The 55878-nt window shown below is 37.2% G+C and overlaps 4 protein-coding genes and 1 long non-coding RNA gene across 8 annotated transcripts; 1 reads left to right on the top strand and 4 right to left on the bottom strand.

The window, feature by feature from the left end:
* Positions 1-8602: 8602 nt before the first annotated feature.
* LOC138337743 (uncharacterized) lies at positions 8603-9173 on the top strand. The gene is made up of 3 exons (XR_011211136.1): positions 8603-8703; positions 8818-8878; positions 8989-9173. It is a non-coding gene; the product is annotated as an uncharacterized lncRNA (long non-coding RNA).
* Positions 9174-10063: 890 nt separating this feature from the next.
* Positions 10064-15875, bottom strand: LOC101268891 (pentatricopeptide repeat-containing protein At1g09900). Of its 4 annotated transcripts, none has more exons than XM_010326494.4 (3): positions 12812-15875; positions 11113-11917; positions 10064-10586 (listed from the first exon to the last, which is right to left on the bottom strand). In XM_010326494.4, exon 1 carries the CDS (start codon positions 15661-15663, stop codon positions 13162-13164), a length of 2502 nt encoding a protein of 833 aa, XP_010324796.1. In that variant the 5' UTR covers positions 15664-15875; the 3' UTR covers positions 10064-10586; positions 11113-11917; positions 12812-13161. The 4 variants fall into 4 exon arrangements, with proteins under 4 accessions (XP_010324796.1, XP_069143810.1, XP_010324797.1 ...); XM_069287709.1 differs by having other exon boundaries at positions 10064-10597; positions 11113-11233; XM_010326495.4 differs by having other exon boundaries at positions 11113-11233.
* Positions 11066-13001, bottom strand: LOC138337898 (stem-specific protein TSJT1-like). Its single transcript, XM_069288335.1, has 4 exons — positions 12978-13001; positions 12812-12896; positions 11668-11975; positions 11066-11233 (listed from the first exon to the last, which is right to left on the bottom strand). Exons 1-4 carry the CDS (start codon positions 12999-13001, stop codon positions 11066-11068), a joined length of 585 nt encoding a protein of 194 aa, XP_069144436.1.
* A 21214-nt stretch (positions 15876-37089) lies between the features above and the next one.
* Positions 37090-37809, bottom strand: LOC138337897 (uncharacterized). Its single transcript, XM_069288334.1, has 2 exons — positions 37463-37809; positions 37090-37363 (listed from the first exon to the last, which is right to left on the bottom strand). Exons 1-2 carry the CDS (start codon positions 37807-37809, stop codon positions 37090-37092), a joined length of 621 nt encoding a protein of 206 aa, XP_069144435.1.
* Positions 37810-40198: 2389 nt separating this feature from the next.
* Positions 40199-41059, bottom strand: LOC138337896 (uncharacterized). The gene is made up of 3 exons (XM_069288333.1): positions 40713-41059; positions 40401-40613; positions 40199-40304 (listed from the first exon to the last, which is right to left on the bottom strand). The coding sequence occupies exons 1-3, from the start codon at positions 41057-41059 to the stop codon at positions 40199-40201; spliced, it is 666 nt and encodes a 221-aa protein (XP_069144434.1).
* Positions 41060-55878: the final 14819 nt, after the last annotated feature.

Here is a 55878-nt window from a genome sequence, read left to right as displayed (position 1 = left end):
GAATACATGATTTGGTAGCTCTGCATCTTAAAAACCAGGAGGTTGCTTGACATATACCTCTTCTTTGAGATCTCCGTTCAGAAATGCACTCTTCACATCCATTTGATACAGCTTGAATCCCATAAAGGCAGCAAAAGCTATTAAGATTCTAATAGCTTCCATTCTGGCAACAGGTGCAAAAGTCTCATCATAGTCAATTCCTTCTTCTTGATTGTATCCTTGCACCACTAGCCTGGATTTATTTCTAGTGATAGCTCCATTTTCATCAAGTTTGTTTCTGAATACCCACCTGGTTCCTATTATTGTTCTGCCTTCAGGTCGAGGAACCAGGTACCATACCTTACTTCTTTCAAACTGATGAAGTTCTTCTTGCATAGAATTGATCCAGTCTGCATCACCTAATGCTTCTTTAACATTCTTAGGCTCAATGGATGATATAATGCAACTAGATTTCTTGTTTTTGATCTAGTTTGAATTCCAGAATTCAAGGGACAAATGAGATTATCAAGAGGATGTGATGAACTATGCTTCCATCCTGACCTTGCAGCAGACTGATTTGGCAGATCATCATGATCTTCTTCATCAGGAGTGACATCATCTTCAAGGGAGTCTGATGTACTTTGGCTGGAGTTTTGAGTAGTACCAGGTACCCCATCATCCTGTTCAACCTCAGCATCCTCTTCAGGTAGACTGTGATTCTGATCATCACAATCATTTTTCAGTTGTTGATCTGCATCAGTTTCAGCACCTTCAATCTTCTTAGATGTTAGCATTTTTAACACATCATCATCATCATTTGATCCATCATTCTTCAAGCTTCCATTTTCATCAAAAACAACATGAATGCTTTCTTCAATGCATTGTGTCCGCTTGTTGAATATTCTGTAGGCTTTGCTGGATGAAGAATATCCAACGAATACTCCTTCATAACTTCTAGGATCAAATTTTCCCAGATCATCCTTCCCATTGTTCAGCACAAAACATCTGCATCCAAAGGCTCTAAGGTAATTCAGCACTGGCTTCTTGTTGTTGAGCAGTTCGTATGGAGTTTTGTTCAACACAGCTCTTATTAGACACCTTTTGGTAACATGACATACTGTGTTAACAGCTTCAGCCCAGAAACTTTGAGGAAGATTTGATTCGATAATCATAGTTCTGGCAATGTTCACCAAGGTTCTGTTCTTTCTCTCCACTACTCCATTTTGTTGAGGAGTTCTTGGAGCAGAGAAGTTGTGGCTTGTACCATTTTCCATACAGAATCTATCCAAAGTTGAGTTTTCAAACTCTGTCCCATGATCAGATCTAATGCTGCAAACAACTTGATTCAATTTGGTTTGAATCATTTTAAAGAACACCACCAGCTCATCAGCTGTATCTGCCTTTGATCTCAAAAATCTCGTCCAGGTGTATCTTGAATAGTCATCAACAATCACCAAGATGTACTTCTTGCCATTTCTGCTTTGAATCTTCAAGGGTCCACAAAGGTCCATGTGAAGCAGCTCTAAGATTCTTGATGATGTTACCTGATTCTTGGGCTTGAATGATGATCTAATTTGCTTTCCTTTAACACAAGCTTCACATATTTTATTTTCAGCAAACTTCATTTTGGGCAACCCTCGGACCAGGTCCTTTGAAATCAACTTATTCAATAAAGATGAACTCACATGTCCCAGCCTACGATGCCAGAGATCAGCACTTTCATTTTGAGCACTGAGACATGTTAAGTCATCTCCATGAGAGATTTCCAAGTTTTCCACATACATATTTTTACTTCTGTGTGCAGTGAGAATTACCTTGTTTGTAGTTAAACTCACCACAGAGCATTTTTCAGAAGTAAACTTGACCTCATTCCCTTTGTCACAGATTTGTGACACACTTAGTAAGCTGTACTTCAACCCATCCACATGGTAAACATTGTCAATTGAATCTTCAAGAGATCTTCCTACTTTGCCAACTCCCAGAATGTACCCCTTCTTGCCATCACCAAATGAGACACCTCCTCCTTGGAGGGTCTAGAGTGAGAGGAAGTTCTTTACATCACCAGTCATATGTTTAGAGCAGCCACTATCCATATACCAACATTGACTGCTGCCCCTCTCACTCACCTGCACCAAAAATCACTTGTTAAGCTTGGGAACCCATTTCAGCTTGAGTTCCCAGTAGGCAGACAAAGGAGTGATCAGATTGTACTTGGCCCAATATGGTAGACTTTGAATCTTTCTAACAAAGGACCTAGGAGCAGGAACAGATTTTTTCTTTGAAAATCTGTGAGTTGAGACAGACTCTGTAGGACCAGGTCTCTCATTTGGTACATTTTGTTTTTCAGCATACTTAGAATATCTTTCACATGAGTTTCTCCAGCTAACACACTCATTCTTCAAATGTCCATTCTTACCACAATGCAGACACAACAGATTGTCGGACACAAACACATACTTACTGTGAGGATTATAAGGAGGACTTATGTTCAGACTTCCTAGTCCTTTCTTATTAAAATTACTCTGATTTGTCACATTTGACAGCAACTTTGAGGATTTGGTCCACTTAAGAGAATTTTCAAGCTCTTTCTTAAGTTTCACAACATCCTGTTCTAATTTGTTATTCTTTTCAAGTGACAGACTAAGATTTTTCTCAGAGTTTTTCAATTTCTCTTGAATTTCAGCTTGCAGACTATTTGGCTTTCCATTCAGATTTTCAGCTTCTTCAGTAATCTGACACAACTGGTTCTTAAGTTCAGAGTTTTTTAACTCTAGGGACACCATTCTTGACATTGTGTCTTCAAATTGACCTTTGTTTTCAGTTAAAATTTCAAGTTCAGCAATCATGGTATCTCTTTCAGATGTTAACTCTATCACAGAATCTAACATGACTTTTGCCAAGGTTCTCAATTTTTAAGAGAATATTTATCCAGGTCAATTTTCATGTCAAAAAGAGTTACCTGATTGTCTTCTTCCTCATTTTCTTTGTGTGCCATGAGAGCAAACATTTCATTGAAGACGGTTTCCTCCTCATGCACAGCAACCATCGACACATCTTTTGGCTCATCAGGATCTTCTGAGTCACTAGAAGAATCCCCCCATGCAGCAAGAGCTCTTTTGACAACCATATCAGCAGCAACTTTACGATCTCTGTTTCCAAGTACCAGGTCCCTTTTGTTTTCTTTATCACCCCTGTGTTTTTGATGTTCCTTGTTTTCAGTATTGAGCAAAGGACACTCTCTGATGAAGTGTCCAGATTTTCCACACTTGTAGCAAGTATCTCCTTGAGCAACATTTCGAGTCCCATTTGTTCCTCTTTTATACATTTTGTTTTTTTTTCACAATCTTTTGAAATCTACTGATGAGATATGCCATATCATCATCATCACTTGAATCTTCATCTGATTTATACTTCAACATCAATGATTTGTCCTTCTTGATTTCCTTTTTTGACAAATCATAGTTTCGATTCATCTCATGTGTTTTAAGATTGCCAATCAAGGCATCCATGGTCAGCACCTTCAAGTCTTTAGCTTCAGTAATGGCATCAACTTTGCTCTCCCAAGACTTTGGAAGAATTCGAAGCACTTTCCTGACTTGTTTGGTCATGCTTATAGGTTCACCCAAACTTCGCAGCTCATTCGTAATAGAAGAAAACTTGGTGAACATGTCATGTATAGTTTCTCCTTCCTTCATTTTGAAGTTCTCATATCGTGAGGTGAGCATGTCAATCTTGGATTCTTTGACTTGTTCAGTTCCTTCATGTGCAGTCAACAAGCAATCCCAAATTTCTTTAGCAGACTCACAGGCTGGCACTCTGTTGTACTCATCAGGTCCTATCCCACAGACCAGAAGAGTTTTAGCTTTGAAACCCTTTTCAATCTTTTTCCTGTCAGCATCATCATATTTCTGCCAAGGCTTTGGAACAGTAATGGTCCTTTCTCCATCCTTTACTTCCATCATTGGAACGAAGGGTCCATCAAGTATAATATCCCATAACTCGCTATCTTCAGCCATGAGATAGTCATGCATTCTAACTTTCCACCAACTGTAGAAGTGTCCATTGAAACGAGGAGGTCTGTGTGATGACTGACCTTCTTCGAGGTTAAGTGGAGCTGCCATTCTTAGAACAAAATCACTTCCTTGGTGTTAACCAAATAGGTAGTGCCGGCTCTGATACCACTTGATAGAATGTATGCCTTCACTTAACGAGCAATGGACCAGGTCCCTTAATTTAATTCAGAAAATTACCAGAAAGTTAAATGCAGTAAAATCAACACAATGATTTTACGTGGAAACCTCCTTGCTTAAGGGAGTAAAACCACGACCTGTCTCACAGGATTTTCAATCGTTTTCACTAATCTTCAAAAGCAAAAGCGAAACACGATTACACCAAACGTAAGAAAGAGTTATCAATCTTACCGTTAAGCAATAGACCTCTATTGCTCAACAAGCCAAAGTAGAAAAACAATCTACCCACTAAGCTATCCCACCTGGACAACCTAGACTTTTAACACAAAACACCAATTCCTTTATAGATTTAGGAGTGGTTTACAATTTAAGAACAAGAGAATAAATTCCTAAACAACTAGACGAAAAGCTCCAGATGTTGCTGTTGTCCTATGAATGATTCTGCATATGCTTTGTGTTAGCCTTTGCAAGAGTTCTTGAAAAGTGTTTATCAAGTTGCAAAAACTAAAAAACAAATGTTTAGGAAAGTGCCTTTTATATGGGCAAGTCACTTTCCTAAACTTCTTTGCCATTGGTTGGAAAGGTCACACTTTTCTGACGCCATCGGGAAGTGTGCACCTACTTTCTGTACGTCTCCAGCTGGCAGTTGACTGACTTATTATCATGAGGGCCTGGTACCTCTATTAGGTCCCTGAGTTTGTTTCATCTGCAATACTTCAAAGAAGACACCTACAGTACTCAAGTAGAAAACCCAGTACCTTTATGAGGTCCCTAAGTTTGTCAAATCATCAAAACTACAAATAACAAATATTACACATTCGAATAAGTATCTGATCTTTCCAACCAACTTTCTATCGATTAAACAAAATCCTTTGCACTTCTAACCCCCAACTAAGCATGATCAAACACAGAAAATGAAAAATTAACAACCCACTATTAAGCACGTGTAAATAACTATAAGGATCAAGTTGTTAGTTAGTTATAGAATGTTGTAGAAACTTTGGTAGTTGGAATAGTCAAGTTGTTATATAAATGTATTACTCTTGTACATTGTTGATTTATACAAAACATTAGGTTTTTCAAAAGTTTCCACAATTGATTAAATTACATGGAAAGACTAGAGGATGCTTTAAGACAATACCTAATTAGTTTTTCAAACGTAAACATCAGTGTGTCACAAGGCGGACTTCATATTTCTTTGGAGCGAGGTGCCATATCCAATTCTTTAATTATCAATGGCGTTACTGCTTCCTATGGAAATGCAACTGCACACATGCATTTTCATTCGCATAAACACAAAAATTGCAAAATCTGAAACCTTAACCTCTACAAAAGGTTAAGGTAGAAATTTCCTCTGCTTCTTAAGCTAATATAGGTGCATCAACCTAGCTAGTTTGATTGCTTCTCTTGCACTAGATTTAATTCACACATTTGTGTTGATGGTCTCAATAGCATGTAAAGAGTCAGAAAATATGTCCATTGACAGCTCACATTTCTTTCTTTAGATTACACATCAATTAAGTCTTAAAATTCTTAGGATCAGACTTAATGCATGTAAAATGGCATTGCAATGGTCATCACATATATAGTTAAACATTATGATAGTTTTAAGTGACATGTTTTACGAGTTTCAAACATCAATCATTTAGTGAAAATGTGTTAACTAGGATTGAACATAAATATTTAACTTAAGTTTTTTTATTTTATTGAAAATAAATATTAAATATAGTGTTAGTGGGTAAATAAGATTCTAAATATATTATATTAGGATTCTGTGTTTTTTACTTAAGAAAAATACTTCATCTGTTTCAACTGGTATTACTATTTCTTCGTATCACCATCATTCACTTGAAGAAATTTTAAACTATCATCAATGGTAATTATTTACTCATTATTTTTTAATTTCACATTTTTATAACGTAAAATTGTTTATAAAGATTTTTTTCTCTTGAATAATATAATTTGAATATTCAAGCTATATTTTATCTTGTTAATATAAAATGTGTTAACTACATGTTTGCAGCAAAATGTAGCAGAGATTAGATCTTCACAGGAGGATATTCCCAAATTGGTGATGAAAATCAAGAGATCTAAATATCGGTATGGAGTTTCAATCATTTGTTATTGCATTTAAATTTTATCTTGACTCGTAGTGATTTAGTGTTTGCAAATATCAAATCACTAGATCAAGAAAATATAAAATCAATAGTAGGTCAAGAATTTATTTGTTCAAAAAAAAGGTTTCGCTCAAAAAAGAGCCCCGAGAAAAATGTACAAAGAGATGAAACTAGAGAAGGGTTCAAAGTGTTTATATATGCCGTGAATCCTCTTGAAAGAGAGGGGTGCCTTGGGGAACGCGGACACAGGTGGTGCATGGCTGTCGTCAGCTCGTGCCGTAAGGTGTTGAGGTAAGTCCGGAACGAGCACAATCCTCGTGTTTAGTTGCCATCGTTGAGTTTGGAACCCTGAACATCGCTTTGGGTCGCTTACCAATGTCAGTAGAGGAAAAGTAGGTTGTTGCTAAGCCAATCTCAACCCATAATCATGAACTTGCTTCTCCGCATAGCCAAAACTTCTTGAATCAAAAAGAAAAATGTTAGAAGCTCAAAACAATTTTATTGATCTATTAGATAATTCAGGTGTTCGTCCTAATAAAATTGGTCCTAATAAAATTGAATCAGTATTAATTACTCAGGCAGAGGGTGTAGAAAATCTAATTTAAATTATCTAAGTACGAAAAGGCAAAAAAATATTAAGAAAGGAGATGTCCAATTGATGTTGAAATATTTTCAAAAGCGTCAATCTGAAAACACGAGTTTTTGTTTATGCAATACGAATGGATGCATAAGGTCATTGAGCTAATTATTTTGGGGTGGATGCTATGTCTAGTATAGCTTCTAAAAATGTCGGTGTTGTCATTTTTATCCTACATACTTGAAAAATAGATATAAAATGCCTTTTGTCCAATTTACCGAAGTTAATAACCATTATCAATCCATTTTATTTGGTTGTGCTCTTCTTTGAAATGAAACTCAAGAAACTTTTGAGTGGTTACTTTGCACTGACAAGAGGAAATGTTTGGTGTTATGCCTCATACAATTATCACGAATCAAGATGTTGCAATAATAAAAGCAATTATCACGAATCAAGATGTTGCAATAATAAGAGCAGTTGCAAATGTCGTTCCAAGTTGTGCACACCACTTTTGCATCTAGCATATTGAGAAGAAATTTTTTGAATATTTAAGTCATGTTTATCATGACTTTGATGATTTCAAAACAAAATTTAGCAAGTGTCTATATGGTATAACAATGCCTGAGGAATTTGAAATTGCATGGACTGATATTATCAAAACCTACAATTTGAAAGAAAACAGTTGGTTGGAAAGAATATGCAATTCGTGAAAAATGAATTTCAGCATATGTGAGAAATTTTTTTTTGTGTTGGAATGTCAACAACTCAGATGTGAAAGTATGAACAACTTTTTAAGGATTTTCTTTACCTAGTACACCAGTGAGTGTATTTATAACACAATATGATAAAGTTATTGATATTAGGTATGATAAAATAAGGGAAAAGAAATATAAGGCAACATTTATAGGCCATATTGAAGAATTTATATCCATGGAGGATGAAGCTGCAAAGGTATATACCATAAAAATATTTCAAAAAATTCAAGAAGAATGTCTCAGAAATTTATTTTAAAAAAGATTGAGATTCAGAATGGAATAGATATCTATAAACTTCACTTGTTTCAAAAACAAACTCGTGCATACGCTGTCAGATTGAAACTTATATTGAAAAATGCTTCTTTTTCTTGTCGTGAGTTTGAATTCATTAGAATCTTATGTAGGCATTTGCTTACCATATTTATAAAAATAAAATTTACTCACTTTCACCCTGTTATATGTTGAATCAGTGGACTATGTATGCAACCAAAATTTTTTTTATTAACATTTCAAATGACAATGCACAAGTGAATAATTTGAAGTCTTCCTCTATATGGTTCAACAATATTATGATGCATTTTTTTATCTTTATGAGCTACACGGTCTGAAAGACATTATAAATTTTTATATCAAAGATCAATCTCAAGTATGTGAATAACTTGATAAATTTTTTTATAAGATTGAGAATGATAATCTATATGATGGTAGAGTTAACGAATCAAATATGGAATTAAATACAAGTGAGCAGAGACAAAACACTATCTTGATTGACCCTTTATGTGTGGTAATTAAATAACATTTATATTCATTGAGAATAAAAAGCAATCTGAAAAAATCTCTGAAGGTAAAAAAATATTCTTCTAAAAAATCAAAAAGTCAAATCAAACGTTCAAAAGAATGGCAAGGCAAATGACAAAGGTAAAGACAAAAGCAATGAAATGAGGTAATCTCACTTTATGCAACACTTTGTATAATATAATAATTATTGATTATTATTTTTTAACTTTGATATTTGATGTATAATTCAAGCTGTTGAATTGGAATCTAGAAGCATATCACCACTAGTTAGTACAACTTTCATAATGGTAAATTCTTCTCTTGATACTTTATGTTATGTATTTATTAAAATTTATTTTCATCTACCTCCATATATTTGTCTAATAAATTGTACCTTTTTTTTCCCCAAAAAACAATTCCAGTCATATCCAGAATCATTTCAAGGACAAATTATCCATGGATATCATACGTCATTCATGGTAGGTCTGCTCTTATCGTGTTCTTATATATTTATAACGTATTTATATATTTGTACAGGTTAAAATGACTTTTAATACTTCCTCATGAGAATAGCTTCATATTCATACAGGTAGAATCTATGGTTTATGAATGTTAAACTTGTGTTTAGAGCTTCAAGACTCATGGAGAGGCAAACATCTAGAAATTTTTTTATATTTTCTTTTGGTAGAAAATAATTCTATGTTGTAATGTATAAATTTTTCCTTTCAAGATTTTGTTTTCAATTTTAATAGCAATTACTATTACAGTTTTAATTCAAGTTTATGCTTTATGTTGTTGGTTTTTGTATTTATTTACTAACATGGATTTGCAGGAATGTCTCGGATAAAATTAATGGTATAAAATCATATTTATAATTATAGGTCTTAAATATATACAGATATCCACAAAAATATAGTTAATATGTTAGACATTTATTTACAATACATCACATGTATCTTGGTATAAAATATTTATTAATATGAAGATTTGAATTGTTTACTACAGTTGTTTACACATGAAAAACTTCTCGCAAATCCACCCATGATAAATCAAGAGAACACCTTCATTAACCTTAACCTCTATAGCCAAAATGAACTTGCAAGATTTGATCTATTTGTGTTTTTGAAAATGTTGTCATATTTGCATATTGTAATATTTATTTAGAACAAAGAAAAATGTGAAAGGGTATTGGAAAATGGCAATACCCCTCCAATAACTTACAGGTAAAAAGTTTAACTTTCAAAATTTGATCTTTTTGTGTTTTTGGTCAAGTTTTCACACTTGTATCTAGCAAAATCTATCAAGAACAAAGAAAAAGACCAAGAGGGTGTTTGAAAATGACAATCTTGGATATGAAAAAGACTAAAGAAGCAAAATTAACTTGCAAGATTTGATCTATTTTGTGATTTGTTCAAGTTATCAAGTTTGTATATTGCAAAAATCTATCAATAACAAATAAAAGGGGCAAAAGGGAGTGTGCATTAGGTTGCCTGATAGTAATGTAAAGGTGCACAAAGCTTACAAGTCATCAAGTCAGAAATGACGTACATGTGAGATTATACCGAGTATGATGTTGTTATGACATTTGGAATTTGATGAAGTGAAATGTGGTGAGGTGAAAAATTCTGTTTTTCTAAAAATAAAAAAGTGCTAAAAAATTCACAGATATTCTTGTTTTTTGTTTTGACCAAGTTTCAATAAACAAACTCAAAATGTATGACATAGAGAAATGGTTTTAACTTAAAAATGATAGGAATTTCACATCATAGTAAAACAAAATGGTAGTGCCAAAATTACAAAGGAGAAACCGCTCACGTCATATAGATGAGGTCATAAATGATGGGGTACTCGAACACTACACCTTTGCCTGAAAGCTTTCTGTTAACTGTTGAAAAGGTCTCCAACTTATACTTGGTTCCTTGGGGCCAATGTGATACTTAGTACGCTTCCCAACAATCACTGCTGGAACAACCAAGTCCTCCAATATGGCATCATGAACAGATGAAAGAGTTCTGCTGTGCACCCAAAGAAGCTCTCAATATTTTTGGAGAGCTCGAGCCATAATTACACAACACATCCAAAAGATACGACTCCATAGCACATCTGTAGGTGTCTGCATTCATGTTTTGTCCTCAAACCACCAAAAGATGTCAAAAACCACCGCAACCAAGACAATATGACATTAGGAATTCTGTAAAAGATCTAAAAGTAAATCAATGGACATCAAGGATCTTCAAAACAAAACGAAACAATTCACATAAAACATAGGGAAAAACTAATGTCGAGATGTGTATTAGAAGCATATGACACACAGAACCAAAACAGAGGTCATATGTCATGTGTTTATGAATAATCCCATATCCCATTTGATTGATTCGTCAATGTTTATCTCTGTCTTGCCAGATGAACCCACCTAGCTCTCCCTAATTTACCCTCTATGTCGCCAGAGAAGAGGAAATAAAACATTATACAAACATAACTATTTGCACAATAGAATCTGACAAGCATCAAATTATCCGTTTCAATATGAGGCTTGGTCTGCAGAGAGCATGTTTTTCAATTTTAATCACCCCCCATAGATGATCTGTCCCTTGTTTTTCCTTACCAATAAAATTCTCTTTCTAATTACTTATCGAAAAATAAAATAAAAATAAACCCCACGTACACTTATTAGGTTGCAGGACCTTTCCCTTCAAAGCAAAGTTCATTGACATTACCTTTGGGAAATGGTGCAAAGGATTTCCCACAGCCATGCTTCACAATGTCAGCATCATCCGAGAGAACTAGGTGGCCTTCAGAATCGGTACCCCAGAAGAAGGGCACACTGCCATCAACATCCTATAACACCAAAACTCATACATTTAATCCAAGACCGAGAATATCAAAGATAAGTCAAGATCAAGATAATGTGATATAATTTCTATAAGAAAGGAACTGATGTATACATAGGGAAAGCCGTGTGCAACGGAAAGTGCAAGCACGGCTTGGGGAGGGATCTTTACTTGTTTATTTAATTTCAGATTAACATTTATTTTATTTAACAAGGAACTTATCTACTCCATTCGACTAGTTCCGGGTTCGAATCCCGGGCAACCCACTATCATATCGAAATTATAATTCTCTGTAGAGAAGTCCGGATTTTTCCAATCAACTTCGTTAAAAATTTGAATAGATCCACATAAACCTTGGTTGACACGAGTATATAAGTCATGTTATACTGTTGAATAACAAGCCTTCCATTTTCTATTTTGATTTGTAGAAAACTCGTGTACAAAGGAAACTTCAGCTAAAAAGGTACTCCTCGAAGCACTATCATAAAGAACGAACACAAACTTTCCATGAATATCTTCCACAGCCTGATCTGGAGGATAAGGACCTCTATCCCTCAAAGTCCTGTAAGCCTCAATAAGAATGATCACTTCATTTGCAGTCTTGTTTAACCCATACTGTTGCTTAAGATGTACTAAATTCTCGATGTGGCCTTGAAACATGCAAGGAATGTCATCCACACCAGCAAACAACCTAGGAAGAAGAGGGTTTTGGTGTTCAGATGAATAAGCCAAGAATCCAGAAGAACCAACTTCACATGAGATTGGAGATCAGAGATAACGACATCCGGTTGAAACATCTGCTACAAATTTAAAATAATTCCCCAAAAGATCAAAGGTAATAACCTTTTATGGATAATTTCACATGAATAAAAGAGATCATGAACCCACGAGGAGCTTAGCAGCTAAGGGGAGATAGAAGTTCGGATAAAAGAACCCCAAGTCCGACAATTAGGAGTCTGAGACAGAGAAAAAAATATTCCGATGATTATGGAGAGAGAGAGAGAGAGAGAGAGAGAGAGAGAGAGAGAGAGAGAGAGAGAGAATTACAGGAATAAATATTTGAGATCTCAAATATTAAAAAGAAATAGATTAGAGGTTTACCTGAGTTCAGCTATTACTGTTAAACTTACCTGATTGTGCAAAAATACTTTACACAGTCAGTGCACACAAGTTAATCTCTTTATAATTTATAGAAGAAATCATATTAAGAAGTCGAGGGTTCGACCTCTACTATATAAATAAGATATAAGTTTGACCATATATAATGTAATTTTTAGACAAAAGGAATTCAGATAAAACCCTTTCGGAACCCTAGCACCGCCCCTCTAGTGTCTCCTAAATAAACTAGACATTGTTCAACCCAATATAAAAAGGAAACTCTTACACAAATTCAAGTTGAAATTCAACATTAAACGAACAACAAAAAGATTATGCTTGTATATATTTGGCAAACAATTAAATCTATGATGAACACCAAATACTGACAAACAATACTAGTTCTGATAATAAGTGATTAATCAAATCCAGAAATATTGATTCAATAATTAGTGGTTATTATAGATTTAGAGACTTGAAAGAAACTTACCTTGATGAGATGAAACTATTAAAAATTCATCATTTTTTTCAACCGAAGGTGACAAGCAGAGTTGTTTAGAGCTGTTATCTTTATCCTTCAAATTGAATAAGAATTAAGTTTGCAAACCAGAGAGACATTAATGGGGACGTGTCCAAGACTTGGTCCATATCAGCACTCTGATCCCAGAAACCACCAGCATTTCAAAAATCTTGTTATGCTTCAGAGAGTGACTTCTTTCTGAAATATAATGAGCTACTGAATCATTTGGCTTTTGATGTCTATACTTTCCTATTGTAGCCTTGTCAGAACAGTAATATGTCCTAAGAACACACAATGATCTCCTCTTTAGTATTCAAAATTCAAGTCCTCTGAAGCTGAGGCAACTTATGGCCACGCTCGACAAAGCGCAACATGAGCTTGTCAGCCTCTTCTACTCTGCCATCTTGCATCAATCTATCCCTCACCTTGTCACAGACCTTTAAGTCAGGAATAAGGTTCCGGTTGAACATTCGACACACCACCTTATATGATGAAAGAGGATTCCCTTCCTTTAAATAGCTCTCTATAAGAATGTGGCAGGTATTTGAATCAACTCTTGAAGCTGTCCTGAGGACCTTTCCCAATAGCTTATAAGCCTCATCAGTATATCCTAAACCACAAAGTTTTTCAATAACCTGATTATAGGCAGTCTTGCACCCCTCTCTTGAAAGCATCTTTTCCAGTAATACCAACAGATCATCCACCCTATGTTGCTGACAAAATCGATGGATGACTGTACGATATGTCACAGCAGTGGGAAGCACCCCTCTATGAAGCATTTTATTGGACAGCCCAATAGCCTCTTCTATCCTTCCTTGTTTTCCTAATCCATCTATTAACGTTGTATATGTGACAACATCAGGGTGTTTATTGATTAAATACATGTCATCAAGGACAGAGAGAGCAGCATCCAACTCCTTCTTTAGACAGAAACCATGAATTACAGTGGTGAAATTCACCACATTAACAGCACATCCTTTCTTCAGACATTCTACCATAAAACTCTTTGCTTCATCTGCTCTGCCCTCTTGGCAAAGAGATTTAATGATCAGGTTAATTTCAACGGGAGAAAGCAAAAAGCCTTTTCCAATCATTTCCCTACCCACCTCACAGGCTTCAGACAGTTTTCCTTCCCTACGATAACCATGCATTACCACACCAAATGTAATAGCATTTGGTCTCCACCACCATTCTTCACACGTGTTCATAATCTCCTGTGCCTCGGCAGACCTTCCACTCTGGCAAAGCCCGTTTAACAGGGCAGTGTATGTTACAGTATTTGGCTTGCAACCATATTTGTACATATGTTGAAGTAACTTTTTTGCTTGATCAATTCTTCCTGCAAGGCAAAACCCATTCAGAACTGCAGTGTAAGTAACCACATCAGGAGGACATCCTTTGGCAATCATTTCATTGACCAGTTCCTTTGCCTTATCTAAACTTCCTTCTTTACAGAAGGAGTTCACTACAGCACTATACCCCACTTTATCCACTCGGAATCCTCTTTCTTCAGCTTCCCTTAAGAATCCTAAGGCTTCATCAGCATGGCCATGCTTTGAAAGCATATGTATAATAGTGTTATAAGTAACCTGATCAGGCAATAAGTTACTATCTTTAGCCATTTTCTCCACCAACTCCCTCACTTCTTCAGTTTGTTTCTTCGTGCAAAAGAATGCAATCAAAGTATAATAACTAACTTTATCTGGGTAACAGCCCTTATAAGGCATTTCAGCAATCAACTCCAATGCATCTTCAACGCGATGCACATCACAATAACCTTTGATTAAGCAATTGTATGTAACAACATTTGGTGTTATCCCAACTAGTTGCATCCGCTCCAGAAAGCTCAATGCTTTCTCAATGTTATCACCCTTCACCAAAACATAAATTGCAGTGTTGCATATAGACAAATCAGGCTCAATTCCTGCTCTTTGCATCACATTCAGGATCTGCATTGCTTTCCTTAAATGTCCAGCTCGACTAAAAGCAACCATTACACAACCAAAATCTTCAGGTCTCCGTGGAATTCTTCTTCGTGCCATCAGTTTAAGAATGCGCTTAGCTCCCTGGCACAACTTTGTCCTGCTGAGAAGTTGAAGCATGACATAGTAAACGATAGGGTCATGTCGGTAGCGCCACTGCTGGTCTGCCCAATAAAAGAATTTCAAAGCAATCCTTTCATCAGATTGAGACGTTAATGCAGCACAAACTTGGTGAGGCTTCATACTTCTTAGTAAACGCCTCAATTCTATTTCAAGCTGTGGATTCCAAGCTGAGCGATGTTCAATCAATCTACATGTTTCCTTAACCAAATGATGTCCCATTTCCTCTTCAATTCTTCCAGAAATGCCACCGTTTTCTGCCCCGTTGACTTGTTTTTGAGTTTTCCCAAATGAATCCAAAACCTTAAAATCATCATCAGTACAGTCTAAATCTTCATTATCTGACTCTTCAAACTCATGGACATGGTCAAAGCTACAAGTACTAGCATTATGTATATAGCTGCAATTTTTTCCATCATCAGTAAAACAAGTATCAGAAAAGCTCAAAACTTTACATTTCTTGACACCCAATTCTTCTTTTACAACACACCCATCTCCAGTATAATCAGAATTACCATTTTGCAAGTATAATTTAGGGTTGGAATTAAATCTAGGGCTATCAGTTGTAGAAAATAATACAATGTAAGTAAATGGATTTCCAGGAAAATGGATACCCGATTGAGAAGCCCCAAATTTTGCAACATAAAGACGATTACAAGATGAACGAAACCATAGAATCTTTGTATGGGAGGTAGCGCATATATTGGAGTTCAACAACATCTAGTCAGAAGTTCTTGTATACAACAACAACGTTCAAACGAATTCCAAAAGCTTACTTGGGATGACACCACACTTCTCTTTACTGGGGGAGAAAGTGAAGCCGGGTGTTCATGATGTGTTCAAAAAATTTAAAAACAAATCAAAGGAGAACATTTTTCACTCTTGTTCCTTTTGAAATGATGATGGTGACTAGGGACCCTAAATTCGATACCCACCCCATTTAAAATGGATAAAAAATCAGTCAAAATTATATTATCCATTTAAAAGTGGATAGTTAAATGATTAAAAGAGTCTTATTTATTAAAGAAAGAAAAGTAATATTAATATTATTTTAAGGTGTAGGTGGTCGGGGTAGGAACGGTGGTATAACGAAAAAAATTAAAACTTTTTTGAAACACAAATTGTTTGTTGGGAACGGGCTAGTTGGGTAGGTTTGTGGGGGGGGGGGGGGGGGGAGATCAAAGTAGTAAAAAACAAATTTAATTTCTTTAAAAAAATTATTTTTGAGGCGTTGGGGTTAAGGGGGAAGAATTAATTATAGAAGCGTTGGAGTTGGAGTTGGGGGGTTTGGGGGGGGGGGGGATAGTGAAGAGTATGGATACCCTTATCCATTGGATAACTCATTTTTACCCATTATGAGTCAAAAATTATATCCATTTTCATTAAACTCATTTTTTGTCGACTCATATTCGTTTGGACCTACTCGTTTGTCACTCCTTGTGGTGATGTCATGCCCCGAAGCTATCCCGAGGCGTAAACACGGAACCTAGAATCACGAGTTACCCCAAGCTAATCCTACTAGCATATCATAAGCCTGCTAAGATAACTGAAATAAGATAATTCTGTGTGGAAGCTTAAAACATGACATAAAGGAAAAATGATGGGGAATACCCATTCTAAGTCTGTATATAATATAGCAATATAGCAATATAATCTCCTAGAAAGTCTAGGATAAGTCTCATATTAAACCATCCAGAATTAAAACAACATCGGGCATAACCCATACTTCATTACAATAAAAGCCACATATACGCATATACAACAATAGTCTTCAAATAAAAGAGAATGAACAAAATTGTCTTTAAGACTAAAACAACATCCAATAGGTAGATGGTGACATCGTCCTCAAAAAGTGAGGACCTAGCGAACTTGGAGAATGAGAATCCAACCCTCTTTAATGGCCCTCTAAAAGCTCAACGGTTGAAACCTACATTTTGTAGTAAACATAGAAACATGGGTTAGTACATCACTTGTACTAAGCATAGGCATATGCACATAAAACATTTGAAAGCATACATGATAAAGGGACATTTACTTTAGAAAACACTCTAAGTCATTTGAAAGTCTTTAATGCACATTCAAGAGTCCATATAAGCTAATAATGATATATACATTAAGACAATAACATCTTCAACACAAGACCAACATCATCAAGTATAGTCAAGTCAACATGTGTATAGCATATTAGAACTATAACAAAAACAACTCCAACATCATGTTATACCCACAAAGCAATATAGGATGTTCATAACATTACAACATATACAAGACCCTTACTCATAACCCCACCATCAAGTCTACAAGTGCAATGACCAAGTAAAGCCCCATAACCTTACTCAACCAAGTAAACCAAATAAAGGACCATAAACAATGCCTAACGTCACATAACATAACATCAAGAGTAGTCATCATCATATTTAACAATATAGACCAATAACATGTTCATACATGAAACCAACATCATATAGTATCATCAACATGTAAAGTCAACATATGCATATCATTCACTTTATAAGAGCATAAGAACATCCTTTTAAGATTTTCCTCAAGGCTAACTAGTGTAATGTATAGGTAGAGTCCCATACCCGTACCTAGACTAAGTCAAACCTCTTGAGTCATCTTAGTTAGAGTTCACTTTATTACTTCATTTTACATGAGCTGATGTGGAATCCGGTGTCATGAAAACCTACACCAAAAGAAGTCGGACTACTTGCCAAGGTAGTATCAAGATATGAACATAGCATATAGGTGGATCCACTGGCTAGTATTCTTATGGGGGCAACATAGTTCAAGAACTAGGAGATGTTACTTTGGAATCTCTTTATGCATTTGGCATTATAGTCTCTAATCTCATGACTACAATAGTGAACCTACGTTCCCTACTTGGGAAGGGATACTCTTCACCACTAGTCACTTGGTGCTAAGCTAGAGTCCCTTTTGAAATGTCTTTCTTTAACAATCATAACTTAGTTTAGGTCATATGAGAATAAATCCTTGTATAATAATAGTCAATATCTCAATAGGAATTGCATGAGAACACCTTTCAATACAACCCTCATATGTGAGATTAACATATTAATATCATCATATCATAGTAAGGCACATAGGTCTTTATAACCAACCTTATATCATTACATCTTAAGCATAATCTCACAATCACATAATCAAGACATTTCAATTGCATCATCATACCACACCTACTTAACCCAATCACAAGATATACTTCAATTGAACTTCATCACCAAGTACAAACCATCATAATTGAAGTAAAGGTTTAGGATAACAAAGACTTACTCAATCTCCTTCAAAATCCAACATCATGGTCTTACCATCAACCAACCAATTTCATCCAATAATAAGTTTAGTAACATCATTCAATAGTAATTGATACAATAACTAGGTCAATTGCATCATCACTATCCCAATTAACTTCAATTCAAAACCAAGGGTTAGGGGGAAAATGTTTCATTATAATTCTTCAAGAAATAGATCCAATCCCAACAATACATTACACTAGGCAGTCCATAAACAAATTAGAATAGATAAAACAATTCTACCAATTAATAAATTCATCAATTCCTATAAATTGATAAGCAAGATCCAAAATTTAGGGGATTTGATTTGAGCGAGTGAAAGCCTAAAGCCTAAAGAACCTATAATACTCTGAAAGCCTAAAGCCTAATTTATATCTAAACATGAGAGTCTAAGAGTTGTAACACTTTTTTTAAGTCAATTATAATGTTTTGAGTCATTTAGGAAGTTTTATATTCAAAACGTCAAGGAACGTCCATGACGTTCGAAAACTAGTTCAAGAGGTGCTAGTGTGCCTTAGCCTATTTGACTAAGTTTTAAGAGTTGGAAAATGATGAATATTGGTGGAAGGGTGCATATAATGTATTAGAGTTAGTTTATAGTATAAACTTCTGGTTAAAACTCCCCAAGGAACAACCAAGGGCCCTTGAGGAGGACCTTACCAAAAGTGGCCAAAAGTTGTCAAGGGACAGTGTCACCAACGATGGCCATCGACGAGGCGTGGTCCAATCGACGGGGCGTCGATGGACACTGTCTCTGGAAACTTATACAAATACTTAGGAATACTTCTTGACAAATCTATTACCAAAATGAGGTACCAACATGATGGTTGGTCCCTTGGCCGTTGATTGACAAACGAGGTGTAGACGTGGTCTCATCTATCAAAGAGACTGTTTTTATTGCACGTTTTAGGACTTGCTAAATTAATTAATTAGGAGGTTATTTAATTATTTATGGGTTAATGGAGTTCTAATCAATTTATTTAATGACTTATATAAAGACCCCAACCTAATTAAACTAACCTAACCCTCATAAACCCCAAAACCCTAATTGCTCCTCCTTCTCTATTGTTTCTCTCTCCCAAAGAAACCCCATTGAAGACTTAGCAAAGAAGGATTATAGGGATGTAAAGGATCAAGTTTCTCTATCAAACTTCATCAATTATTAAGGTATATGATTCCTTTCATCTTTGGGATCTCTTTCCCCAAAGAGCTCCTCAAAATTGATTTCAAAAGTATGAAATTCAAGTGGGTTACTTCCAATACGCAATTGATCTTGTGAATTGATTTGTTTATGATTTATATTGGTTATTATGAGTATATTAACATGTATTATGGTTACATTACACTAATTCTTGATGCATTGTCCTAGTTTGCGGAAGATGGCTTTTCCCCCTAAACCCTAGGTTGTGATCTTAAATTGAATTGTATAGTATTGATATAATTTGTATGGTTAGTGTTTGAATTACTATCCTATGTTGTTTTTATGCTAATTATGAGTATATTGTGGTATATTTTTATCCAATTATGCTTGTTCTTGAGTAATTGACCTAGGTTGTGAAGTAGATTATGAACTTGAGCTAAGTCTCTAATTATAGGCTATGAACTAGTGATGAACTGTTGTATAATGATTCAATTGGCCTTGTTATCATGTTAGTTACTATTGTGTTATGGTGTTACACACATTGTTGGGTTAAATTGGAGGGTTGATGGTAAGACCTTGATGAAGGCATTGTGAAAGAGATTGAGTAAGTCTTGTGATCTCTATTATTTACTTCAATTGTGATTACTTGTGTTTAAGTGATGATGTTGTATTGAAGTATACCTTATATTAATATTGATAGGTTTGGTATGATGTTGAACTGAAATGTCTTGAACTATGGATTGTGAGTTGTTGTCTAAGATATAAATGTTATAAGGATGGTGATAACTTACCAATGTGCCTTATTATGATATGACTATGTAAATGCGCCAACCTCACTTGTATGAATTATAACAAAAGGACAATACTCATGCAATTTTTATTGATCTATGATGATGATGATTATATAAGGGATAAACTCTATGACCTACATTAAGCTATGATGAATAATAAAGGCATTAAAGACATTTCAAAAGGGACTCTAGCTTAGTAGCGAGTGAACTAGAGTGAGGATTTTCCCTTCCCACATACGGAAGGTAGTATAACTAATGTACTCATGAGATTGGAGACTATAATGCATGTAGCATAAAGAGGGTCCCAACTATATCTTTTAGTTCTTGAAATATGTTGCCTCCATAGGAAAACTAGCTAGTTGATCCACCTATATGTTATGTTCATGTTTTGTAACTACCTTGTCAAGTAGTCTGCCTTCCTTCGATGTAGGGTTCCATGACACCGGATTCCACATTAGCACATGTGGTCTATGTTGGTTAAGACAAGATGTTCCCAAAAGGTAAAATGAACTAAAGGATTGAACTCTAACTAGGATGACCTAAGGGGTTTAGCTTAGTCTAGGTAGGGGTATGAGACTCTACTTAAACATTGCACTAGTTAGACTTGAGGGAAATCTTAGGAAGATGTTCTTATATATGTATATGCTTATAATTGTACATGATATGTATATGATGATCTTGCATAATGATGATACTATATGATGATTGGTTTCACTTATGAACATGTGTTTGGTCTCTATTTATAAAGTATGATGATACATACTCTAAATGATATGTTATGTGAAGTTAGACATTGGTTCTGGTTCTTGTCGGGTCTACTTGATTGAGTAAGGTTATGGGGCTTTGCTTAGTCATTGCACTAGTTGACTTAATGAGGGTTCATGAGTAATGGTCTTGCTTTATTGATGATGTTCGGAACTCTTGTACATACTTGTTGATATTATAACTTGATGATAGAGTTTTCTTGATTATGTGCTCAATTATTTTATATGCATGTTGGCTTGATTAGACTTAGTATTGTTGGTCTTGTGATGTACATGATTTTGACTTAATGAATATGTCTTATTGATTGGTATGAGTACTTGAATATGCATCGGTTATCGCCAACTCAATAAAGTCACTATTAAGAACAAGTATCCTCTCCCTTGGATTGACGACTTGTTTGATCAACTCCAAGGGGCAAGCTTATTTTCTAAGATTGACTTGAGATAGGGGTATCACCAACTTAGGGTGAGAGGTAAGGATATACCTGAAATGACATTTCAGACGAGATATGGTCACTATGAGTTCTTAGTAATGTTATTTGGTCTCACTAATGCCCCGATGACATTTATGGATCTCATGAATAGGGTATTTTGAAGTTACCTAGATTCATTTGTCATTGTCTTCATTGACGACATCTTGGTATATTCAAAAAATGAGGGTGAACACACAGACCATTTGAGGGTGGTGTTACAAGTGCTTAAGGAAAACCAATTATTTGCCAAGTGCAGCAAATGTGAGTTTTTGTTGAGGTTAGTGACGTTTCTTGGTCATATCATCTCTAGTAAGGTACTTGAGCTTGATCCAAGGAAAACTGAGGCGGTAAAAAATTCTCCTAGATCATTGACTCTGACCGACATGAGGAGTTTCTTGGGTCTAGCAGGTTATTATAGCAGGTTTATGGATGATTTTGCGTCCATTGCATCTCTTTTGACTACTTCAACCCAAAAGAGTAAGAAATTTGAGTGGTCGGAGGCATGTGATAGAAGTTTAAAAATCTTGAAAGATAGGCTTACTTTTGCTTCAGTGTTGAATTTACCGGAGGGTATCAAGGACTTCGTGGTATATTGTGATGCATCCTTAGTGGGTTTAGGGTATGTACTTATGCGACATGGGAAAGTAATATCCTATGCCTCTAGGCAACTTAAGGTTAGTGAGAAGAATTATCCAACTTATGATCTTGAGTTAGCGGCCGTGGTATTTGCCTTGAAAGTATGGAGGCATTACTTGTATGTTTTGCATATTGATGTGTATGCCAACCTCAAGAGTCTTCAATATGTGCTTACTCAAAAGGAGTTGAATTTCCGGTAAAGAAGGTGGTTGGAATTATTGAAAGATTACGACATGAGTGTTTTTTACCCCTCGGCAAGGCCAATGTGGTTGCGGATACTCTAAGTTGTATGACCATAGGTAGTGTGTCTCATGTAGAAGAAGATAAGAAATACGTAGTGAAAGATGTTCATAGGTTGGATAGATTGGGTGTTAGATCGAAAGATTGTTCAAATGGTGGTTTTATGGTTCATCATAACTCTGAGTTGTCTTTGGTGGTTGAGGTGAAATCTAATCAACACCTTGATCAACCATTGATGGAGTTGAAGGAATCATTTCTTTGTAATCTTAATGAGTCATTCTCCTTGGGGGGGGGGATGGTGTCTTGAGGTATCAAGAAAGGTTGTGTGTTCTCAATGTAGATGGTTTGAGGAACCGGCTTCTTGAGGAAGCTCATGGGTCCCGTTACTCTATTCATCTGGGTTTTACAAAGATGTAATGACCTTAGATAAGTGTTTTGATGGGGAGGCATGAAGAAGGACATAACAGAATTTGTTGCAAGGTGTCCAAATTGCCTACAAGACAAAGATGAACACCAAAATCCGGGTGGTTTACTCCAAGAAATTCAAGTTCCTACTTGAAAGCAGGAAGATATTAATATGGATTTTGTGATAGGTTTTCCTCGGACACAAAAGAAATATGACTCCATATGGGTGGTTGTGGATAGGTTGACCAAATACGCTTTATCCCCTCAAGTCTACATACACGGCGGAGGATTATGCAAGGATCTTCATAGATGAGATTGTGTGTCGCTATGATATTTCCACCATCCATCATCTTGGATAGGGGTGCACAATTAACATATAGGTTTTGAAGGTCATTCCAAAAAGAGTTGGGTACCACGGTGAAGTTGAGCACCGCTTTTCATCCTCAAATGGATGGCCAATCGGAGCGTACTATTCAAATCCTTGAGGATATGCTTAGATCTTTTATAATTAATTTCAAGGGAAGTTGGGATAAGCACTTGACTTTGGTTGAGTTTGCTTACAACAATAGTTACCATTCATCTATATCTATGGATCCTAATGAAGCCTTGTATGGTAGGAGATGTAGATCTCCAATCGGATGGTTGAAGTGGGCGAATCTTCACTTTTAGGTCCTGATTTGATTTATAAGACTTTGGAGAAGGTTCATGTCAAAAGAAATCGCTTAAAACAGCCTATAGCCAGCAAAAATCCTATGCCGACCATAGGAGAAGAGAATTAGAGCTTGAAGAAGGTGATAAAGTGCATCTAAAAATTTTGCCTATGAAAGGGGTGGTGAGATTTGACAAGAAAGGAAAGTTGAGTCCTCGTTATGTGGGTCTCTATGAAATCTTGCAAAAGATTGCTAAGGTTTCATATGAGTAAAGGTTGCGTAGTGAATTGACTTCGGTTGATCCGGTGTTTCATGTTTCTATGCTTAAGAAGTGTATCGATGATCCCGAGTCCATTCTTCCTATAAAGGTCTAGGTGTTCAAGAGAACCTCTCTTATGAGGAGGTTCCAGTTCAAATCCTTGACAGGCAAGTAATGAAGTTAAGGAACAAAGAGGTGGCTTCCATAAAGGTGTTATGGAAGAATCACCTAGTTGAGGGTGCAACATGGGAGGCCGAGGCCGATATGAAGTCCCGTTACCCTCATCTATTTGATAACTAAGGTTAGTTATTCCTACTAATAATGAAAATAATGACTAAATTTGACGTTGCTTTGATTTTGGTGAAGTTTTGCAAAAATGTACATGTTACAATGAATTACAGTGAAGTTATGCCTATAGACTTAAAAATGTTGCTTTTTACTTGTTTTGAGTCATGTGTTGCATTTTGGTATATTGTGCCTTTGTGAATTGTGTTGAGTATGTTGATATGTGTTGAAAAAAGCCTCGACATAAAGAATAAGCATGAAATGAATGATGAAGTCTTATGAGTTGAAAAATGATGTTTTGAGATGCATTGTGAAAAAGGCCATGTGATTACGTTGATTTTGATGGTGAATCATGTTTTTATGTGATGTTGTTGGTTGGGATTCTAGTCTTGAGCCTATTTATTCCTTTTAAAGAATTTTAGTGTCATTCGGGGACGAATGTACCTAAGAGGGGATAATGTAATACTCCGAAAGCCTAAAGCTTAATCTATAGCTTAACATGAGAATCTAATAGTTGTAACACTTTTTATAAGTCAATTATAATGTATTTGAGTTAGTTAGGAAGTTTTAGAATCAAAACATCAAGGAACGTCCATGACATCTGGAAACTAGTTCAAGAGGTACCAGTGTGCCTTAGCCTATTTGACTAAGTTTTAGGAGTCAGAAGATGACAAATTTTGGTGTAAGGGTGTATAAAACGTATTAGAGTTAGTTTATAGTAGGAACCTTTCGGGTACAACTCCCCAAGGACCAACCAAGGGCCTTTGAGGAGGACCTTAGCAAAAGTGGCCAAAAGCTGTCAAGGGAAAATGTCAGCAACGAAGTTCATCGACGAGGTGTGGTCCAATCGATGGGGAGTCGATGACCACCATGCCAAATACGTAGGAAGAATTCTTGATAAATCTCTTACCAAAACGACGGCCAACAGGACGGTTGGTCCCTTGGCCATAGATTGAAAAAAGGGGCGTAATCCTGGTCTCGTTTGTCAAGTAGACTATTTTTGCTGCACGTTTTAGGATGCTAAATTAATTAATTAGGTAGTAAGTTAATTAGATATTGTTTAAGGGAGGTCAAATTAAGTTATTTAATGACCTATATAAAGACCCTAACCTAATCAAACTAATATGACCCTCATAAATCTCAAAACCCAAATTGCTCCTCTTTCTCTCTCCCACAGAAACCCCATTGAAGGATTAGTAAAGAAGGGTTCTAGGTATGAAAAGGATCAATTTTATCCATAAAACTTCATCAAATAGTAAGGTATGATATTCCTTTCACCTTTGGGATCTCTTTCTCCAATGAACTCCTCCAAATTGATTTCAATAGTATGAAATTCAAGTGGGTTTACTTCCAATACGAAATTGATCTTGTGAATTACTTTGTCTATGATTTATCATGGTAATTATGAGTATTAGATTAACATGTATTATGGTTACACGAATTCTTGATGCATTGGCCTAGTTTGTGGAAGATGACCTTTTTCCCATAACCCTATGTTGTGATCTTGAATTGAATTGTATAGTATTGATATAATTGGTTTGGTTAGTTTGTGAATTACTATACTATGTTGTTGTTATGATAATTATGAGTATATTGTCATATATTGTAATCCATTTATGTTAGTTCTTGAGTAATTGACCTAAGTTGTGAAGTATATTATGAACTTGATTTAAGTATCTAATTCTAGGGTATGAACTAGTGATGAATTGTTGTATAATGATTCAATTGGCCTTGTTATCATGTTGGTCACTATTGTGTGATGGTATTACACCCATTATTGGGTTAAATTGGAGGGTTGATGGTAAGACCTTGATGAAGGCATTGTGAAGGAGATTGAGTAAGTCTTTTGATCTCTATTCTTTACTTCAATTATGATTACTTAGTGATTCATTGCTGATGTTGTATTGAAGTATACCTTATATTAAGATTGATAGGGTTGGTATGATGTTGAATTGAAATGTCATGAACTATGGATTGTGAGTTGTTGACTAAGATATAAATGTTATAAGTATGGTGATAACTTACCAATGTGCCTTATTACGATGTAACTATGTAAATGTGCTTACCTCACTTGTATGAATTGTAATGAAGGACAATACTCATGCAATTCTTATTGAGCTTTGATGATTATGTAAGGGATAGAACCTATGACCTACATTAAGCTAATGATGATTAATAAAGACATTAAAGAAATTTCAAAAGGGACTCTAGCTTAGCACCAAGTGAATTAGAGTGAGGATTGTCCCTCACCACATAGGGAAGGTGGGATCACTAATGTTTTCATGAGATTGGAGATTATAATGCATGTAGCATAAAGAGGGTACCAACTATATCTCCTAGTTCTTGAACTATGTTGCCCCCATAGCAATACTAGCTAGTGGATCTACCTAGATGCTATGTTCATGTTTTAGTAATACCTTGGCAAGTAGTCCGCTTCCTTCGGTGTAGGGTTACATGACACCGAATTCCACATTAGCTCATGTGGTCTATGTCGGTTAAGGCAAGATGTTCCCAAAAGGTAAAATGAACTAAAGGAATGAGCTCTAACTAGGATGACCTAAGGGGTTTAGCTTAGTCTAGGTAGGAGTATGAGACTCTACCTAAACATTGCACTAGTTAGCCTTGAGGAAAGTCATTAGAGTATGTTCTTATATATGTATATCCTTATAATTGTACATGATATGTATATGACGATCTTGCATATTGATAATACTATATGATGATTAAACACTTACGAACATGTGTTTGGACTCTATTGCTAAAGTATGATGATATGTACTCTAAATGATATGCTATGTGAAGTTGGACATTGTTTATGGTTTTTGTTGGGTTTAATTGATTGAGTAAGGTTATGAGGCTTTGCTTAGTCTTTGAACTAGTTGACTTATCGAGGGTTAATAAGTAACGGTCTTGCTTTTGTTATGATGTTAGGAACTCTTATACATATTTGTTGATTTTATAACTTTATGATAGAGTTGTCTTGATTATGTGTTCAATTATGTGATATGAATGTTGGCTTGATTAGACTTAGTATTGTTAGTCTTTTGATGTACATGATTTTGACTTAATGAATATGTCTTATTGATTGGTATGGGTTCTTTAATGAAATGTCCCTTTTTAACATGATTTTATGTTTGTTTGTGCATATTGATATGCTCAAATTTACTTCTTGAAAAGAAGTATAAGCGGTCGTATCAAGTAAAGAACCCAACTATGAGGTTGGGGTCGATCCCACGAGGAAAATGATTTAGACTTAACTTTAAACTACAATTACTTCTATTTAATCAAGTCCTTTCCGAAAATAGGTAATAAAATAGGGGTTTTAAATAACAAAAGGAATATAATATTTCTAAGTAAACAAGTACAAAGTATGAATCTTTGATATTTATCAAGTGATGAGAGTAACTAGGGCATAAGTGTTCCCCACAGGTTCATAACACGGTAATTCTAGTTGTAACAATCATTTCCTAGTATCTTGCATGCAAAGTGATTAGTTATATATCCCTAATTCCTTGGTCCGGCAACTAGGAAATTTCACTCCACACCTTGGTCCGGCTACGTGTATATGCTTTACAAAACCTTACCTTTACCTCATATTAAGCATAATAATGTTGTATGATTTAGTTGTTACTTTGGACCAATCGACAATAGCCTATAAGATAATGTATACTAAATTTACGTTGATAATTCTTTTCTTATTATCTACCTCCTTGGTCCGACAAGTAGCAACAAGGAGAGGTCTAACGCGTGCACTCATTAAAAAGACTTCCAAATAAAAAATTTATCAATACATGCAAAAGACTATTCTAAAATTATTATTTTAGCTAGTTTTTACCTTGTTATTTACCCATGGTTCCCACAACCCTAGTTATGGATTTAGTTACCCATGTTCATAATTACATAATTCGTATTTATTAGAGAAGAATTCATGTACTTACTTTGATGAGATTGAAGAAATTCCAAAATATCACTTGAATTCGAGAAAATTATGCAATAAACGATTCCGAAAAATGAAGTATCTTCCAAAACCCAATATTCAACAATCAATATTACAAATCTGAAAATAATCAAGAGTCTAACCTCAAAAATGCGGTTTTTACCAGTATTTATAATAAAGAAGTCTTAACATAAAAAGGAAATCTATTTAAGGAAAATCTTCCCAAAAACGCGTCTGAGTCAACGACTGGACCGACGGGCTATCGAGTCCACGACAAATCGTCGAGGCCTCCCGTCTTTCCATACTTAGAATCTTTTTCAGTTGCTTTCTTCTCCAACTCAGTGTTACCATCGATTGACCAGGATGACGGTCTGTTGAGTGCACGACGGTCCGTCGATGGCTTTCATTTCTCCACACTTAGAATCTTTTCAAGATGAGTACTGGGGCTACTCTCTGTTTGCAATGACTGCAGGACCTTCTGTCATGGATATGATGGTCCGTCGATAGCTTTTGTAGCACCACACTTGGTCAGAATTCCCCAATCTTCCTTTAGCGGCATTTTTCTTTAGATGATGGTTGCCACCTACAGACCGTCGAGGGGTAGACAGACCGTCGATGGCTCCTGTAGTCATCACTTTTGCAATTTCAGCATAGTTCTTCCGCATTTTCATCCTGGACAATTTTCCTTCAAACAAAGAGAAAAATACATTAAAACTACTACAAAAAGGCCTTAGACACACACTAAACTTAAGGAAAAAGCATTGAAAGTACCGTGAAACCACGGTACATCAAGACCCTTAACATAATTTCTTTGTTTGTCCTCAAGCGACGCAATATGACTCACCACAAAACCTTTGTACAAGAGTATCCTTATTTTAGCTTTCGCATTCATCTGGATATCAATCCCGATTATTTTCATTATGTTTATGCATGCTATCACTATTAGGATCGCTCATGTGGATCAGACCATGACACAAACTCACCGCACACCGAAACCTATCCTCTTTGATCTCTCACCAAGGTACCAATTTTTTGGTATTGCAGCTAGTGTCCTCACTTCAAAACAACATCCTCTTTTTTCACACAATGATTTCTGTTTGAGTATAAGGATTATTTTTTTTCAACACTCGCTCTTGGAACAACTTAACCCCTTATTTACACTTGTTGCCATAGGCTTGACCTTATTTTCATAGCTTTAAGTTCACTATAATAGACTCTTAGGATCATGATAGGATTTTCTTAGCTTGTAACTTAGGCTCAGGATCAGGTAGGGTACATTTGGATGTATGTTATTGACTTATTGCCCTCCTTGACATAATGGCTAAGTGTTATTGCCCTTCTTGACAAAACGACTAAGCATCCTACCTTTTCATCATTTTATTCCGCCATATATCTTATTTTTTTATATTCTTTTGCCTTACTTTTCTCCTTTCTTTCTACTTTTGTATAAGTGACTTTTTTTTGAATTTTCACTTTGCTTTCATCTTTCTTGAGTCACTTTTGTTTTGTTCTTTCTCTTTCTTTATTCTTTCAACCCCACTTTCCAGAATGTTCCTCAACTAGACACCCTCAACTCATGGTTTTACCATGAGTCAAGGTACACAATACAACTTATGATTTTTGCATAAGCTGTGGTGCACATGTCCAAGGAGGGACCAGGGCCAACACATTGTTCTCGGAAAAGATCAATTGGGGTGAAAAAGAAAGGTCTATTTTAAGCTTTAATTATTTGAATGAAGAATGGATTAATTTCATTCGGTTTTCTGTTATCTAGGCTAAAGATTGAATATCTTGAACAAGGGCCTATGATCCTTTCCTAATTGTTTATCACATCTTACTTTTAGCAGGACTAACCAGGCAAGTTCTAGATCAATACCAATGGTGGACTATTCAAATTTTACTCACACTCACTTGACATCTCATTAATCTACCAGATTATCAGACACCTACTTCAAGTTTTAGATTTAGGGTCATTGCCGTGGTGTATCTCTATGTCATGCTTAAAGCCACACATTCATCAGTTACTATGCCTAGTCATGCAATAATTTCTTTAAATCAGGATATCATTCTGTTTAGCCATCATGCTTTAGATTCCATTTCTATACTGTGTACAAAAGATACAAATATGCCGGTTCAACAATAAAATAGCCAATCTCTTGGGGGAAAAGAACACAGGCAAGAAAACCCCAAGAGAGGATCGTGAGTTGGGCTACTCAAACTTCACCCTAGCACTCACTTTCCATTTACCCCACCCCTAACAAAAAGACATTCAATTTTCCCCAATGCATAAAGGTATACAAATAAGGGTGATAGGTGAAGCAAGCCTGAGGCGCAAAGCGCCGATGATCAATATGCTGACAAGTCCGGTTTCCCGGAACCCTCTCCCTCTGTATTAGGGACACCATCAGTGGTGTCCTCAACAATAACAACACCAGCAGTAGTGCTCCTCTCAGCCTCAACAATTTTGGATCTAGACGCCCCCAGTAGCCACTTTTAGAATTCTCAACTGGGGGCCTCTTCATCAACTACGCTCTTTCTTCCATGCCCGAGACTCATCCTCTTCTCTAACTCGTTGTCTCTTGGCATGATCTCGTGGGGGAGGTGGTGGCACAATAGTGGTGGATAATATGGCAACCAACACCGTGTCCTCAACAGGCTCTCCAGAAGGGGCCTCCATTATCGTATCCAAGTCTGCTCTCAGACTCTCCATAACAGCCTGGAGAGTCGTCAAATTCATTGTAGGGGTTGGCCGGTCGAGAACCCGCAACTCAAAAATGCAGCCAACTGGTGGACCTCTATGATCTGCCGCTCAGTATGGGCCATTTTTCTCTCTATCCGCTCCTCTGCCTCAACAATGGAACTCTGCATCCAAGGATGGATGTGATGCATAAGTGTGGACATTTGGGCCTCTAATTTCTGGACCCTAGCAAGTGGGACCTGTGTAGCAGAAGGAGTCAAGCGGGAGGATCTAGGAGCGGTGCTAGCACCCGCGATAGACTCAACTGGGGTGGTGTCGTTATGCTCAGATGTAGCCAGATTAGTATCTTGGTCTTGATCTACCGTGGCCGCCAGGTTCTCACCGAGCGGCTACACCTCTGGACGTGGCCCTTTGTGGGGATCCAACTCATTGGCCTCATCCCTTATGAGGCCAATATCCACTATGTCGGGCGGGGTCTTGATCACATCAATGTGCCACACGGGCACTCCTGCAGACCTGCACAACTCAAAGACCATGCACGGGAAGGGTTAAGTAGTAGTGGACTTAAAGGCCCTCTCATGTATCACCACCTGCAAGAGCAACACGAAATCCACCTGGAACCCCGCGACCATGGCAGCCATCAACACTGCATGATCCCAAGTGACAATGTTATCAGCAGCAGTGGGGGAAAGGTAGTGTTGCACCAGTAGCCATAAGAATTTGGCATTGAAGGTGAGGTTCACCTTCTTGATGCTCCCCTTGGGCTCCAACACCCAATCAACAGCCTCATAATCCATGGAGAGGTTTTGTGCTATCCACCGCTTGGTGGTTTCTCTCACATCTAGCTCACGCTGGAACCAGCCGTCCTTGATCAACCTATACTGATAGTCCAACTGGGCGGTCAGGAGGGTCGTGGTGGCGTCAACGTCCGAGCCATAGAGAAACCTGCGAATGGACGACAAAGAAATATCAACCCGCTTGACACGGACTCAGACGTACTCCAGAGGTGCATGTATGGCTGGATTGCCTCGCCTGTCCAACTGAAACCAGAGAGTCACCACATAGGAGGCGTAGAACTCTCACACCATTTCTTCGCTATAGCAGCCCACATGCCGAGCCGTACACTCCAGCCGATGTCCTGTGAATATAACATCGATGACCGGCATAGTAGGAAGACTCCCAGTGAGAACCTGCCGCTCGAGTGTTAGGGTCCGGGTCATGACCTTCTTGTCGTTGGGCACCTTGGCATTATCATATTCTTGATATTGACCCACAAACCACCGATTGGGATTATCAACAACCAGACCAGGGACAACAGTCTGCGGTGCTGGAGTAGAATCAACATTATCATCCTCATCAGACGAGGCAAACTGGACTAAAGTGGCTGGAGCATTGGCATTAGGAGAAGAAGAATCCTCCTCAGACCTGGAAGCCTTCTCTGAGATGGACGCTTCCTCAGAACCGGAAGCCTCCTCGGATCCAGACGCTCTCTCATAATGTCCAGCCGACCTAGAAGGTGTGTCGTTCAGTATGCGCTCCTCTTCAGTCTAAGAGGTAGTGACTCCACCGGGTGCCACCTTCATGGGCGTGGCTTTGGTGGTGCGGGCAGCACAGGTAGGAGTGAGGGTGCCTGGTGGCATGTACTATGACTCACGTTCATCGTCTCATCCTATGACCATCTGGTTCGACAGGGCGACAAACTTAGAATGCCCTCTCGAGTAGACAGAGTCTTGCTTATGTTCCATGTGTACCTGCAATAAGAAGTTATTAGTACAACTAAAAGCATGCAACACATTCAAAAGCATCAAACATGAGAGTAAAAAATAGAATGGAATGGCAGTGTAGAAGTGCAGCACTGCCTAATGGACCCATCGTTGGTCAATCGAAGGGACGACGGTCCGTTGAGGGACACTTAGAAGAATATTTTTAGCAAATCAGAAACAAAGGTTCTGACAGTGTCGACGGTTGTGCAGGATGGACATTCACAGGGTCAACGGTCCATCAGTGGGGTTCGTCGATGGACGCTTAGAATATTTTTATAGAAAATAAAAAAACAAAGGTTCTGACACCGTCGATGATTGTGCAAGAAGGACCATCGAAGGGATAATGGTCCATCAATGGGGTCCGTTTACAGACACTTCGAATATTTTTTTAGAAAATAAAAAACAAAGGTTCCGACAGCATCGACGGTTGAGCAGTACGGACCGTCAAATGGAAGACGGTCCGTTAGTGGGGTCCGTCTACGGGCACATAGAATAAGCAAGGGATGTTGGGGTTAACAGACCCCAACGACGGTCCATCGAGGGACTGATGGTCCGTCGATGGGTTCTCGTTCTTTCCTTTAGGGACAAAATTTTGCAGCCATATTGTTTCCCCCAATGTACGAATTTAGAGTATCCTTAGAGACCTTTGGTTTCCCTAACATTTAACCCAACATTTCATCATTCCTAGGGCATGAATTATCATAGTTTGAACATTCGATTCTACAACCTATCAAATCCCTAGATCAGAAACACAACATGCAAACACAACACATTTTTAACAGAACACCCCCATCCCTTTTCAATTTCAGTGTTCTAAGGGACTTAGGACTTCAGGGGTATGTTTTTAGCATGGAAAGGGGTCCCAAATTCGAGACCCACAAGGTAAGACATAAAATTAACATGAAAATTAACGATAATTAATTTAGCATATCAGAAGAACATACCTGGAAAATGTAGTGGAGGAAAAGGAGTATGCAAACTTGTAGTTGTACAACAACAACACAAACCACAACACCGACTGACAAGGAGAATGAAGAAGATGGAAGATTTGGGGAGAGAATGGATTTTTTTTGTGGAATTGGGGGAAGTGTGGGAATCTGATGATGGAATGAGTTAATTGGTGAGGAAGTGGGGGAAAATGAGAGGAAATAGGGAGGGAAACAATTATGGTTGTTATATGAAGAGGTGGGTAACTAAAAAGTTTTAAAACTTTTAGTATGTAGCCGGATGGGTCGGGTCGGGTTGGTGGGTGAAGGATCGATGATTCCCCATCTATGGACCGTAAGTCGATCGACGGTCCGTCAACCTCTCCGTTGATAGTTCCCTAGCTCAGAAAAATTTAAAATCATACTTGGGCACGACGGATCCTATAGATGGTCCGTCAAAGGGAGGACGGTCCGTTGATGGGTGCGCGCACCCGACCAATTTTTTTGCAAATTTCTGGTGATCTGGTCCCTGCATATTTAAAACCCATTAAGCTAATCTTTTTGTATTTTCTGGACCCTTTTTGGACACGGATTCTACTTTATGCTATAGCCAACACTTCTAAAGAAAAATAAAGGAACATTCATATGTGACATAAGTAATAAAAGCAAAAATAATGCAACTATGGCTAAAAAATCTTGAAAAACCTATAGTTGGCTAGAGGATACATATTGGGTTGCCTCCCAATCAGCGCTTGATTAAACGTCGCAACACGACGAAGGACTCTTGATCAATCAGACTACATCAAGATGGTATGCCTCGATCACTTCATTTGCTGTTTCAGCATGCAGTAGATAAATTTTGATTCGCTGCCCGTTCACCTTGAACCTCACACCTTCATTGTTCTCTAACTCAACGGCACCATGAGGGAATAGTTGGGTGATCAAATAGGGACCAGTCCATTTGGACTTTAGTTTGCCCGGAAATAAGCGCAACCTAGAATTGAACGAAAGCACCAAATCCCCAACAAAAAATCGTGCTTCTCAATCTTTTGGTCATGGTACTTCTTCATCTTTTCTTTGTAGAGGGATGAACTTTCACATTCCTTCAAGCGAAATTCATCAAGCTCATTCAACCCGGTTAACCTGTGTTCTGTAGCCTCATTCCAATCCATTTTCAACTTCTTCATTGCCCACATGGCCTTATGCTCTAATTCAATCGTTAAGTGACAAGCCTTTCCATATACAAGTTGGTATAGGAACATACCTATGGGAGTCTTGTATGATGTCCGATAGGCCAAAAGAGAATCATCAAGCCTCATTGACCAATCCGTTCTACTAGCATTCACTGTTTTTGCCAAAATATGCTTAATTTCCCTGTTTGACACCTTAACTTGCCATTGGTTTGAGGATGGTAAGGAGTGGCCACATTTTGGCGAACCCCATATTTTTCCAATAATCCCTTAAATAGCTTGTTGCAAAAAAGGAATCCCCCCATCACTGATATTAGCCCTTGGGGGTGCCAAATCTAGAAAATATGTTCTTTTTCAAGAACGCGGTGACACTCTTCCGTTCATTATTCGCAAGTGCGATAGCTTCTACCCACTTTTACACATAATAGACTGCCACAAGAATGTACTTCATCCAATGAAAACTCATAAAAGGGACCATAGTGTCAATGCCCCACACATCAAACAATTCAATCACAAGAATGAGATTTAAAAGGAGCTCTTGCTTTCTCGAAATGCCACCATATTTTTGGCATCTATCACATGCCTTGGCGAACTCATGAGCATCTTGGTGGATGGTTTGACAATAGTAGCCACAATGCAAGATCTTGTGAGCAGTCTGGATACCACTATGATGCCCACCTATAGGCGAAGAATGGCATGCCTCCAAAACACTCAACATCTCAACTTCCGACACACAACGATGAATAAGCCCATCGATATGGATCATCCCAAAAGAACTTTATTATAATATGCATGAACTTTTTCCTTTGATGAAACAACAATTCCGGTGGGATGATATCACTAGTAAGATAATTCACAAAATCTAAGAACCACAGAATCAGGTCTTGGGAGGCAGCCAGTACATGCTCATCAGGAAAGTATCATCAATTTCAGCCTTTTTACCTAACTCCATCATTGCTTTATCTTTTTATCGGGATAAGTGATCATCAACTTGATTTTTAGTCTCTTTTCTATCTTTCACCTAAAAGTCAAATTCTTGCAATAGTAATACCAAAGAATAAACCTAAGTTTTGCATCCTTCTTTAATATCAAACATATCAAAGCATAATGATCAGTATGCACTATAACCCTCGTGCCAAGCAAATGGGAGCAAAATTTCTCGAAAGTAAACACTGTTGCAAGGAGCTCTTGTTCAGTTACGGTGTAGTTCTTTTGGGCTTCATTAAGGGCTTTACTAGCATAGTAAATGTGAAGAAGGATTTCATCCCTTATTTGTCCCAATACCACACCAAGAGCAACCCCACTAGCATCAGACATCAACTCAAATGGCTTACTCCAATCCAGAGAAATGATGATAGGTGCATACACCAACTTTTCCTTCAACTCACCAAATGACTTAAGACGGGATTCATCAAAATGAAACTTACACTCTTTCTCAATCAAAGTTTACAAAGGATGTGCAATCTTGAAAAATCCTTGATGAACCTCCGGTAAAAGCCTGCATGCCCAAGGAAACTTCTCACACCTTTTATAGAGATGGGTGGAGGAAGTCTCTCTATCAACTCAACTTTAGCTCGATCAACCTCTATACCCTTCTCTGAAATGCGATGAGCCAATACAATACCTTCTTTCACCATAAAGTGACATTTTCCCCAATTTAGCACAAGGTTGCAATATTCACACGTCTTAAGAACCTCAGACAAATGACTCAAACACCGCTTAAAGGAGTCACCAACAACTGAAAAATCACCCATAAACATCTCAATAGTGTCCTCCACCATATCGAAGAATATCGACATCATACATCTCTGAAACGTGGTCGGTGCATTACATAACCCAAACGACATTCTCTTGAATGCGAAAGTTCCATAAGGACAAGTAAAAATGCTTTTCTTTTGATCTTGCGATGCAATAGAAATATGATAATTACATGATTAACCATTGACAAAATAGTACCACCCCTTGACTGCAAGTCTATCCAACATCTGACAGTCATTCCCCATTTCTTAGGTACACGCTGAATAGGGCATACCCAACTACTATCGGCGATTGGATATATTACTCCAACATCCAACTACTTAATAACTTCCTTCTTCACCACCTCTTCTATAGGTGGATTAAAATGTCTCTGTTTCTCAATACTTGGCTTATGATCGGGCATAAGTTGGATTTTACGTGAATAAATCTCGGGAGGGATCCCAATAATATCTGCAATAGTACACCCAATAACTCTTTTGAACCCTTTTAACACCTCCATCAAACTCTCAACTTGATGCACATTCAAATCTAATGCAATAATCATCTGTAAAGTGTCACCTTTTGCCAAGAATACATACCTCAAATGAGGTGGTAGAGCCTTAAGTTGTACTTTTAGAGCCTTCTCTATAGATGGTTTCATGGGTGGAGACTCTTGATGCTTCATATCTAACTCCAACTTCTTTGGTTTAAACCGAACATCACCTCGATCAAGTGCCGCGGCTAATGACCCATACTCTTTAATGAAAACACTATCAAAATTCATGATCACTATCGCTAGTGCTTCCACACCCAAATGCTCTTGTATTTGTACCTCAGATGACTTTTCAACCATATAGGATATGGAAGATACAGATTGGATCTCACCACTCTGCCTCATTGACCTATAAATGTTCAAAGTCACTTCTTCATTGTTCAACTAAAATTTCATTTGCCCTTTCTCCATGTAAACCAAGGCTCTATCCTTAGCAAGGAGTGACCTCCCAAGAATAATAGGCACCTCAAAATCAACCTCACAATCCAGAATCACAAAATCAACTGGAAATATGAATGACTCCACCTCTACTAACACATAGTGGAGTATCCCAATAGGTGTCTTCACCCTTCGATCGGCCATTAGTAGCCGCATCATAGTGGGCTTTGGATCACCCAAACCCAACTTCTTGTAAATAGAGAGAGGCATAAGATTTATGCTAGCCCCAAGATCACATAATGCTTTCACAAAGTATAAAAACCCTATTGTACATGGAATAGTGAAGGCACCCGGATCTTATTTCTTTTGCACTAGAGACCTTGTACCAATTGCACTAGAATGCTGCATTCTATCATCATCCTCAAAACTGATTGATCTTTTCTTAGTGACCATAACTTTCATACACTTGGCATAACTATACATCTGTTTAAGTGCATCTATCAAAAGGACATTGATGTAAAGCTGTTTGAGCATAGTGATAAAACACCGGTATTTACCATCCTCGATCTTTTTTACTAACCTCTGTGGGAATGGAGGTGGTGGTCTAGGCATGGGGGTCACCTTTTGGGGTACCTCAACTTCTTTCCCTGTTTTTTCTCCTAACTCACCAGTAACCTCCACTACCTCATCATCGCCTCTTATCACATTTTCTACACCAGATGGCATTGGTAGGTCAATGGTTTGCTTACCACCTCAATTTGTGACTACCATACAATGTCCATCATTTTTCAGATATTGGATTGTATTGCAAGGAATAGTGCCTAGTTGGCGTGAGTTCCCCATCGAATACAATTGGGCCATTTGTAATTCAAGATGCTTGATCGAGATTGCATTTGCATCAACTTTTGCCCAACACTCGCTAAGTCACTCCCCAACTCTTTAATTTTCTCATCATTAGCGTCAAACCTCCTTATCATTTACTGCAACATATCTCAACTCGCGCCATACTGCCTCCACCATCCCTAGGGGCAATTTCTCGATTTTGAGGTTGAACATAGAGCCCACTCCTATCATTTGTGCTACCATAGTTACCTGGTTGAAGTTGTTGTCGCGACTGTAATTCCCATCTCGGACATAATGACTCTCTCGCTTGATTTCCTTCACCATGGTGCCAATTCTCGTGATTGGAGCCTTGGACGCTTGGTCAAAAAAACTCGTCTTTTCATTTACCGCATAAGAATCCTCCTCATAGTAATACTCATCAGTAGGCGGTGGTGGTTTAGACAAGTAGTTCACCGCATTTACCTTTTCTGCAACCCCAGTGACGTGTCTCAACACCAACCCAAGCTCTATTCTCATTTGAGACATTTCTTCACAAACTCATCTGTGGCTGGGTTGTTTGCGGATTGCACTGCAAAAGTGTTTCTCCTAGTATCTGACTTTCTAGTGCTCCAAGCTTTATTATTTCGGGAGATTTTCTCTAAATTCTCAGCGATCTCAGCATAAGGACACTCCCCATAAGAACCACCTGTTATCGTATCCGGTACTGCTTTGTTATTATATTATTGTCCCCGAGAGAAGTACTCTTTCAGTGACTCATCATCGATGCGGTGATTAGGGACACTTCTCAAGAATGAGGTTAACCTATCCAAAGAACTACTGACTGATTCTCCTCGCAGTTTCACCAAGTTGTTCACCCTATCTTTGTGGTTTAACTTCTTAGACACTGGGTAGTAATGTGCTAAGAATACATCCCACAATTGATTCTAAGTACATATTGAGTTATAGGGAGCTCGATAAACCATATAGCAGCCTCTCCCGTCATTGAGATAGGGAACACTCTTAACCCTATGACATTCATGTTCAAATAAGGCCTCCCCACGCAACTCTTACACATCGACCTCATAGAAGATTGTCCCGAAGACAAACCTGTAGCTGTGAGAATTTGCATCAGACTACTAGTTACCACAAAAGTATAACCCTGTGGTAGAGGAGGTAGGACAAGTGGCTCATCAGAGTCAGTGATGTTAACATTTCCCCTATAGTACTCTTGAGGGCATGGGGTGGGAGGTTTGCTCCTCGGATTATCTTAGCCAGGGTTATCAACAACCACTCGGTTATGAGCATCAACGACGGGGGAAATAGAGGGTTGATCTCATCGTCAATATAAGAAAGATTGTTTTGAATATTCATTCTGTGATTTGTGCGGTTTAGTTTTGGATCAAGTGGAAGTTTTGGTTCTCCTCGACTTCGTGTACTTGGCATCACGAAAGCTATACTTGCGAGAGACAAAAACAAAGAGAAAAAGTAAAATTAGGAAATTATTGACTAAACTTTGGTAATGTGCTTAAAGTTATTCCAAAAGTCACTTTACCCAGCAGCGGCACCAAAATTTGATATGCTCAAATTTACTTCTCGAAAAGAAGTATAAGCGGTTGTATCAAGTAAAGAACCCAACTACGAGGTTGGGATCGATCCCACAAGGAAAATGATTTAGACTTAATTTTAATTTAGAATTACTTCTATTTAATCAAGTCCTTTATGAAAATAGGTAATAAAAGGGGTGTTTTAAATAACGAAAGGAATTAAATATTCCTAAGCAAACAAGTAGCAAGTATGAATCTTTGATATTTATCAAGTGATGAGCGTAACTAGGGCATAAGTGTTCTCAAAGGTTCATAACACGGTAATTCTAGCTATAACCATCCTTTCCTAAAATTTTGAATGCAAAGTGATAAGTTATGTATTCCTAATTCCTGGTCCGGCAACTAGGAAATTTTACTCCGCACCTTGGTCCGACTACGTGTTTATTCTTTACTAAATCTTACCTTTACCTCATATTAAGCATCATAATCGGTGTATGTCTTAGTTGTTACTTTGCACCAATCGACATTAGGCTATTAGATAGTGTATAAGATTTACGTTGATAATTCTTTTCTTATTATCCACCTCCTTGGTCCGGCAAGTAGAAACGAGGTGAGTTTTAACGCGTGCACTCATTAAATAGACTTCTAAGTGAAAGATTTATCAATACATGTAAGACCCGATCAAGTGCCACGACTAATGACCCATACTCTTCAATGAAATCACTATCAAAATTCATGATCACTATTGCTCATGCTTCTACACCCAAACGCTCTTCTATTTGTACCTCAGATGACTTTTCAACCCTATAGGATAGGGCAGATACAGATTGGATCTCACCACTCTGCCTCATTGACCTATAAATGTTCAAATTCACTTCTTCATTGTTCAACTAAAATTTCATTTTCCCTTTCACCATGTCAACCAAGGCTCTATCCTTAGCAAGGAGTGACCTCCCAAGAATAATAGGCACCTCAAAATCAACCTCACAATCCAGAATCACAAAATCAGCTGGAAATATGAATGACTCCACCTTTACTAACACAGAATGGAGTATCCCAATAGGTGTCTTCACCCTTCGATCGGCCATCAGTAGCTGCATCATAGTGGGCTTTGGATCACCCATATCCAACTTCTTGTAAATAGAGAGAGGCATGAGATTTATGCTAGCCCCAAGATCACATAATGCTTACGCAAAGTGTAAAAACCCTATTGTACATGGAATAGTGAAGGCACCCGGATCTTTTTTCTTTTGCACTAGAGACCTTGTACTAATAGCACTAGAATGCTGCATTCTATCATCATCCTCAAAACTGATTGATCTTTTCTTAGTGACCATAACTTTCATACATTTGGCATAACTATACATCTGTTTAAGTGCTTCTATCAAAAGGACATTGATGGAAAGCTGTTTGAGCATAGTGATAAAACACCGGTATTTACCATCCTCGGTCTTTTTCACTAACATCTGTGGGAATGGAGGTGGTGGTCTAGGCATGGGGGTCACCTTTTGGGGTACCTCAGCTTCTTTCCCTGTTTTTTCTCCAAACTCACCACTAACCTCCACTACCTCATCATCGCCTCTTATCACATTTTCTACACCAGATGGCATTGGTGGGTCAATGGTTTGCTTACCACCTCAATTTGTGACTACCATACAATGTCCATATTTTTTTAGATTTTGGATTGTATTGCTCGGAATAGTGCTCAGTTGGTGTGAGTTCCCCGTCGAAGACAATTGGGCCATTTGTAATTCAAGATGCTTGATTGAGATTGCATTTGCATCAACTTTTTGCCCAATACTCGCTAAGTCACTCCCAACTCTTTAATTTTCTCATCACTAGCGTCAAACCTCCTCATCATTTTCTGCAACATATCTTCAACTCGCGCCATACTGCCTCCACCATCCCTAGGGCCAATTTCTCAATTTTGAAGTGGAACATAGAGCCCACTCCTATCATTTGTGCTACCATAGTTACCTGGTTGAAGTTGTTGTCGCGGTTGTAATTCCCTTCTCGGACATAATGACTCTCTCGCTTGATTTCCTTCACCTTGGTGCCAATTCTCCTAATTGGAGCCTTGGACGTTTGGTCAATAAAAACCGTCTTTTCATTTAACGCATAAGAGTTCTCCTCATAGTAAAACTCATCAGTCGGCGATGGTGGTTTAGACAAGTAGTTCACCGCATTTACCTTTTCTGCAACCCCAGTGACGTATCTCAACACCAACCCAAGATCAATTCTCATTTGAACCATTTCTTCACGAACTCATCTGTGGTTGGGTTGTGTGCGGATTGCACTGCAAAAGTGTTTCTCCTAGTATCTGACTTGCTAGTGCTCCAAGCTTTATTATTTCGGGAGATTTTCTCTAACTCTCAGCGACCTTTGCATAAGGACACTCCTCATAAGAACCACCCGTTATCGTATCCAGTACTGCTTTATTATTATCATATTTTTCCCGAGAGAAGTACTCTTTCAGTGACTCATCATCGATGCGGTGATTAGGGACACTTCTATAGAATGAGGTTAACCTATCCAAAGAACTACTGACTGATTCTTCTCGTAGCGTCACAAAGTTGTTCACCCTATCTTTGTGGTTAAGCTTCTTAGAAACTGGGTAGTAATGTGCTAAGAATACATCCCTCAATTTATTCCAAGTATAGATTGAGTTATAGGGGAGCTCGGTAAACCATATAGCAACCTCTCCTGTCAGTGAGAGAGGGAACACTCTTAACCCAATGACGTTCATGTTCAAATCAGGCCTCCACACGCAACTCTTACACATCGACCTCATAGAAGATTGTCCCGAAGACAAACCTGTAGCTGTGAGCATTTGCATCAGACTACTAGTTACCACAAAAGTATAACCCTGTGGTAGAGGAGGTAGGACAAGTGGCTCATCAGAGTCAGTGATGTTAACATTTCCCATATAGTAATCTTGAGGGCGTGGGGTGGGAGGTTTGCTCCTCGAATTATCTTAGCCAGGGTTATCAACAACCACTCGGTTATGAGCATCAACGACGTGGGAAATAGAGGGTTGATCTCATCGTCGATATAAGAAAGATTGTTTTGAATATTCATTCTGCGATTTGTGCGGTTTAGTTTTGGATCAAGTGGAAGTTTTGGTTCTCCTCGACTTCGTGTACTTGGCATCACGAAAGCTAGACCTGCCAGAGACAAAAACAAAGAGAAAAAGTAAAATTAGGAAATTATTGACTAAACTTTGGTAATGTGCTTAAAGTTATTCCAAAAGTCACTTTACCCAGCAGCGGCACCAAAATTTGATATGCTCAAATTTACTTCTCGAAAAGAAGTATAAGCGGTCGTATCAAGTAAAGAACGTAACTACGAGGTTGGGGTCGATCCCACAAGGAAAATGATTTAGACTTTATTTGAATTTACAATTACTTCTATTTAGTCAAGTCCTTTCCGAAAATGGGTAATAAAATGGGTGTTTTAAATAACGAAAAGAATTAAATATTCCTAAGCAAACAAGTAGCAAGTATGAATCTTTGATATTTATTAAGTGATGAGCGTAACTAAGGCATAAGTGTTCTCAAAGGTTCATAACGCGGTAATTCTAGCTATACCAATCCTTTCCTAGAATCTTGAATGCAATGTGATAAGCTATATATCCCTAATTTCTCATCCGGCAACTAGGAAATTTTACTCCGCACCTTGGTCCGACTACGTGTGTATTCTTTACTAAATCTTACCTTTACCTCATATTAAGCATCACAATCGATGTATGGCTTAGTTGTTACTTTGCACCAATCGACACTAGGCTATTAGATAGTGTATAAGATTTACGTTGATAATTCTTTTCTTATTATCCACCTCCTTGAATTCGAGAAAATAATGCAATAAACGATTCCAAAAAAATGAAGTATTCTCCAAAACCCAATATTCAACAACCAATATTACAAATCAAAAAAATAACCAAGATTCTAACCTCAAAAATGATGTTTTTACCAGTATTAATAATAAAGAAGTCCTAACATAAAAAGGAAATCTATTTAAGGAAAATCTTCCCAAAAAGGCGTCTGAGTTGACGACCGGACCGATGGACCTTCGAGGCCTCTCGTCGTTCTACACTTAGAATCTTTTTCAGCTGCTTTCTTCTCCAATTCAGTGTTACCATCGATGGACAAGGATGACGATCCGTTGAGTGCACGAAGATCCGTTGATGGCTTCCGTTTCTCCACGCTTAGAATCTTTTGAAGACAAGTACTGGGACACTCTTTGTTAGCAATGACGGATGTGCAAGATGATTCATCGTGGATATGACGGTCCTTCAATAGCTTAGTATCCCCACACTTGGTTAGAATTCCCCAATCTCTCTTCAGCAGCATTTTTCTTCAGACTATGGTTACCACCTACAAACCGTCGAGGGGTCGATGGACCGTCGATGGCTCCCTAGGTCATCACTTCTGCAATTTCAGCATAATTCTTCCGCGTTTTCATCTTGGACAGTTTTCCTGTAAATAAAGTGAAAATCACACCGAAACTACTACAAAAAGGCCTTAGAAACACAATAAACTTAAGGAAAAAACATTGAAAGTACCGTGAAACCACGATACATCACATACGGTCTCATACTTAGTACAAGTGATGTGGTAACCTATTTTATCCATTTTCCCCAATATTTTAAGTTCCCATCGTTGAAGGCTTGTGACAATATTTGAAAGATGACTTGGATTCTCACTATCCAAGTTGGGTAGGTCTTCACTACTTCTAGGACAATGTCATTTTCTAGCTTTGGATATTGATTAGTCTTAAATACAACATGTTCATTTCCTTTCATTTGAGTACTAAAGATTGTATTTCCTGTTTGTGGCTTTTAAAATATTGATGTATGGGATATGCCCAATTGTTGTACTCTTGTGTAGATGGTTATGAGATGAGACATCTGGTTTTAAGACTATGTTATACCTTATATATATATGAGCAATAAAAGTAGAAGACAAATTAATCTTCTATTATGAAGGGTTTATGTATACACTATACGAATATATATATATATATATATATGTACATGTATATATATATATTATGTGTATGCGGGAGGTCTATGAAACCTCATGGTAGATAGAAGATTTTTTTTTAAATTTTCCATATTTTAACCTATTAATGTAATAATGTAATCTAAGAGGCTAGTCTTAGTAATCGATGAGGATGAGGACGCCGGTTACGTCTAGGGTGTGCTCCCCGGATGTGATAGAACTGATCAAGGAAAGCTCTCTTGAAGATCTCCCAAGTCACTGGACCATGTCCTACCACCCTATTATACCTCCATTGTGTGTGTATATATATATATATATATTATGTGTATGCGGGAGGTCTATGAAACCTCATGGTAGATAGAAGAATTTTTTTAAATTTTCCATATTTTAACCTATTAATGTAATAATGTAATCTAAGAGGCTAGTCTTAGTAATCGATGAGGATGAGGACGCCGGTTACGTCTAGGGTGTGCTCCCCGGATGTGATAGAACTAATCAAGGAAAGCTCTCTTGAAGATCTCCCAAGTCACTGGACCATGTCCTACCACCCTATTATACCTCCATTGTGTGTACCAAGGTTGGACCACATCTTTGAGTTGATAGGCCGCCAACTCGACCTTCTCTTGTGGAGTCACACCCATAGAAAATAGGATCTTAATAGACCTCATCAAGGAAGTCTTGAGGGTCTTCATCCACTTTTGACCCAAAGAACATGGGTGGATTCATCCTAGTAAAGTCTCTCAAATGATATGCCATAGTTCTAGCATGACTAGGCACACGTGGTCAAACCCCCTATTCACTTGGGACATCATAGCTTGGACTTGAGAAGTGATGACATTAGCTTAAGAGGTCATGGTTTGGACCAAATTGAGAAAAGCTGTCCTTATCTCTCTATTGGTCATCGGTGGAGGAACAACCGGAACTTGATCACCCTTAGCAACTTCTTTAAGTGGAGGGACTTGACTGTCTTGCGGAGGATCTTGGTTGTCACGATCCCCCACATTAGCAATCCCTTCCTCGGCCCTTCATTTCGCTGTCCTTTGAGTACTTATACCTATAACCAAAATAAAAGGTTTAGGTGAAAGTACATAAAGTAAGACTCTAGAGGCATGACTTAGGAGTACAAGAATATGAGAATTTCCTAACCATCACATAGTCTCTCACTCATAAGTGTGGAGCGCTTCACAATTATGAATAAGAATCTACATAGACGTGGTTTAATGAGACATTGATCCTAAAGATATTCAACCTGATGTTGTGATACCAAGTTTGTCAAATAAGGAAAGTACCCCTTAGACGTAACCGACATTGTCGTCCTCGGAGAGGAATAAGACTAACCTTTTAGGATGCGTCATTACATTTTATAGGTTAAATTGTTGAAAATTTAAAACTTTTCATATACTTATACATTTGAGGTTTACATAGACTTCTCGATATATAAATATATATATATATATACTTCTCACATAGTAATCACTTCATAGACTTCGAATTTTATTTCACATACATAATATATCAATATAATCTCATATGAAGTCAAGGAGAAGTCTCATATTAAACAATCTAGAATGAGTACAACATTGGCATAGCCCATACTTCATTACAATAAAAGCCACATATAGGCATATATAACAATAGTCTTCAAATGAAAAGAATGAAATAAATTGTCTTTAAGACTAAAACAACATCCAATAGGTAGATAGACACACCGTCCTCGAAAAGTGAGGACCTATCAAACTTGAAGAATGAGAATCCAAGCCCTCTTTAATGGCGCTTTAAAAGCTGAACGACCGTAACCTACATTTTGTAGTAAACATAGAAACAAAGGTTGATACACCACTTGTACTAAGAATAGGAATATGCACATAAAATATTCAAAAACATGCATGAAAAAGGGACATTTACTTTAATGCACATTCAAGAGTCCATATAAGCTAATAATCATATATACATTAAGACAATAACATCTTCAACACATCACAAACATCATCAAGTATAGTTAAGTCAACATGTGTATATCATATTAAAACTATAACCAAAACAAATCTAACATCATGTTATACACATAAAGCATATATAAGATATTCATAACATTACAACATATACAAGACCCTTACTCATAAACCCACATCAAGTCTACAAGTGCAATGACCAAGTAAAGCCCCATAACCTTAATCAAGCAAGTAAACCAAATAAAGGACCATAATCAATCCCTACTGTCACATAACATAGCATCAAGAGTAGTCATCATCATATTTAACAACATAGACCAATAACATGTTCATACATAAAACCAACATTATATAGTATCATCAACATGTAAAGTCAACATATGCATATAATTCACTTTATAAGAGCATAAGAACATAAGAACATCCTTCTAAGACTTCACTCAAGGCTAACTAGAGCAATGTATAGGTAGAGTGACATACCCCTACCTAGACTAAGTCAAACCTCTTAAGTTATCTTAGTTAGAGTTCACTTTATTACTTCATTTTACTTCTGAGAATATCTTTCCTTAACCGACATAGACCACACGAGCTAATGTCGAATTCAATGTCATAAAACCCTACATCGGAAGAACGCGAACTAGTTGACAAGGTAGTACCAAGACATGAACATAGTATCTAGGTGGATCCACTAGCTAGTATTCCTATGGGGGCAACATAGTTCAAGAACTAGTATATATTACTTGGGAACCTCTTTATGACTTGAGCATTATAGTCTCCAATCTCATTAGTAATATAGTGAACCTACCTTCCCTACTTGGGAAGGAACACTCCTATTTGAAATGTGTTTCTTTAACAATCGTAACTTAATTTAGGTCATAGGATAATATCTTTTTTTATAATCATAGTCATTATCTCAATAGAAATGTACGAGAACACCTTTCAATACAACCCTCAAATGTGAGATTAGCACATTAACATCATCATATCATAGTAAGGCAAATAGGTACTTTATTGCCAACCTTATTTCATTACATCTTAAGCATAATGTCACAATCACATAATCAAGACATTTAAATTGCATCATCAAACCACACCTAATCAATCCAATCACAAGATATACTTCAATCTCACTTCATCACCAAGTACAAGCCATCATAATTGAAGTAAAGGCTTAGGATAACAAAGACTTACCCAATCTCCTTCAAAAGTCATCATCATGGTCTTACCATAAACCAACCAATATCATCCACTAATAGGTGTAGTAACATCATTCAATAGTAATTAATACAATAACTAGATCAATTGCATCATTACTAACCCAATTAACTTCAATTCATAACCTAGGGTTAGGGGTAAAGGGTTCATCATAAATTCTTCAAGAAATAAATCCAATACAAACAACACATTACCTAGGAAGTCCATGAGCAAATTAGAATAGATAAAACAAGTCTACTAATCAATACATTCATCAATTCCCATCATTTAATAAGCAAGATCCAAGATTTGGGGGATTTGGAGAAACGACATTAATCAAACGAAATTACCATTAATCAACATTAATTACTAAACAATTACTTAATTAGTCAGAGGAAATCACAATTAATCATAATCAATTTCAAGTTTAGAAGAAAACCCATTTGTAGAGAAAAACCCTAAGAATTGGGTTGTTTAGAAATCAACTTTGAGAGGACTTCTTCCGGAAAGAAATCCCAAGAGTGAATAACCCATACCTTAATGAATCTTAATCAACAAAATTTGAGAATAAAAGTTGAGAACTTGGTCTTCTTCTCCAAGATTCCTTGATCCTTCAGTGGAGGGATGAATAGAGGGAGAAAGTAGAGTGAGGTGAGAGCTTTTGAGTTTTGATTTTGGGGATTTGATTTGAGTGAGTGAAAATGGATTAAAACTGATCTAAAACAAATTTATCATACCCTAAATTACCCAACAGACCCCTCAATTAATTGGGTCTTTTGGTAAAGTCAAATTAACTTAAAAAAGATGCGAACGAATCTGGAAAGTGGTTGCGCGTCGGGGGGAAATTTCATATCTTTTTTTGAAAATATGGGTTGAGAAAGTGGACCTCGTGGAGGCCCCACATTGCAAGGCAAATTTTTTTCTTCCTTGTTCTAGATGCGCGACGCGTGGCTGGCTTCACATCTTGTCTGCCACAAGCTTCTTTGGCGGATCTCGCCAATGTGTGAGTCCTCCTTAAGGACCCTTCGAGTAGTCCTTGGGGAGTCGTTACTGGATGTTTTTAGCAGTTATACTATATTTTATATTTTCAAAGTCTTTTACAAGTTTTAGACTTCATATGACACTCCCAAACGTTCACACAACATAGGGACGTATACTAGTTCAATTTCCCTAGTTTCTAGACGTCACTTTAAAACTTCCTAAAAGACTTATAATCATTATTTTAGTTCCTTAAACAGTGTTACCAACATTAGACCAACATGTGAGGCTCTATATTAAGTCATGAACTTTCAGAGTGTTACATGCTAAGTCTCTTTCAAAAGCCTTTATGCACAATCAAGAACATATACAAGCCAATAGACATAACATTACTAAAGACAAGTCCATATTTAACAGAAGAACAATACCATCACAAAGTCAAGTCAACATGGATAATATAAACATAAGGTCATATCAACATGAATGTCATCATATCAAGATCATATAAGCCTAACAACTCCAATATAATGTCCTAAAAACCATTCATGTACAAGAGTTCATAACATCATATCATAAAAGACCCTAACTCACAACCCATTCCCAAGCCTACAAGTGCAATGCTTATGTGAAGGCCCATAACCCCACATAATCAAGTAAACCAAGTAAAGGATTATAAGCAATGTCAACATTTCGTATATCTTCATATCATGCATTTATTTCATCATATATATCAATTTAGACCAAATAACATGTTCCTCAATGAAACTAATATCATATAGGATCATCAACATGTAAAGTCATCATATACAATTCATATCATAAATATATAAGAACGACCTCCTATCACTTTCCTCAAGGTCAACTTGTGCAATGTATAAGTAGAGTCCCATACCCTTACCTACACTTGGGAACCCCTTAAGTCACCCTAGTTAGTGTTCACTTTATTACTTTCATTTTACTTTCGAGAACATTCGCCTTAGCCGATAATAGACCATGTGAGCTAAACATGGAATCCAGTGTCATGAAACCCTACACCTAAAGAAGGTGGTCTACTTGCCAAGGTAGGACCAAAATATGAACATAGCATTCTAGGTGGATCCACTAGCTAGTATTCCTATAGAGGAAACATAGTTAAGGAACGAGGAGATATGTCTTGAACCCTCTACATGCCCATTAGCATTGGAGTCCTCTTCTCATGAGAATAGTTGGTGAATCTCCCTTTTATGGGAAGTCAACACCTCTCATTGTCAAGTACACTCGGTGCTAAGCTAAAGTCCCTTTTTAAAATGTCTTTAAGACTTTATTATTCACCATATCTTAGTATAGGCCATAGGAGACTAACCTCTTGTATATCATATCATTAGCTCATTAGGTATTGTATGAGAATTTTCTTTCACAATAACACTTCATCTGTGAGATCAACACATCATAGTAAGGCACACAAGTGATTGATATTCAACCTTGTATCATCATACCCTTAACATAATCTCACAATTCACATAGTCAAGACATCATATCATAAACTTCTTAATCTGATCACATAATAGTACTTCAATTATACATCATCATCAAGTATAAACCATTATCATTGAAGTAAAGAACTCATAATCATAAAGGTCTTACCAATTAGCCTCCAAAACCTTATTCAAGATCATACCCTCAATTCATCACATTTATCCCATGATCCACTCATCATAATCATAATATAGTGAATTAAACAATAACACTATAAGTTCCAATAACCCTAAGCAAGTATAAGTCCAATTCATAGCAAGGGTTAGGGAAAAGGGTTCAAACCATGGATTCATCTAAGAAATAGATTCAATCCTAACAATACATGAAAATAGGGAGTCCATGAATGAGATAGCATAGTTAACACGAATCTAACAATCAATTCATAAGCAAGACCTAAGACTTGGAGAAATTGGGGAAAATACATGGATCACACGAAATTCCCATTGATCAACATCAATAACTCAATAATATACACTTAATTAGCCATAGTTAAACATAAATCGTCATAATTAATCATCAATTTCAAGTTCAGAAGAAAACCCATTTGTAGAGAAAAACCCTTGGAATCGGGTAATCTACAAAAAAAACTTTGAAATGGACCTCTTGGAAAAAGGAATCCCAAGAGTAAAGAATACATACCTTAATTTGGTCTTTTTGTGAAGTCAAATTGACTAAAAAATGACGCGAACGAATCTAGGAAGTGGGTGTGCGTCGTGGGGCAGTTCCAAATAATTTTTCCAGAAATTTGGGCTGAGGAAGTGAGCCTCGTGAAGGCCCCGCATCACAAGGCAATTTTTTTGCCATGTTATGGTTACACGACGCGCAACGACCTCCACATCTTGGCTGTACGCAGTCTGTTTTGGCAGCCTGCTTGCCAATGTTAGGTCCTTCTCAAGGACCCTTCAGGTGGTCCTTGTGGAGTCGTGACTGGAATTTTTTACCCTATAATCATAATTTTACCTATTTAAATTCTTTTTACAAGTTTTAGACTCCATATTACACTCCCAAACCTTCACATAACACAAGGACGTGAACTACTTCAATTTCGCTAGTTTCCGGACGTCAAGGTCTTCCTTTGACATTTAGGCTCTAATACTTATAAATAAACTTTATTATGTTAGTATAGGTCTAGAAAAATCATTTGGGTCATTATTAGATAGGTTATGCTCTATTCTAGTTCATATGACTTCTGGAGTGTTACATCAATACACTGAAATATGAATGTGGGAGCTACAGTTAACCAACATAAAACCATGAGAGTTATCCGTGGAGTCCGACGTACCGCTACATAGATAGGACACAATATGCCTTGCTAGGGGTATAAAGGAGTGACTGGCGTGATCACTAAAACTGATGCCCATAGAGGGAACTTATCCTACGACGGCACATAGTTATGGGACTATGAGGGTACTGAGCCTTAGTCAACTTGGTCTTAAGCATATTACCAACTAATTATGTAAATACCATAATATAATTGAAGTTCTATAATACATATTATATCAAAATACTGACCTGTTAATTGAAAATGCAATATTTATATACTTATAATGAAAAATTCTTAATTGAGGCGTGTATATCTAAATAAACTGACCTAGCAAATGTAATTCGTAAACTAAACGGATCTACACAAATAGGGTCCTAAGTTTCATGCAAAAAACTAAGAAACAATTACTTAAAAACATTATAATATGATTTGGATTAGTCTAAAAGCTAAATCACAATCAGAATTTGAAATTCTAGCAATCCCATGTCTAAATATGTTAAAGAGAATCAAGAATCTAATTGAGTTCTAGGGACCTAATGGGTGAAAGGAACACACTAGTGAAATTTCATATGCTTGGTGACGAAATTCACTGAGAGATCTTTCGATTTTAGAGATGGAACTAAAAAAAACCTCATTGTGTTCTTGGAGAGGATTGGTCAACTCTTTTCTTCTTTTTGTCCCATTTCATGAATTTTTTGGAGAATAAGTTGACTAGGATAAGTTCTAAATAAGTTACTAGGATAAAATGACTAAAACAACATAGTTTTGGGATTCAACGCATAGGGAAAAGACCAAACAACCCCTATATAAAAAGTTGTCGTGGCCAACCAATGGACCATCAATTAACCCATGGTCTGTCCACAACCATCGTTAGGTTCAAAGAATTGGTTTTAAGGGTCTTTATACACGAACCAGAACAATGTACCATGGTCTGAACTACGGTGCATGGGTTCGGTCGTGGGTCGACCCTTAAACCATTCTTTTGGATTATTCTAGGAACAGCTATAGGTGGCCATCCACAGGCCCCATCCACGGTCTGCGGGTGGTGCCCTTCACTGGCACCTGGAACATCTAATTTATCTAAACTGATATTTCTAGCATACGGGGTACTATATTATCTACCATTAGGAAAATTCGTCCTCGAATGAAGACTAAACTAGCTGAATATGGAGGGAAAGAGTTGGAAAACATACCACTAAGTACTAGAACTGAGATCTGATTGAACTAAGTTCCTAAAACATGTAAATATGTTGAAAATGCAAGACTAAATTAAAGAACAAGATACTAAGACTGAATCTATGCATGAATGGCTTAAAATTGGAGAAATACTATTACCTCAAGCTAGAATGGAACCAGAAGCTCCGAAGTAGCTCTGTCTACAGACTGACTCCTCCACTAAACCTTGATTGAAGCGACTTCTTTGGTTTTCAACCTTCGAACCTAGCGATTGAGAATATCAACTGACACATACTCATAAGTGAGATTATCCTTTACATCTACACTTTACGATGGTACTATAGATGTTGGATCACCCATACACTTCTTCAACAACGAGATGTGAAAGACCGGATGCACTACTGCTAGTTTTGTTGGCAACTCTAACTCATATGACACTTTACCATATCTTTTCAATATCTTGTGAGGGCCTACATATCTAAGATTGAGCTTCAATTTCTTTCCAAATATCATCATCCCTTTCATTCGAAGAAACCCAATCATCAATTTATAACTCCAAGTCCCTTCTCCTTACATAGGATTTCTGGCGACTCTAGCTATCTTAAGTATATATCTAATGAGCTAAACTTTTTCCATAGCATCGTGAATAAAAATTTAGCCATATCAACGTTGTTTCACCTAATTCAAACCAAACAACTGAAGTTCTACATCTACACCCATATAATGTCTCATAATGGGTCATGTGAATACAAGAGTGGTAGTTATTATTATAGGCAAACTATATCAGAGAAAGTTGATCATCCTAACTACCGTTGAAGCTGATCACGCAATCTCTCAACATGGCCTCTAAGGTATAAATGGTTCACTTTGCTTGACCATCCATCTATGGATGAAATGTTATGCTAAGATTAACCTAAGAACCAAGATCTTTCTAAATGTGACTTCCATAAATGAGAGATAAACTAAGTATTACTATTTGAGATGATAGATAAACAAATCCTATGAAACTTGACTATCTCATTATCATAAATCTTGGCATAAACCTCTACCGAATCTATCTTCTTAACAGCCAAAGAGTGCGTTGACTTAGTGGCTCTATCAACTATCACTCAAACGGAGTCATGTTGTCTTCAAGTACAAGGTAAACCTATAATGAAGATCATGTTGATCACTTCGCACTTCCATTCAGTGATGTTGATCTCTTGATTCATCCCTTTTTGTCTATGATGTTCTACCTTCAGATGCTGACAATTAGGGCACTTAGCCATAAAATCTGCTATATCCATTTTCATTCCATTTCACCAAAAGACTCCCAGATCATAGAACATCTTAGTGGTGCCTGGATAAATAAAATACCTGGAATTATGGGCTTCTGCAAGAATTTGCTGTCTCAGCTCACCCACTTTAGGAACACATAAACGACTTTGATTGTGAAACACAACATCTCCCCCCCGGGAGAAAACCTCAACTCTTTGCTAATGAACTGCACCCTTTAGTTGAAGCAATATATGATCACTATCTTTTGTTTCCTCAACCTCTGCTACAACAAAGATTGTGACCCATTCTGAAATGTTATACCACCATCGAATATGCTTATAGGACGAACTCCTAGGAAAGCAAGCTGGTGAACATCTTTTGCTAGTTCCCCTTTCTTCTATAACATGTGTGAAACTACCCATAGATAGTCTACTAAGAGCATCTGTTACTACATTGGACTTACTAGGATGGTTAAGCACATTCATATCATAATTCTTGAGTAATTCAAGCCATCTCCTCTGGCAAAGATTCAACTTTTTCTGGGTGAACACATATGAAAGGCTCTTATAGTCTATGAGCACATCTACGTGAATACCATACAAGTAATCTCTCCAAATCTTTAGGTCAAATACTACAATCCCGAGGTCATGATTCAGATAGTTCTTCTTATGCACCTAAAGTTGTCTAGAAGCATAATCTATAACCTTACCTCTCTGCATCAACACACAACCTAGGCCGACTCTGGATGCATCACAATAGATTACATAACCATCTGAACCCTGTGGTAGAGTCAAAATAGGAGTTGTAGTCAACCTTTTTTACTTTTGAGAAGATCTTTTCACAATTATCTGACTGTTGGAACTTAAACTTTTTCTGAGTCAATCTAGTCAATGGAGAAGCTATGGATGAAAATTCTTCCACAAACTTCTGTAATTACCTGCTAAACCCAAGAAGCTTATGATATATGTAGGAGAGTAGGTATGGTCCATTATTTCACTACCTATATTTTCTTAGAATCCACTAGGATCCCTTCACTAGACACTATATGCCTAAGGAAAGTACTTAACTTCAACAAAAACTTAAAGTTTCTAAACTTAGTGAACAACTGGCGGTCTTTGAGTGTTTGCAAAACAATCTTCAAACGAGTCACCTGTTCTTCCTCATTCCTAGAATAAATGAGGATATCATCAATAAAGATGATATGAGCAAGCCCAAGTACTACTTGAACACCATGTTCATCAAAACCATGAAATTTGCAGGAGCATTTGTTAGTCCAAATGTCATAATTACAATTTGATTAATTGTAATGAGCATAAAGAGTCTAAAGGTTGTTTTCGGGGCGCCTCTATCTCTTAATTTGAGATGGTGATAACCGAATTTGAGGTCTATTTTCAAAAAATGGCTAGCTCCCTAAGTTGGTCCAATAAGTCATCGATATGGGGGATAGAGTCCTTACACTACAACAAATTTAGCCTAAGGCCATATTAATTCTTGGCCACACTTAAAAGTGTTAATAAAAGTATCTCAGGGCATATTTATAAGGTTTGACCTTTGTTTACATTTAGCTACAAATAATTAAAAATGTTCCTTTAAACAATATAAATAATATTTATAAGTGTGGCTAAATCATAAAATAATTCGCAACGCTTATTTGTATATTTTACTAAGCTTTTTAAAGTACTATATTTATCATTACAGAGACAACACTTTATAAGTATGACTTAAAATTTCACGTAGATTTTTCAGCTAAATCTAATGTTCTCTCCACACTTCTTTTCAGGAAAAAATACTGCCCACCACACATATGGAAAATATATAGACTTTCCTCTTCCCTAACATTTTTCCCTAAATAAATTTTTGGCACTCTTTTGGAAAAGGAGGGTTTTAAGCTCGTCTTCAACACTTTTGGAAGATTTTGACCTCTTTTACTTTATGTTTCTTCTCTAATTTACTTCAGCTAAAATCTCTCTTATTATAGGCACCCATTTCATGTAGGGTTTTGACATCTTCTCACAAATTTTAATAAATTTTGAGATTTCTTGTCCTTCTCACTCCACTCAGTTACATAATGTGTGTGTTAGTGAAAGAGTGAG

Source organism: Solanum lycopersicum, chromosome 8 (genome assembly GCF_036512215.1).
Source record: "Solanum lycopersicum chromosome 8, SLM_r2.1".
Lineage (NCBI taxonomy): Eukaryota > Viridiplantae > Streptophyta > Magnoliopsida > Solanales > Solanaceae > Solanum > Solanum lycopersicum.
Note: the sequence above shows the minus strand (reverse complement) of the source record. Positions and strands in the feature narration are given on the sequence as shown.

What these genes read in the sequence shown, in the direction of transcription:
- LOC138337898 (XM_069288335.1), bottom strand. Translation starts at nt 13,001, where the DNA reads ATGCTGGTGGTTTCTGGGATCAGA. An exon ending in TGGTGGTTTCTGGGATCAGA is followed by an intron (nt 12,897 to 12,977) that starts GTGCTGATATGG and finishes TTCAATTTGAAG; the next exon opens with GATAAAGATAACAGCTCTAA. An exon ending in AATAGTTTCATCTCATCAAG is followed by an intron (nt 11,976 to 12,811) that starts GTAAGTTTCTTT and finishes TCTCATGTGAAG; the next exon opens with TTGGTTCTTCTGGATTCTTG.
- LOC101268891 (XM_010326494.4), bottom strand. Translation starts at nt 15,663, where the DNA reads ATGTTGTTGAACTCCAATATATGCGCTACCTCCCATACAAAGATTCTA.
- LOC138337897 (XM_069288334.1), bottom strand. Translation starts at nt 37,809, where the DNA reads ATGCCATCTGGTGTAGAAAATGTGATAAGAGGCGATGATGAGGTAGTG. An exon ending in TCTAGTGCAATTGGTACAAG is followed by an intron (nt 37,364 to 37,462) that starts GTCTCTAGTGCA and finishes TCTTGGGGCTAG; the next exon opens with CATAAATCTTATGCCTCTCT.
- LOC138337896 (XM_069288333.1), bottom strand. Translation starts at nt 41,059, where the DNA reads ATGCCATCTGGTGTAGAAAATGTGATAAGAGGCGATGATGAGGTAGTG. An exon ending in TCTAGTGCTATTAGTACAAG is followed by an intron (nt 40,614 to 40,712) that starts GTCTCTAGTGCA and finishes TCTTGGGGCTAG; the next exon opens with CATAAATCTCATGCCTCTCT. An exon ending in GTGCCTATTATTCTTGGGAG is followed by an intron (nt 40,305 to 40,400) that starts GTCACTCCTTGC and finishes GAACATTTATAG; the next exon opens with GTCAATGAGGCAGAGTGGTG.